We start from the raw sequence: 72089 nt of genomic DNA on the forward strand, positions 1-72089 counted from the left end.
CTACCAGTCAGTGGCAGACTCAAGTTTAGAGAAGAAGGGCTCAAAGGTCACCAGACTGATCGGGAAAAGTAATATGAGGAGTGTGAATCATTCCTTCTTTATCACTACTATTCTGATCTTGCTGTGCAAGGTCCATTACCCCCAGTTTCTCTAGCAGAGTTCCTCAGTGAACAGGAAATTACATGTGTGGTCCTCTCTTACTGGTCCACTTGAAGTGTATTTGTGAATATTTCTCACCGAAATACAACTAATGCAATACAACTAACTCAAGTATAGGTTGTATATTAAAAAATGAACATGGGCTCCATGTCTGAAAAGTAAAGCCAAAACAGAAGTGCCTCCTCAGGCTTCTGAAAGAGGTTCAATAAGGAGAGATCATTTGGAAGAACTGGACATGATTTATTGAGAAAGAGAAATAAATTAACACATTTAGTGATCAGACTCCGATGATCCATCATGGCAGAACAGAATCCCAGCGGTGATAGGATTTAGGACAGGACTCTTCCGAGTCTAGACACTGGTGGTGCTGAAGATGAAGATGGAGGCTGAAGATTGATGTGGCTCTGAGCGACTCGGATGAGGCGGAGATGGGGAGGAGGATGGTTGCACGAATGAGAGTCTGATAGGGAGAATGGCAGAAGAGTACTGAGATTTAAGGCACACAGAGTGGAGGATGATTGGCCAAAAGAAGGCAGGCAGTGATGTCAGTACTGGGAAAGTGAAAGTGATGTACAGAACAGACTAGTAGCTGAACACCCAGGATAGCAGAAGAGATGATGTCCATGAGAAAAGCAGAGCCCCAGGCAGGGGTGTCAAATACAAGGCCTGGGGGCCAGAATGCTGCCCCCAGTTTAGACTCTAATCCAGTACCCTGGACAGCTTCAGAAAATGTGAAGGAGTGCATAGTTTTCAGAGATGTAACTGTATTTGTATAAGTTTTCCAACTTTTCCAATTGATAAAGACTCCCCTCACCTGCTACCCTTCACAACCATTCATACTACACTAAAGTAATTATCTATTAGATAAACAATTACATGAGAGAAAAGTTCCTGTTTTTCCAATGTCAGCTATAGAAATAGCAACATAATGTTCTCTTTTTTTGACGAATGATGGCAGGGTGTAATTCACGGTAGGCCAAGCTTGTTACCAACAAGTAATACCAACATGAGGTTTCACTGTCAGATCAGCCCCCCACTCATCAGTTCTGCTTTCAAGACATCAAGATACCAACAATAAAACACTCAGCTTGAGGCTTATTGTGTGCTCCTTGTCAGCAAACATGTGGCTACCGCCATCTTTTTACATTCAGTCTTAGAATAGAGTACTGTTGTGCCTGAAAAAAGCAAAACCGTACCTGATTTAAATTTCAAATCTCCTTCAAGCTAGTCTCCCAACTTGGCTTCACAGACCACTTAATCACAGCTCGTGGGGACTGAACTGCATTTTGCCATCTGGTGTGACAAACAAAAACATTTTATAAACAGAAATAATTGCAAACAATTTAGTGTTGGTTTGTACTTCTCAACAGTTTGCAGCCATGCATGAGTTATAAATGTGCTTGTGTGCACTCATGCTGGGGCATCCTAGGGTATTTAAAAGTAGAACTTGAGGCAGATACTTCAGCTTGCCCCCCCCATCATTGGAGCCAGCTCCCAGTTTGGATTCGGGAGACAGACACCCTCTCTACTTTTAAGATTAAGCTCTAAGCTATTCTTCTTTTAATTTTAATTTTGTTATATAAAGCTTATAGATAGGACTGGCTCAGGTGATCCTCAGTCCCTTAGTTACACTAAAATAGGTGTAGGCTGCTGGAGACTTCCCATAATTCATTGAGTGTTTTTCTTCAGTCTCTGTGTGTTTATACACCAGTTTGCATTTAATCACTAGTTATTATTAATTTAAATTTTTTTTTATTTCACATGTTTATATACAGGTAAATCTCACTGAGGCCTCATATTTTAACTAATATATAAATATTTTAATAAATTTGTCTTTGTTCTCTTCCACAGTGTGATCGGTTTCTGGTTCTGCTGCCGGTTTCTTGCTATTAAAAGGGAGTTTTTCCTTCCCACTGTCACCAAGTGCTTTTTCATAGGGGGTCATCTGATTGTTGGGCTTTTCTCTGTTTTATTGTGAGGTCGTTACCTTAAAATTTAAAGTGCGTTGAGGTAACTTTTGTTGCGATTCAAAATAAATAAAATAAAGCTGAACTGAATTATGCTGAGTAAGAAGAAATTCTTCGGTGACCACTAGACAGGACAGACTTTAACAAAGACAATCAGGAGCTTTTATCCAATGTTTCAGCTGAGTTCGTCACACAGTGATTTGATCACCACCAGCAGCAGCAACCCCCACACCACGGCTGTCCCTCTCCAACAGCCAATCAGAAGTCTCTTGTCATTGTGTACAAACAAAAAAGTTTTGCGCCCTTTAGCCTTTATATCAACCTGAAGTCAAGTATCGAGCAGAGCAGGCAGACAGCACCAACCACCATCACCACCAAAAAACTTAATCATTTGAAAGATGGAGCCCATCAGGCGGAGGGAGTCTGTTTGCAGGGCCTTGTTTGGCCCGGTGGACCACAACCAGCTGCGTCGGGACTTGAAGCTGAAGCTTACGGAGATCATTGAGCAGGACAGCCGGCGCTGGAATTTTAACTTCGAGTGTGAAACCCCGCTGCCCGGCCGGTTTCAGTGGGATGAAGTACCTGTAGTCTGCACTACGGCTGAGCCCGCACGGCCGAAGGACGATCCCCACGGTTCAAGTAGCGACAGGCCGAGCGACGGCGAAGACGGCGCAGGGGCCGACCAGGAGAACTGCTCCAACATCACCAACAAGCGCAAGAGTCCCGCTGAAGAGACGCTCCACAGTAGGAAGAGGACGCTCTCCAAACCGGCAGCCAGTCTCAAATACAATGCACGGATCACAGGTACAGGAATGAGTCCCGTTAGCTTTTGTTGGTTGGCCTATCGACAAATCTAATGTCAAAATATTGACCAATCTCTCTCTCTGATTTTCAGATTATTTTGCAAAGAGAAGGAGGACAACAACCACCAAGAGCATCCCGAATCATTTTCACGTCGGTTCTCATGAAGCAGCTCTGCGCAAGACTTTAAGATGAACATGCAGCTGAAAATGGCTATTTATGTTTTCATGGACTTTATGGAGCCCTATTCCCCACAACAAATTATTTTATTTTATTTTATTGTATGTTGGTGGATTTTATTTATTTTTAGCAGGTTTTTTTTTTTTTTAGATTACATCTCTTATTAGGATATTTATTCTATTTATGGATGTTATGAATATTCTTCACTGGCATTTAAAAAAAATCTGTTATACACTCGTGCTGCTAATGTAACTTGTTTTAAAAAAAGCACTATTTTGTTAGGTCATTATTGTTATATAAAATGAATATGTAGCACATTTCTGTGCATATTACAGTTTTAATAAACTGTGATTATTGATCATTACATGTTATGCCTGTGGACTTTTGTTTAACACCGGGAAACTTTTCATGTAAAGTAACAAATTTGTGTTGCGATAGTTTCATTTTCATCTCTGATATCCAACCTTTTTAATGTGAATGTTATCTCTAAAAACTCCTCCTTTGATAAAATCAGACATAACCATTCAGAAACTCATGCATTATTGCCAGTCAATACTTTACAGATCTATACTTGTCTAAGACATAAATTAAGAACTGCAACAAATCAATAATACACAATTTTAAAACTACATATTTGTAATATCCAAAATAATGCACACCACATTTTGCACTGTGACAGTTTGCTGACACTGAATAGAGCTTAATCTTTTATCCTCCAGCTGTCAAACGTGTTGTCAGTCTTGTCTTTATATGCAAGACACTGAGACTGCTTTTTCTTACACTAGAATGTTCATCTATTTATAGCCGTGTCCGTTGGTGAACAGATTTATAAATTATTGGTTTTTCAATATGACTGCAGTCTTATGAGAGAGTACATCTTTAGTGTTTTTGTGCTGTCTTTGCAGCAGACACAGATGAGTAGGTTAATAAGTCTCTCTCTTTCTCTCTCTCTCTGAAGTCATAGAAAAAAAACTTCGGGTTGTAAGTTTAGCAATTCAAAGAAGAAAATTGTTTCAGAGTAATTGCATTTTCTGGGTTCTATTATGAGATATTTCATAATCACAATTGTAAGAAATGTGCCGTCAGGCTTTAAATTATATCCATTAATATGAACTGTAATTGCCAAATTAGCCCATTAGAAAAGCCAAATCCTGCATAAGTATGTGCACTCCTGCAGTGTTGGGGTTTCAGCTCTAAAGAACTTCAAGAGGCCATCTGGCCTGAGAGCAGGATAATAGCAACAAAGCAGAGCGTGCCATCTATTTCACCTGCAAATCAGCCTTTGGCACTCCTCGACCCCCCCACCCCCAGGTCTTCCCTCAGCTTTTCTATTTTCACTTAGTCCCTGTTCATAGTCAAAGTTGCTATCATCCTTGACAAGTGCCTGAAGCAATACCACTTATGCTTATTCTTACTTTGCCTCATGATTGCTCGAATGTCACTTCCCCAAAGGCCTCCTGTTCATACTTGCTACACAAGCAAGAAAAAAGAAAGACAATAACACTTTTAAAAGGCTCGGTGACGTTGCTAACTGCGTTATTTCTGAATTAGAGATAAATGATCATTCACTTTGTTCCAGTGGATTTATTTTTCAAATAAACTTGTCAAAAATCAATATCAAACTGTCCCATGGGTCCATAGGTTCCCATAGGATAGAGGATTCCCAGGTTTCCAACTCCAGCAGTAATTACATTCCGTGAAAGAGATGCACTACAAGCATCAGTACATTATCCGTGAATTTAACTGTCACTAACAAGCCTGCAATGATTGTTTCAAGTAATTCTAGAGTGATTTTGCTGAGAGCATTAGAAATGTTCCTTCATAATGAACCATAGGTTGATAAAAAAAAAAAAAAACATCCCGCAAAGGGTACTGCTTTGTTTTGGAAACTGTGGCTTCTTCTGATTGGGATTTCATTAAACTGTCCAAACTAGAAGAAATTGCAGGAAAGACACGCATTAGGACTTCCACTTGTGTTTGATCACTCAACAAATACAATCTGAGGAAATTGTACCCTTTGATGCAAATAACTGCTGGCTAAATTAGCATGTTAGTGTTTTATTTCTTTTTTCTTTCTGTATGAAATGTGCCTTACAAATTTCCTCACCAAAGCAGATGCTAAAGAAACATAAAAAAAGCAGTTCATTGTAGCTTTAGGACATAATGACTGTCTGTATTGTTTGAGTGTTTATAACGCAGATTACTCCAATATCCCAAACAATCCACGCCCTCCCCGTAATGAAACTGTCCCCTCACCCTCCTCCTGGTCGCCTCAAAGGCCAAGCACCCTCAGCACACTTTAGGAGGGTGCAGCCCATTGTTGTCCACACCAGAGGCAGATGGTCATTTGGGCCCTTTCTCCACATGGCTACTTGTGTGAAGGAATGCCTGGACACCCCACGGATGGTCAGCAGGGAAAAGGTCACCATCTGCCGCTCAAAGGTCAGCTGTCTAAAGAGCATGGTATTAGCCATGCTTTTGACTGTTTCGAGGACACGACACACAGCTCCACCTCATTGTGTTAAAACATGAGTGATGCACAATACTTGTGGAAGCAGTGACTTGAACGGTGCTCCAGACATTCAAGACAAGGACTCTTAGTTGGATTATTTGCTTTCATTTTTAGTGTGAAATACTGACTTTTTTTTTTTTTGCTTTTCCTTCAAAATACCTATTACAAAAGAAAAATGTCTTACTGTAACTGAAATATTTATCTCACTGGTTTTAGTGAGAGATTCCTCAAGGCCAGCAGACTCAATACATAGACACTCAGTAATAATTAGTTTGGTCTTTTATTGCTACAGAAAAGTTGTGCTAACCAACAGATAGTAACTGAAACTGTATAGTAAACCTAATAATGTATAAGAACAATCTCAAAGATGAATGCGGTTTAATGTGTTATTTCAAAGAAGGCTTGGTAGTGATGACTTTAAGATATTTTATTTATTCCAGATTTGGGAAGTTTATTTTAATTTTTCTTTCTCAATAATTCGACCTTACTTTGAAATTTCAGTAGTCAACATGATAATTAAAATAATATAATAATTGATTCTAAAGCAATATATGCACCTTAAGCTTTTACTGATTAAAAAACAAATGCAGATTAAAAACTCTGTAAAATGTCAGCTACAATGTAAATCAGCACTTCCTAAATTTAAGACTGCCACGATCACTTCAGAAACCTGGATGTTTTCTGTGGCGCACCCAAACCTCTCATTACAGCTTTGGTCATAATACAAGCAAAAGGTCATGTTTTTCCTTAGTTGCAATTTAACTCATTGCTTATGACATCTCATAGCCCCTTTCCTTCTACATACTTTTTTCATTGTTATGGATATATAAGGCAAATTCAGGATCAGAAATTAGCCAGAAAAGTAATCATATCATATCATAGCATAGAAATTCACTTCCAACAACAGCCCACCTGAAGTACCATTACTATCCACTGGGGGGAAGAGGAATTACTGACATAGTCTAAAGACCTTGGAAAGAAAAGCATCTGGACTTCTTTAAGTTGGTTGAAGACGTTTCACCTCTCATCCGAGAAGCTTCTTCAGTTATAAGGTCAAATGGTGGAGAGTCCCATATTTAAGTCCTAGGGGGCTGTCCCCCAAGGGGGTCAAGAACCCCCTGTTGATCCTCTACCTAATCAAACGATTTACTGAAATAAATAATATGCTATTGCAGGGTAATGCTTGAGAAAAAAAGTAACTCAGACTGTAACAGGATTGGTTCATAAAAACATGAAACACTGAAAGTTTTTTGCTTCACATCACACAGGCATGATTATGATTACTGCATTTTTTTATTGTCATAAGAGAAAGGAAATCTTCACATTAACAAAAAAGTGAAAAAGTGGAAAACAGTGAAAACAGCATTTCATTTGGGATTTTCAAGTGATATATAGAAATGTAAGGCCCCTAAGAGTTATAAAGTTACTACAAAATAATATAATTTCAACATATGCATATGCTAAACAGGAAGAACGGAGGTTGAGGTTGCAGGGGTTTTGGCATTAACCTGAGTAAATGTCAAGTACAATACTCAAAACTGGCAACTACAAAGATCTAATAGCAATGTAACTGTTAAGAGATATTGCAGTGTTGAATTATTGTTTTTCTCTCACAGATGTCCATATTCCGCATGGTCTGCTGAGACATTCATCATAAATATCTTATATTATACTAAAAGAAGAAAAACTTGGTTTTTGCTTATTGGTTTCATCAGCTCTCATCCTGACTGCCAGTGGTGCTCGGGGGAGGATTGGGGCAGACCACTGTGCTGGCGGTGTTGGAGGCATACAAAGAGGGTGAAGATAGCTGGTCATAGCTTGGCAGGCTGTCCTGGCTGGGGAGGACATTACAGGTCCGTCCGAGCCTTGACCTGCCCCCACCTTCGCCACCACCAGCATCCTTCTGTTCCAGCAGATATGCGAGGGACTCTGCAATGCGATTCAAACTCTGGTCCATGTGTGTTATCTGTAAGAGTTCAATCAAATATTCTTTAAAGTGACAGCTATGACACTAACAGTGCCTCTTAGTAATTAAAACTAAATTAGGTTTGTTTACTTGTTAAACGAAGGAGCTACGGTTACGTTGTTCATAAAGTTTTAATTACCCCATGTGGCACAAACAGCATCTTAAGTTTGGGCCAATTATTTTAATGATTGTAGTTTTCATGGTCAGTTATGGTTGTATGAAACAGAATTACATTTCAAGAACAGAAATGAAAGGGATGTTTATTACAGGATTATGAAATGAAAATTCTTTAAAAACTTTACACACAGTTTGATCTTTTTTTTTTATCCAATCACAAATAAGAAAGAGAAAAAAAATCACAGATGTATATAAAAACTCAGGGAGGGAATTGCACATTGTGTTCCTTTTTCTTTTCTTTTTTTTGATGCATCTTTGAAATACATGAAAGCAAACAGTTCCTCTTTTTGTGCCACAGAACTGGAACAGGCTCTTAAAGTTTTATATGTGAATCAACAAAAACGAGGCCACATGTGTATACATACATAGTGGCTCATGTTACATTACGGTAAACAAAGGCAGCTCTTGTTGCATTACCCAGAATGATTCCCAAATACGGTTTATTTTCATGGGTTCACTGAATTGTAAATTGTCATTGTAAACATCCTCTTGGGATAACCCTTGTGAACTGCAATAAAAGTTCAAATTATAGTGCAAGATAAATGGAGCCGGATTTAAATATTTGACTTTTCTCCTGTACACGGAAAAGAATGAATCTCAAACTCTACGAGGCTGGTGAGTGTTACTGTATTTTTCCACTGAGGTTGCACAAATCCCACCTTGTCCTCCATCCTGTTGAGTCTGGATCCGATAGAGTTGTTGCCTTTGTCTTTGGCTCGGTCTTCAGAGGCAGACAACAGTCAAGTAAATAACAAGACAGAAGGATTAGGTCTGTGGTTTGTACCATAGCTGCTGTAATGTATTTCGAGAAGTCAGTGGAGTGATTCATTACCTGAACCTGTCTGGAACAAAGTTATCTTCCCTAAAGACTGGTCCAGTCTGGGGGAAACAATGGGAACCTTAAGTTAGAGGAATATTTACACTCTCTCTCTACTTCCCCTTTCATGTTCCTAGATCTCCTCCATTCATTTTTTTTTAAAAATTTATCTCTTTGCCTTGACAGCATTGTACACATATATCCATGCTGTACTCAGGGGATATAATTCATATTAAGCTCATCTTATTTAAACCATTTACCGTCTCTGAAGCTCCTTGATGCGCACCATGAGATTGAGGTGACCCTGGGAGTACTGTTCAATCACATCTCGCACATCATATGGTTTACGAGCTTGCTACAACAGAGAGTTTCAGATTGTTTAATCAAAACGTCATCTCTTTTATTACAAATGTCTTGTCAGGATCAAATCCTTACGAATGTCTTTACATGCCAGAAACTGGATATTCTTTAGAAAATTATCCTGTCAAAGAAACAAACTTTTCATGCAAGAGGATGGTCTATAACAGGGGGGGCAACTCCAGGCCTCAAGGGCCGGTGTCCTGCAGGTTTTAGATGTTTCCTTGATCCAACACAGCTGATTCAAATGGTTAAATGACCTCCTCAACATGTCCTGAAGTTCTCCAGAGGCCTGGTAACGAACTAATCATGTGATTCAGGTGTGTTGTGTTGCAGGACACCGGCCCTCGAGGCCTGGAGTTGCCCAATAATAGCAATAATAAAAATCAATCAATCAATCAATCAATCAATCAATCAATCAATCAATCAATCAATCAATCAATCAATCAATCAATCAATCAATCAATCAATCAATATCATGTGGTCCTTATTTTAAAATTAGTTAAATCGAGTCTCAGGTGAACAACAGCACATGACATATTACAGTTTGTCACTATGTCTTTAAGAAAAACTAAGCCAAAATTCAGGAGACAGTGTGTGAAAATCTAAGTACACACTTACTGCTTCCATAGGAACTAAAAGGGTAACATTAGTGCACTAGTCTTATTGCTCATCAGCAAGTTTGATGACTTCTGTAAGAGCAGAAGTTTTGACAGTTTACTGCTCCGGAGCATTCAGCGGTGTGTTAATACAAAGCCAGCGAGGAAAGACAATAGCAACGATCTTATCTTAGATAAGTAATTGTTGCTGCTCATTAATCTGGGAAGTATTACAAGGCCACTTTCAAACAATTTTAAGTCCATCGTACCATAGAGAGAAAGATTATTCACACATGGAAAACATACAAAATAACTGCCAGAGTTACTATGAATGGACATGTCAGCAAATTCACCCCAAGGTCAGGGTGTGCAATGCTCAGAGAAATTACAGAGAAAAAAGGGGGCCTTAAGAGAGCTGTGCATGAATGAATGCCTGCAAATGTTGTAAAGATGTAAAAGAATCCTGTAAAGTTCCCCCACAATGATATGAGAGACTGATAAAGTCATGTAGAAAACAATTACTTCAAGTTATTACTGCTGAAGGTGGTTCTACAGCTTACTGAATCATGAGGTATACTTAGCTTCTCACCCACGGCTTCTTCTTTGGCTCGGTTCTTTGTTAAATAAATAATGATAAAGTGTGGTATGTCACACTTTTTCCCCCCTGAAGTTATATTTGAATCATTTAAGGATCTGGTAAGGTCCAGAAGATTTTTTAAAATTATGCCCCAAAATGTAAAAGTTTAGAACGGAAAGAGGGTGCCCTTTCTCTTCCACAGATGTTTGGTGAGGTTTAGAGACCAGATATAAAGTACTAATCCTTTATATACAGTATTTTGTATTCATTAAATATCATGGAAAATTTATTGTGACTGTCTGATAAAGAACAAAGCCTAAAAGGAAGGGTTTTGTACAAAAAAAACACTGAGGCTAGCTGGACATAAAGTGAAGTGGAATTAATTTTGTTATTATAGTTCAAAGCAAAGCAAAAATGCCATAGATGCTGCATTAACTTACAACTGAAACAGAATTTCATTTGTTCATTAGAGACAATCCAAGCTGTGGCACAGCTATCTTTTCATGGCTTGAGCCTTTGATTAGAATGAGAGAAGTCATAAAAGTGTGACAACGTGTAACATCGTCTAAAAGAAAAAAAACCCCATACAGTATAGGACTCATATCCAGATGTAGTCATCTTTTTTCCACAACCAATTCAAAAACCTATTACTATAATGATGCTGCTGATCTGAACTGCTCATTTGCAAACTCAGCTGAACCACTGCTTGCTGTGACCCTGGGGCAAAGTTTATTATTGTTGCTCCCCAATCTCTGCTGTTGCATTTGATGTTTGCACTGTGACAGTGTGAAAGTAAATAACAGTACAGTACTTAGTTAATAACTACTGAAATGTTAGAAGTGAATAAATACTGCTTAGTGAAACCAAGCTGTTAGTAGGTGTTCAGAGTATGCAGATAGGTTACGCAATTTTAAGTAGAGCACATAAACATCAATTATTTCCCAATGTGTGATTATTATGCTTTTTTCTTATTAAAAAAATTGTAATAATTACCTGGAAATTTCTCTTGGCCACAAAATATCGCATTCTCTGGATCACCCGGATGGCTTTTCGGTGAGGCTCTGTGAGTCTGTGAAAAACACATTTGCATCAAGGTTGGTTGTCTTCAACCTGCTACACTTGTTTACACCCCTTCTTTCATTTAATTGAATGAATGTGTGAAACTATGAAAAAACTGGCAGACATTAGCCTTCATACCTGAACTCTTATCAGTATAGGCAAAAATATTAAGTTTCATTATTACTGCTCCATCTACATCAAAAGCCTTTCCTCTATTACTTGTCTTCCTTTGAATGTGATGAAGGTGAGTTACAGAAAGAACAAAGGCGGGTAATTTTCAAGGTCTGCACATTTCTCGAAAAATCATTGGCACAAAGCTTAGAGTGATTGTCGGGCATTTAGCCTCCATTATTATGTTGTGGGAATTATTAAATAGGTATTACTTAACAGGCTCATTACCCTGAAAAAGCAGTGAGTGAGTATGTGAGGTGGGAGCGCAGCGAGTTCTTTGTCAAGTCCGGTGTATAACAAGGTGGGTGAGAGTCTCATAATGGACTTTTCAGAGGCAATGCAATGGGCTGATTTTCAAATACAGCTTTCATAACATTTTGTCAAATTAGCACTATGAAACGTCAATAATGTGCTCCTGGGCTATTATAGAATCCATTTTACATCATAAAAGGATTATGTGGTAGTGATATAAGCAGAAGCCAGACAGTGAGACAAATTTCTTTTAGCTCTAATGGCAAATTGTGACTTCTTCAGAAAAAAGGGAAGCGTTTGAATATCAAAGATGTTTCTTTAATATTTTCATCTACCATTAATGAACACTGTGATGTGAACATCCTAGAGATCTGTAAGGTTATAATCCTTAAAGAAATGGTTAAATATTTTGGAAATGGAGCTTATTAAACTTAAAAAGAGCAGATCTAAGACTGGAATTAAGAGACAGTTTGTTTTACGTAGCACAAAGAATAAAAAGAGGAGCTTAGCCTTGTTCTATCTAAAGCATCCAAGTCTACCTATTAGCAAGCTTAGTAATTAACTCTGTACAGTTTTAAAGGGGATTACGTGCTGGACTATTTATTCTAGGCTTCCTTGGTAGAAACCAAAGTCACTATGATCATTTTATGTTCAACAGAGATCTTAACGAATAGTCAGCTACATTAATGGTATTGAGACAAACATTACGCTTAAAGGACCCAAAGGAAAAAGATTTTTAAAATCCTGTTTGAGGAAAGTCAGCAAACATTTTTTCATTTCTTTTATCAGATTTAATGGGTGATTTTATATATGCAGTTTTTAATGTCCTGGTGACATCAGATATTCAGTGCTTCAAAAGAAGTACCTGATGTGTTGAGTAGTGAGATTCTAGAGGGCTTGAAGGAAGTGAGTAAGCATATTTTTCACTCTCAATTTTTTTGTAGTAACAGCCATCAGTGAACTTTATTAATGTTGATCATTATCTTGGTCTGAGTACATCAATCATGTAGTCTGCATATATATGTGTGTGTTGCAGATGCAAAAGTTTTGATCTTTACTCTACTGGAGTCACGAGGCAACATGTTGGGCAGTTTTTTAAGTCAACATCAGAATTCAAATCCACCAGCTGTCTGGAGCATTTCTGTGTGGAATTTGCATGTTCTCCTCATGCATGTGTAGGTTCTTTCTGAGTACATCCTCTCAAAGACGTGTGTGGCTTAGGTGAACTGGGATTTCTAAATTCCCTATTAGCCATGATTGTGAGAATGAATGATTGTCTGTCTCTCTCTGTGTCAGCCCTGTAGATGGACTGGTGACCTGTTCAAAGTGTACTCTGCCTTTTGCGCTATGATAGCTGGGATAGGCTCCAATCCCACCTGCAACCCTGAATTTGATAAGTGGAATGAAATCCCACAGATTAAAGCCTTACCAAGACTAGAAGGATGTCTTTGGAGCTGTTAGGGGATACGTGAATGTGCTATTATATATATATAGTGCTATTTAAATGGCACCTAAATGTGCTATTTGATGTAGTAAAGGCATTTTGATTACTATTAGTGCCATATATTCATTATTATTAGCTGTCATGCTTTGACAGTTCAAAAAGTTACACTTATGATCAGTATTGAACCAATGCTTTTGTTATCACTATGAGTTAAGAGGAGACTTTTCAAACAGGGGTAAACATCCATATAATTTTTCAAGGTGACATGGATTCTGACTGACTATGTCTCCACATTGAGAATAATTTATAATATAACATATTAGTAAATACAGGTGGGTTACATGCAATAATACATGCAATTCTCTAACTTTGGAAAAACTCGTTCTGCTGCTGTCTGCTTCTGCGAGGTATGTAATGAACTCAGAGAAAAGACTTCCAAAAACAGCTGAAATCTATACTTTGTGTAACTTCAAACCGCTTCCTTATATTTATTAGTAGGACTGATCAGTAATCTAGCCCACAGACTCTGTCTTCATCATATAAATCTGTGCTTTAAAAAATATAAAACCCAAGCAAATAATGGTTGTTGAACATTCCTTGAGTGCTTTTTGTGGCTTTTCTGAAAGGTCTAAAGGCACATGAACTCTGCGTTTTGTACTGTCACCATTTTTATGCTGAAATGTGGAAAATGACTGATATTAAAACTTTGTAAAAAAAAAAGCCTTTTTAGCATTTATATTATTATTATAGATTGCAATCCTGTTTTTTTTTCTAATTTTACTGATAATTGGAGAATTCTTCAAAACGATCCAGTATTTTCTGAGCTAAAAAAATTCACAAAGTTGCACTTTAGAGATCTGCAGTCATGCCATGTCTGAAAGCGACACTTAAATATTACTAGGTCTACCATAGCAAGGCTGGAGTTGTGAAAAATGTCATCAGGGCACATAATTTGACTATTCAGATGCCATCAAATTAACAGAAAAACAGAAGGAGCTGAAGCTCTTGTATCCTTTTTTTTAGTAATTGCTGTAATAGCTGAGGTCAGATGGAATTTGCACAGGTCTTGTTTCAGTATGTTCAATTAAAACCTCTGTTACTAACAGAAAAGGTTTTGCCTTGACTTTTCCCTCCTTCATTCAATAAAGGAAAACATTTTCGCAGCTACCTTTACTCATCCCTTCCTTTTATTCCAAATGCTTCATGTGATTGGTATAAACAAAAATGCAATGTGAAAAAGATTTTCAAAAAAGTGCGTCTATGAAGCTGTACATTTTTGCCTCACACCCTTTTTTTCTTTTATTATGACTTTAAAAGCTCTGTCTTCTGGGTAACTAGGGGTGTAATTTTCATCTGTTTGTGACAAATGTTTGGCAGTTTTGTTGAAAGTCTCAGTTCCTCGATTATTATCAATTTGCCAAAACATAGTGCACTGGAAAGTCGAAACTGTCAGCTGCAGAAATATGACTCCTGGGAAGTATTCCATAGTGAGAATCTATACACCACGATTTGTACCAATGACTAAACTGAGCTATTCTCCAGTCTTATAAATAAAATAAAACTGACAAATTGGTGTTAAATATGTAACAAGGCGCGTAATCAAAGACAAACCTGGTGAAGAGAAACACATTCTTCAAGGTTTTTTTTCTCTCATATTTTTGGTGTTGTCTCGTCATGGATAACACAAAGTGTAGTATCTTATAATGGCACAATGTAGCATGGGATTTGATGTGGCGCTGCTCTATGAGAACAGCTGGTTACGTATTTTGAAGTCAGCAGAGCACAGAGTGATCTTTGCCAACAACGCTGCTGCATGCATTTCCCACTCTGCATCATTACTCCTCCGTTTAGAAAGCAGTCCCACGGGTCAAAACTGTCGCTCCATTTGTTTCACTTACTGTGCACTCACATTGCACTGCAGTTACTTAACACTCATTTCCTCATATCATTCTCAGTCTCTAGCTGTGCAAGTGCCTCGGCAAACGCAAGTGATTTCTTTTCGTGATACACACTCATTACACAGTAGAGACACAAGCCCTCTGGGGTTTGGCATATTTCAAAGGTTAATTACAAATAGAGAAAAAAAACCTAAAACAAAATGCATAAAAACCTTCCCTGTCATGGTCATTAAAATGAATGTACACATAAACACAGAATCCTATGGTGGTAAACTCACTGTGACACTGAGGAGGCTGGGGCCAGTTCATTCTCTCGCTCTGGCTCCAGCTCCATGTCGTCTGCAAAGCTGCAGTTCCTCTGGAGAGTGCTGGGGGAGTGGACTTCTAAAAGGCCAGGGCTTCTTTTCACTGCACGTTCACCCACAGACACCCAGAAACACACTCATTAGAGTTTAGCTATTAATATGTGTCTGTAGTGACACTGCAAATAAAGTTTCGCTGTGTACATCCTGTTCAAACAGGTTTTGCAATTTACACTTACTTACACATTTAAATGTATTCTAATTTCTCTTAATGCACTCATGCTATGTATGCTGATATAACCAACAACAAAAATATGCCCATATGTTGCATTAAAAGTAACATTATCTGAAGACAGTGGAAAGGGGGAAAAAAAGACATTCCTATGGTAGCTTTCAGAATCGCTGGTGATTTAGTGAGGGCTTGTGAACTGTGGGAAAATTAGGGCCTCGTGTGACCTGGGATCTTGACTCTCCAGAGCTCTGTTTAGGATTATAAAAGTGCTGTATTTAGATGGGAAAAGAGATCTGAATTTACAGCTACAGTCATCCTGCAAAAACAGGGAAGAGAGGAAACCACTCCGTTTGGATAGACACAGATGGGTTTTTTTGGGGGGGGGGGGGGGGGGGGGGGGTTGTAGATGTTCTCAAATGCAACATGCCAGCAGGGTGGCACTTTCTGTTCTTTGCCACATAAACTGGGAGGACAGACTTTTTTGTGTCTTTTAAAATTGTAAAATTTAATAAAAAAAAAAAGAAAGACAAAATGTGACCCCACAATTATCCAAATCTGCCACTGGAGTGTTTTGAAACTGCACCAGTAAGAGAAGTGTGACACAACAGGTTCATGATTTTGATGTGTGAAATACAAAAAAAAAAAAAGGTGTTGAATGGCACTGCTTGAAATGCACTGTAAATCAAATGATCTTAATTGGTGTTGTCATCTGGTGACAAGACTTGCCCTGACAAGCACACTGATATTTCTCAATAACAGAATGCAGGGAAATGTTTTAACTCCCTGCTGGGCAGCTTTTTAGATGAAATGCCAAACATTACTTTGCATATCAGCTAAACACATCAGACCTTTAGTCCTCTTGGTAACAACACTTCAAACTGTATGTAACATCACACCCGACCCACATGATGAAACCAAAACTTGTTGCAACTAGCAGCACACCAGTGCCAAAAATCTGCACTTCCTGGAATGGCCACTTTAAGTCGATTTCAAAAATAAGTAATTCTTCATAGACTTCCATGTTCAAATTTCTTTACAACAGAAATATGCATTTTTTTCTTCTGGGAAAAGGCTTTAATCTCTATAGAGGTTTCTCGAATAAGATCATATGCACACCGTTGGCCTCCTCCAATATAAGGGAACCACAAGGGAAAAATGTGTAATCCAGTTATTGAGTGGTTCCTGGAAGCTGCTTTCATGCCACTAGGTGAAGTTGGTCATAAAGAAGGTGCTGCACCAAAAACCTGCTTGGTGTGGTTGAAGATTGCTGCAGCTTTTACATCAGAGATACTAATTTATCTACAAACCTTTGGTTTTATAAGAAAACTTGCAAAAAGTGCAACACAAACTCGACACAAACTGGAAATCGAGGACATTTCCCTTCAAAGTAAAAGTTGTGCCTCACTTGTGTCACACTTTTATCATTTCATTACCATTTGAAGAGTAGTTAGCAAATGTTTGCAGTCTCAGACAACCTGGCATGTTTCATGCAAACTGTGGGCAACTGGAGTCAGGGACCAAAGCAATCACATAGAGGCTTTTGGTTCAGCACCTTCTTTGTGACTTGGCAACAGCTAGGAACCTCCAAGATCCATTTGGTAATACATATTTTTCCCTTGCCAGATTATTGTGCATCGTCTCTAGGGCATCGTGACTGAGGTCTTACTGAGTTGATCATACATAGTCACACATCAAAAATGGTGGACCACTTAACATCACGTTGTTAGCAGTCGTGAGACCACAAAACACCAACTGATAATTTTCTTTCTTATGACATTTGTAGAGGGGTTTAAATTGCTAAGGCATTAGCATTATTAGCATTATTAGGGGCCTGGACACTTTGAGAGACAGGAAGGTGCCATGTTGTCTCACTCAGTGTTTCATTACACTAAAGGATACTCCAATGAATCGGCTGTTCTCTAGGCTGTGTATTTTCTCAGTTGTCCATTTTGTGCACAACGTTTTTTTTGGTGGTCATAATTAACATCCAATCTAACAAGCAAGCAGCAGTAAAGATGGCGAAGGTCAGAATACTAAACTCAAGGCTCCAAAACAATAATCCACAACCTCATGAGTGTCATCTCTTTGGCCATGTGCATCTTTTATATGAAAGCCAGACTGTATATTCAAGGCAAACAAAGTAACATAAAACATCATTAAGATCTGAAGTTACCTGGAGGTGGTGAGCTGAACTGAAGAGAGGACAAAGACGTCCAGGACTGCTGGCGATCTGAAGAATACATGATGGAAAACACAAGCATAAATTATTAACTTTAATTATACTGAAAAATAAATGTGGCACTTGGAATCCTTTTTCATTGTCATTAGTCATTAAGAAAACAACACAACATTTCATTACCTCATGGGCGCCGGACTAAGAAAGCATGCTGTTATAAAACTTGACAATGACAAAAAGTGACTTGATGGGCTGTTAAAAATAAGCATTAGGAGAGGATAGCGAGTGCACAGAGGACGTAACCAGGATGTGGACACTAACATGCAGCTCACCACATCCTCCCAGAGTGTAGAGTCCTGCTAAATCAGGCATATGGACAAAACACAAAGAGAAAAAAGACACAAGCAAGGAAGTTGGATGGAAGAAGCACAACGAGAATTAAAAAGGGGCAGAAAGACTTCAAATCTAAAAAGAAACACCACATCTGCAATACACCTGATAGTTCTGTTTATGATGAACTGAAAAGCACTGGTGGAAAATTACTTTCCGCCAGTATTTCCACTCTTGCAATCAAAATTATAGTGACTTGAATCTATTTTATGTAACCACATACCCGGTGAACAGAATTAAGAGGAATAAATGCCCACACAGCAGAGATAACCAACAAGGTTAACGCAGGGCTGAAATTGTTCAATGCAAAAGACAGGATATGCTTTTAGTGTAAGCTGACAACTCTGTAAGCAGCTGAGCACTTGAGCCAGCATCAGTGCCTGCATCCCCTCAACCCAAGCATACAACAGATGGCAATGTAGCAACTTAGTAAAAAAATGGACATGTTAAAAGCATCATGCTGTAAATGTAAGATGTGCAGTAGACCTGTAGCATCAGAGATCGTGAAGTGCACAGACATGCATAGAACCGTACAATGGTGCAAATTAAATTCTGCCCCTGTACTGAGAAGTGAGTGCAAAGCAAAGCCATTGGCACTGTTGTGTTGGTGGTGCTGCAGTCACCCATGTAAGCAGCTTTTCACATTACCAGATTGTGTTAAAGAAAGAGGTTATATAATGAGGGCCTGAAAAGAGTAGCGTCCAATTAGATGTTTATATATTATGGATGTGCTAAAACTATCCATATTTATCTCCTTGAAAAAGTAAACAGATGGTCCTCTCCTGTGTCTTGGTTGGTCTGTCTACTAGATCAGGCTGTCCATTAATGTCCTTTATATAGCAGTGAGCGGGGTGATAATGATGGTCTTTTGAAAAGGTATAAAATAGGCTACTCGGTGAGCAGAACAACATTAGGGAATACACTCTGAGAGAAATGAATGAACAAAAAAATGAAAGAGGCATTTTCAAGGATGATATTGAATTAGTGAGTATATGTTACTTCAGCAAAAGTTCCTCAGCTTGTTTTTTGATGAGAATAGCTCAAATATTCTCAGCCCCAAAAGGCTGCAGCCCCCACTCTCCATGACAGGATGTTGTAAACCAGGAAGTTAGAAAGTGGGGCATATGATATTTTGGAAAAGTAACTCACATTTTGATTTGTTTGTATGTAGGCTTTAAAATGCCACATAGTCCCTTGAATGAGAAAATCTGTGACTACACTGACCACAAGAATGGGAGTGTTAACATTAAAGGGTTAAAGATGGCTGCTGATTGCTAAAGTTAGCCACACTCTAATTGAATATTAAATTGCGTCTGTGCAATGCTATTCAGTGCGCATGCTGCACATGATACACGACACATCCAATTTGACTAATGTTAGATGTCTTGAGTAGTTTCAAATGGCTCTTAAATCCTAATGCAAGGACAGTGTTTCATTGTACTGTCTAGCTCGTGATTCAGGCTGTTGTCAGGAACACTTCTGTCATTTATACGTTAAAGCAAAATAATGTAAAAAAGTCATTCAGTGTGAGTGAATAGGAAAAGGGAAAACCTGCTGGTGGCACTACTCCTGAGCTATCAGAAAAGCTTTGATTTGAAGTATTTAAAATGAACTCATCAAAGTAGTTGGAGTACACAACATAACCTTAAGTGACACTGACAGGATGCAGTATTGATTTGAATACCTTCTTTATTTGACTCCTAGTTCTTCATCATTGATTCAGCAGCACTGTGTGTTGTGTAGATTTTTACAAGTTCAGCAGAGGACCCTTGCAGTTCATACTCATCAATGCAACATCACGTTATATTCCTGCAATGCACTCATCTATTTTTAATGTTTGGACTTTGTCCTCTTCACCTGCTGTGGACAGCCTTATATCTGCAGTTTAAATTCAACATTTTCTATTTTCCGTATCATGAAAGAATTTTTGGTTTGACACCTGAGCACCGCTAATGAAAACTTTACTCATTAAGTGATGATGTGAGTATTAATTCTGATTTGAAGGAAAGAACAGGCACCACTCCATAAATCCACACAACAACACCAGTCTGTTTTCTTCTAGAAACTGTTCTTCACTCTTTCAGTAGGTTTTAGTACCTGTGCCAACAGTGCTGTAAACATCTGAACTCATCTCCCTTCCACTGTCAAACACAGAGTCGAAGGTGATGCTCGGAACTGTGGGGGAAGTTGGACCATTGTCCTTGTCACTGCTCTTCAACTTCTTCCTCATCTTCACCTGTTCGAGAAAATGCAAACAGCTCAATGAAGTGTTTGGCTGCAACTTGAGTGACACAAAAGGGTGACCGTGTTCACCGTGTGGGAAAAACGTTTTGAGTTACATTTTGATTTTGCAACCAAAGTCTCCACTGTCAAATGGAATTAGATTTAGCAGCCGGTAAACCTTCATAAACATAAAGGCATATCAGTCGCAAAATTACGTGATGTAATGATCTTCATAATCTGCCTACCTCTCTCTACCCCCACTCTCTGTTTTAAAAAGTGTAGAGCTGTCATGCATTTAAATAATTTATCATTTCTGTTGATGATAATTACATGGAAATACAGTAGGAGGATCAGAGTCTAAAAAGAGGGGCAAAATAAACACTGTTACTGGCTGCACATAAGCAACATTTAAAAACAGATGCATTAGTAGATGTGTGGTTGGTTGTAAAGATGCTGAATAATCAATATCATTATTAAATTGCTTCAGGCTGTCTTACTTGCTTACTTTTTTTCCCCTTGTCAGGCGTTTCTTGTTTGTTTTTATGTGTATCTTTTTAAAATCTGATATCCAGTCTTGTGATTCTGTTATACTACAGTAATGGATGATTTTCTTAAATCTAACTAGTCGATTAAGCCTGTCTGATAGTAGAGAGTGAGTGAGGGGGTTGAAACCCAATCTGACATCAATTTATGAAATTATTTACAATAATTCTGTTTATTTATTTCTATTATTTTTTTCTATTATTACTATTATTATGCACTGTTTGTTAGACATTACTAGTCGGAAAAGACTATGAGATCGCTCATAAGAACTATGGTGTTTCCAATATTTTTGCATCAATATCAGATATCAGATTTGCATCATTGAGTGCAGTCTAAACATCAGAAACAAGTTGCAGTATAAAGCAACACAATGCAGCACAGCAAACTACAGCCTTCACAGTGAGCACATAATAACTGAAAAACAAAAACAGCCTACATAAACCTTCATGAAAACCTTTGTGAATTTAGGATTTACAGTATTGCAGGGGTGTTGCTTCAGACTACATTAGTTTCACTTTGCCTGTGTCTAATAAACGGGAAACCGGGTGTATGAGCAGTTACAGAGAAATCTATAAAATGATTACTAACCGATTTCTTGGGCTTGGGGGTGGATAGAGAAGAGGCAGGGATGTTTGATCTTTTTCTCAAAAACATCTTGAATGTGGCAGAATCAAAGTTCTCCACCGCAAAACATCTCCACGATGTCTGGAGGGGCATAAAAATAGCAATACGTTGGTTGGACAGGACAAATTTCATGCCAACATGTCTGCCATATAAGAAAAGAAAGAAAAGGTTACATGAAAGGATGGTCTCCATAATAAGACTGTAGCTCTGAGACAGCATAATCCCCCGGCTGTACTGAGCTACAGTTGGGAGTATTTTTTTGGTCAAATACCTGAATGAGACAGGCAGCTGCAGGGATCTGTCGGTTGAAGTGTTTTTGTCTTTGCTTCTGCTGCACCTTCAGGGCGAAGCCTGAGCCCAAGATTCCCTGTGAAGAACAGCATAGCAGAGTTTTTCTCATTATTCAGTTTTAACCACACACTTTCAGGCAGCTGCACGATCCGAAAGATAGAGAAAGAAGGAAGAAACAAAGAGGGATATTTTATGATTCTATTCGGTTGAGAATAATTTATTTTTTCCCATTAACCTTCATAAACACGCAATTAGCGGATTTAAATGTGGAGATTAAGCGTTTTTTTTCTAGAACTAAACATAAATAATTGGGGCTCTAAGTATTTGAGACATTTCATAAACCTTATTATGAATATTGAACCAAGGGTAATATAGAAAGCGATGAGGAAAACTATACTTGTCTAATCCAATTTTTCACCCAGTTTTACAGGGTTCACTGACTTACTATGTTTCTCAGCAAAGTCACTGCTGTTCTGTAATCCTCACGGCACAACTCAACCATAAGGTTAGGCGGAAATTTCTCACTGCACTTACTGCAGGCAGGGCAAAGAATGAAATGGCAAAGACTGAGAAACAGGAAGCAATAGTCTTTCCGATCCAGGTTTGTGGCACTTTGTCTCCATAGCCAATAGTTGTCACTGTGACCTAAAAGCAGAAAAACACAGACAAGACAATGACGGCAGTAGTGTTTTATAATTATTATAATATACAGCTAGGGTATGTGTTTGGAATAAACCAAAGTATAGGACAGCTTAAATAATTACCTGAGGCACTAGATGAAAAGTTAAACAGAAAAAAAAGCTAAGCCAAAATGATTAAAAAACAATTGTTTACATTATACGTTACAATCACAAACTGCTTTGTTCTATGTTCTTTATTTCTATTGGACACACAGCTGCATATTGGGGTTCATATATTTTGCTTAAGGACACCACTGGTCCCCTGAGACACGGCTGCCATTACTACAGTTCATCATCACTGGTTGAAAAATCTGGGGATCATCAAAGTCAGGAGTACATCCGTGGTCCCTGCAGATAGGCTAGAGCAGTTGCTGATACCACAGTCTTGAGTATCTGCTGACTCAAATATCAATTTGATACCGTCTTTTCCTCTCTCTTCAGTAACTAGGCTGCTAATAATACATTTTTTGGAAACACAGCTGAGCTCCAGATGTCTCTTGTGAAACTGCAATGCTCATGTTCCAGTCGTTTCAGTGGATAGTATTATAACTTGCATGCACTTCCTGGAGACTTATTATCACTGCATCCCTAATTCTACTACCCTATCATTAAAGGGGACCTATTATGCTTTTCCTTATTTTCTATCACATATATACATAGTATTATCAAGGCTGTGGTGCTAATATTTAACACTGTTAAAGTTTTAAAGAACAATGTGTAAAGTAACTCTAAAAAGCTTAGGCTACAAACTGCTATAAACACTCTAAACACTACCAATTAGAGTGGATATCTCAGGCACACAGGCACCAGGGCAACACTTTCCAATCGACCGAGTTACTCATTGCACATCTCTTTCCATGCATGTGCTCAGAGCTTACTTTAGCATTAGCATTAGCATTAACTTGATAGTTTGGGCTAATGAACTGCACTTGGTACTGACAGGGGTTATAAGATTTGCACAGAAAATCATTAACTTTCTAAAGTATCCAACACTGACTTGATCCAACAACCGTAGTAGTTGTTTTAGAGTACAGACATTTTGCTAGCATGGTTGCAAAAAAACAGTGAAAGTACTGCTAGCAAACAGTTTAAATACTGTATCATCACATCCATAGCTGAACCCACAATTATCTATTGACTTTACTTGACCAAATACTTTCTTTGCTTTGAGTCTTTAGTGCATTAGACCCCTGATTTCCCAATCCTCCAACTGCAGCTCTGATCTTTTCACCTCTTGGACTCTTAATAACATCTTCATGTGCTGAAATACCCCAAACTGACTTTCAGCGTGTGTGTGAGAGCAGACCCAAATCAGATTAAAAAAAAAATAAAAAAATCATGGGATCTAATGTGTACAACAACAACAACTTTCATTTCATACTGGGACAAGTTATTGACTTTGCTGTGTATGTGTGTGTGAGAGAGTGTGTGTGTGTGTGCATTTTTTAATATCAGAGTCCCTGAAGTTTCCATGAGGCCGAGTGGGTGGTGACTTATTGTCTGAAAATAAATTTTCATCCCGTGTTTTCTGCACTATTTGTTTTGCTGTTTGTATTAGCAGCCCACTGGATTTGCCCAAGGGGCTTCACACAACTCCTACTGTAACATCAGTAGTACAGATAAAACAGTCTATATTTGACCTTTCACTTGCTAAAAAGCAGCTTACAACAAGTCATGGTTTTCTGCAAAATCTTATTTGTGCTAGGATAGAAATGTCAAATCTCAGAATTCAGAAAACAATCATAATTGAATAGTTTAGGATCATTTCACTTTGACAGTTATTTCTAAGGATAATTTCACTAACATTTTACACGGGTTTCTGTTCTGGTTAAAGGGCACTAGACAGTTGCCCAGGACACCAGGACACCTAAGGTAAGGACAAAATATTTTCTAATTAATTTTTAAACATCCAAAGCACACCTTACTTTGAACAAATACTGGTCACTGTGCTCTCAACACCAGCTAGACAGACTGTGGAAAGGCACTCTACTGGGGCCTGACTCTTGCTGATATAACCTGCTGGCTGCTGCTTTTGCAACCGTGCAGATTATTTGCTCACTCGGCTTTGTGTATCAGACATGGGTAAACACGTTCTTTACGTTCTATGCAAACATTACAATTTCATCCTCATTGGGAAAAATCATAATCCGGACAGATAATACTACGTGCCCAGATATGTCCTACAGCAGGCCTTTTATGTATCTTTCAGTGACATTGTGGAGTCAAACAAACGCTCTAAAGTGCTGCTTTATTTTAGCTAATTCACATTTTTATGAGTGTCTGTCTAAATCTTTGGCAGATCTTCTTGTATTTAGGAAATATTATGACATTATATATAATATATATTACATTATAAGGAATGCTTTATGTCCTTAATCCTATTCAGTTGTAAAACAGCTAAACTGCATCACTAAATTTGACATAGGGTTGAATATTGAACTGTACGGCATATAATGGGGCAAATTGAACCATAAAGCAAAGCAGTGACATTCTCATATTAACGACTTCTGTTATAGCTTCTCAGTATAGAACTCATAGAGATAATGTTAGAATCATATAGGGATGTGAACACTCTGGTTATGTTTTATACCATAATCCCAAACATGATTAAAACTGGGATAACTCATAACACAGAACAGCATCCATGAAAAGATACTTATTCACAGGTGATACTGGTAGGTCCCCACCCCCCCATACACACACACACACACACACACACACACACACACACACAGAGCTGGCTTGAATCAGGTCAGAAGCAAACTGAGTGTTTGCTTAGGGCTCCATGGACAGCAGAGGGCCCCCAAGAGCACTTGAAATAGTCCATAACATAAGCTTCTCCAGTTCTTCTCCCAAAAGAAAGAAAGAAAAAAAATGTCAGCAAATAACCTTAACATTAAGTTGATGTGCTTGCTTGTAGTGCAAATCCCTCTAGCTTGTCTGTCTTACTAACATAGCTGGACAGAGCATCTCTTGGTATGTCTGTGTGTTGCTCGTTAACCATTTCCATGGCTGGGTTCTTCTTTGTTTTTGTGCCCGAGTAAAGTGAGAGTGAAATTATATATGCTGATAAACACAAACAAGCAACAAGGCTTAGAAACTGCAATTCACACGTCACATGTGTTCATATGTGACCATATGGTTTCGTATGCGCATTCATGAAATGAAACATATGCTTTACAGCAGCAGGCTCTGTAAGAGTATGATTGCACTCCTCAAAAGCACCCTGAACACGACAGTGATTGTCTATTCCTAAGTCAAAATTCAGTTACACTTGTGGAAAAAGGAAACTCTTTGCAAAGCCAATGACTGACAATTACAATTGATTCAGTATTTGAATATAAATGCTCCTTAGCTGTGCATACATCTCTTATGAAATGATAACAAAAAGTCATTCAGCATTTCATTCTCATGTGTCATCTTGAGATTGTACAGAATATACTGTGTGAAAAAAAATCTTGTTTGTTTATTTCATACTTTTCTGTATAAGTATACTCAATTGTAGATGAACAGATTGAGCAAATTGTTTGCACTGTGCTGACAGGTGGGACTGTGTGGCAATCTCAAACAGCGTACATGGCTTATGGGTAAATTAGGAGGGCCCCCTTAGCAGAATTTTCCTCAGAGCCCCAGGCAAGCTCTGCTCATGTTTCTGTCATTTTAGAGAACATTTCAATAACTTACTTTCATTTTCTGGAGACTTTCTTCCACCATCATAACTGCTTGCCAAATCCCAAGACTCAACAAAGAGACTATTATAATTTTCCTTTTTTTGTGTGTCATACACTATATTGCCAAAAGTATTCACTCACCCATCTAAATTATTGAATCCAGGTGTTCCAATCACTTGCACGGCCACAGGTGTGTAAAATCAAGGAGCAAGACATACAGACTTCTTTTACAAACATTTGTGAGCGAGTGAGTCGCACTCAGGAGCTCAGTGATTTTCAGGATGGTACCGTGATAGGATGCCACCTGTGTTGTCCAGTCATGAAATGTCCTTGCTACTAAATATTCCACAGTCAACAACAACAGCAACTGAACCACAAAGTGGTAGGCCACGTAAAATCACAGAGCGAGGTCAGTGAATGTGCATAGTGCGTAGAGGTCACCAACTTTCTGCAGGCAGTTACTACAGACTTTCTAAACTTCATGTGGACTTCAGATTAGCTCAAGAACGGAGCGTAGAGGGAGCTTCTTGGAATGAGTTTCCATGGCTGAGCAGCTGCATGCATGCCTTAGTCTGAGCCTTAGCGTCTAAGTGTCCGATGCAGCGATGTAAAGCACACCACCACTGGACTGTAGATCAGTGCAGATGTGTTCTCTGGAGTGAAGAATCACGCTTCTCCATCTGGCCATCTGATGGCCGAGTCTGTGGGCTTGGCTCAAGTTTGGGTTTGTTTTTTAAGAGTTGGGCTCAGCCCCTTAGCTCCAACTCTTGACAACTTTGTGGGAACAGTTTGGGGATGGCCCCTTCCTGTTTCAACATGACTGCACGCCAGTCTCTCTCTCTCTCTCCATATGTATGTATATATATACATATATATATATATATGCTTTCACAGTTCACTTTTATGACTGACATTATCATTTCCCTTTTTGTCCCATGAGTCCCCAAAATGTGAGTGTGTACACAGATTTATGGCCACACACTATAAGTAATACAAATGCTTACCACTCCCCACCACAGGGCATCAGCATAGTTCCCAAAACCAGTGGTGCCACTGCTGTCAACAGCATCTTTCTCTGCCAGGTAGACAAAATACGACGAGAAGATCAGGCTCAAAAAGCCAATGTATAAGGTTGTGATCAGCTCCTGAAATACACATGCACAAAGATATTACAAATTTTAAACTCGAACATGTGACCATGTTAGAGAAAATATTAAGTAATATGAGGTGTGAATTTATGTATACTTTCTGGCAAAATGCATCAGTTAGCTTACCAGTCAGCTGCCTGTAGCCGGATGTGGCTGTGTTTGCTAATAACGTGACATATGGATGTGAATATTCATGTAAGAGTGCTGGGTAAATATGATGATTACATTTTTCCATCGGAGCATTTTGCTGCCTGTGCTGGCTTGTGTCATTCAATAACCAAAGGTGAATGCAAAGCTGTGTTCTTAATCATGCAACCTGTCATTTTGCCGCTAATTTTCAGCACCAGTTCTTTCAATCGAACATCAATTGGATGGGATCTTATTTGAAAACTGCCATCTGAAATTTGATTATGACGCTCTATCTCAACCAAAACTGTGCAACTTTATTCAGAATATTTTTTCTTTTTCAAGTGTTTTTTTTTTAATCAAGTGAAAAGCCATTAAAATGCTATGGTATTCTTGGCCTGAGCAAAGACTAAAATGTCTCGAGTTTTAAAGGGGCCATAAGTGCTAATGAGTTTAAAGTGAAAGTAAGTTCAGTAATAATCAGTAATCACTGCAGGGGTGTTGATTGAATTCAGATGTGCGGTAAATCATCATAAATTACTTTGAAACCCAGACGTCTGATCTCTTCCAGTGTATTTATCATATATATAAAGCATCGTGTTGCAGATTCAATAAGCAGCTGTCTACAATTTGCTCAGGAGGTCTACTTGGGTTTGGCTCTCATCCTGTCTGAGTGTAATTAGACTACTGCTTTGTGAAAAAGCTCTCTAAGTGCACTCACCTACTACGTGATTTTAAACTGGGTTTAACTACTCAAAGTGCCAGAGCGCTGCCTGCATCAAATTGGGATGAATTCCTGATAAGTGAAAATTTTATTCGTGTCTCGGCCCAAAACTGTCACTCTGAGACTGCCACACAGAGAAGCAGCAGCAGATGACTGTGGAATTGTTCCATCCTAGCCTTACATTGCTCTAAACAAACGGTGCTTACGATCTCCCGGTAGTCCACATTTGCACCTGTATTTCCTCATTTCATCACACATTGTTTTTGGGAATGTTTCTGGGCATCAGATCTTTGCCAGTAAACACCTGACAGAGCCTGTATAACGCCTTCAAGTCATCCGTACTGCTAGCAACTTGATTCTTGGAAATAACAGCTTTTAACGCATTCAGGCACATTTTCCTTGAGCTGCTACCTGAGGTTTAGTAGATGTGTTGCTGCTGCTGTGACCTGGCAAACACATTCACGAGATGTGTGCCTCCCATCTGCCAGTATCAGCCAGGAGCAACTGTGCAAATTGTGTTTAGAGCCACAGGCACTAGAATGCTACTGTGTGTGTATGTAAATGCCGTTATAACACAAGGATTGGATACTGATTGGAGTGAATGAAACTCCATTGACTTTAAAAACTCCAGCTGTTAACACAGAGGGGGCTGCACTTTCATGCGTTTATGCGAGAGTCTAGTGGAGCAAAACATTCCTGCTCTGTATAACACCAAGAAACTCACAAAGGAACATATATACAATACACCAGAGACCAGCTGGTTGATGGCAACTTGACCCCTACTGCACTGGCTGTTGTGAGAGTACACAATGTATTTCCCTTCCGGCTGTTGGAGTTGTGTAGAGCCTTAGCAGAACATATGAGAACTATACCCACAGTGACTGCAGTGCAAGGTGAAACAAAAATAAAGCACGGATGTGATGAGTGTGGTTCTCATGGAACAGCTCCCTCTATGTCACACATGATGACTTCTGATGCCTGCAATCAGGACTGAATTTAGCCAGGCCTCTCCCAGAGTCAGTCTCACACTCATCCTCTCCTTTCAGAGTCCATTTAGGAACAGCTCAGCCAGTGTGTGAGTGGAATTGGACAGTGAAACCCTTAAATGGTCTACATCAGTGAAGCCTTGTCACTCTCAGCTAGCAGGGTTTGGAAAATAGAGAAAACCTGAAATAAGTTTAACGTGGTTTTGCATGCTGTAGGTGTATTCTATGCAAATTTAGGGGGTGGGGGAGTTACAAGATGATTAAAGGGATTAAGAAAGACAAAAGAAGACACAGTTTATAGTTTACGGTTTATATATATACAGTGACACAATTTTATGTAGATTTCTCTCAGAACACCGTCACACTGGACTTTAAATCAAACAATCAAGATGAGATTTATTTGTAGTCTTTCAGCTTTAGTTCAGTGTTTAAAAATTACTGTCATATTTATACACAGTTTTCTATTTTCAGGGCTCAAAACTAATTGGTCAAACAAACATGAGTAATTTTAAATCTAATGATTGTTTTCAACACACGGATGAAAATCCTTTGCCATGAATGACGGCCTGAAGTCTAAAACCCATGAACATCACTAAATGCTGTTTCCTCCCTTGAGATGCCCTGTCGGGCCTTTACTGCAGCAGTCTTCAGTTCCTATTTGTTTGTGGATCTCTCTGCTTTCAGTTTTGCCTTCAGTAAGTGAAAAGCATGCTGTGTTCGGTTGCGATCAGGTGACTGACCTGTCAGTTGAATTCCTTTGTCTTGAGAAAGTTTTGCAGCTTTCTTTGGGTTGTTTTCTATTTGCAGGATTTAGCTGAGTAGAGAACACTTGCGAGCGCTTCTTTCACCAGTCACATCATTGATAAACACTAGTGACTTGGTTCCACTGACAGCCACACATGCCCGTGCAATATTACCTTCACCATGTTTGACAGATGATGTGATATCTTTCAGATTTGTAATAAGCTTCTGAGCTGTTCACTTCTTTCTCAATTTGTTTCTCTTCCCATCTTTCTGATACCAGTTAATCTTAGTTTCATCTGTCCAAGGATTTATTTTTTCCCCAGAACTGGTCAATCTCCTTTAGATGTTTTATGAAAAAGTCTAATCTGACTTTCCTTTTTTGGATTGCAACCAGTCGTTTGCACTTTGTCAGAAACTTTTGATATAAAAATTTGCAGTAATGAATGCATTTTGGCCAGATGCTGTGAAGGTGGAAAGAATACTGCGATCGTCTACTTTAGTCGTCTTCTGTTGTCGTCCTGGCACTTTGTCATTGCTGAGCTGCCCAATGCATTCATTCTTTTTAAGAATGCACCACTTTGCATCCTTGGATCTCTGAATGTTGCAGTGGACAGCTGATTTCATCACTTGAAATCAAGTCCAGATCTTTCATCTGCATAATTTGCCATAGTATAATCAGGAAAATATCCTGACTTGACCCTGAAACTGCTTGTCTGTTAGGACCAGTTTAGACATATACATAATTCTGTATACTTGACTTTAATTGCTAAAAAGGCTAATGCAATACTTTTGTTAAACCCTTGAAATAAACCAAAAACAATCACATCTTTATTGCATACATTTGAAATCAACTATGGTGGTGTACAGAGGAAAAAAAACTATCCCATTGTCTCAGTCCCCCTAAATAACTGTAGATGGACTGCATAAACTATGTTCATTATCTCAACCTTTTCTTGTTTTGTAGGAAATTTTATATACTTCCTCAAAATGAGTCAGACACAGCACAAGACTCTTGGGTTGAAGTTTTCACTGCAGATTGTATATTTGTGTGTATATTTGTTTTTATTCAATAGTAATTTAGCTGAACTAACCATGAGAAGGTGAATATGACCTTTGAAAACAATCAGTTAATTAGGAGCACAGCATGCAACACAAAGGAGGTTTCTAAGGAAACAGAACTTAGCAGATTAACAAGAACTCATCCCTGAGGCATATCAGCTATGAGAGATACTGCACTCTCCTTCAATAACAAGTACATTCCAAACTTTACCATTTTTTTTTTTTTTGTACCTTCAAGCTAAAGTGCTTTCTACAGCCAGTCAGAAATCAGATTTGAAAATGCCCCAATGTGTCCCTGTGCTGACATTCATAGCAGAGGTCAGTGGCTGATGATAACCAGCTTCAGCTGCAAGCAAAATCAGCCAAGGCCAATACAAGTAAGCATGGTAGGTGGTACCGGATGAGTAACATCCTTGATCCCCTGCTCATCACTCTCTCTTTTTATACTGACATTAAGGACAACTACTGTGACCACTGGGGCTAATCACGTCCACCTCTGTGTCTCAGCTGAATGATACCCTAGAGAAAGACATGGCCCTCTCCAGCAGATGAGCCTATAACGCAAAAACCCAAGCTATTACGCAGTGGCGCTTTTGTTGTGGTTCTCGGCTGAATACTCATTTAACTGTATGAGGTATTCCCATGTGAGGACCTTCTCTTTATACCGCATAAAAAGGAAAAATAAAACATGAAGAGGACAGACTATCCTTGGCATAATCCCCTGACAGAAAGCTGGCAGCTAACTAATAATGCTCCGAAGCTCTGGTGGTGGTAATAGTTTTGGACGTAAAATCTAATTTGAAGCCTTTAAAGGAGTGATTGTGTACCTGCCGATGGATGAAGACAACTGAGCCCAGGAGACGCCACGTTCCTCCCTGTCGGTCAACGTGGAGCATACGCAGGATTTGCAGAAAGCGAATCCCTCTGGTCGATTAAAAAAAAGGGAAAAGGAAAAGAGAAAGTGTTTATATGCAGATATTATTCTGCACAGCAATTGAATGTTAATATTCATGCAGACACAATAAGGCTAGAAATATTATACCTAAAGCATGTGTGCATCTTTATCACATATATCATAAATGGTCTCCATTCCTATGTAAAGACTTTCGACGTTTACAAATGTTAGAGCAAACTCGTATAATTTTCTCCCTTGCAGAGCAGTGAGCAGTAGGCCTGGCTTGTAGTTCAGAGATTAATCCCAGAGGTGTAGTACGTTCTTACAGTCATGGCTACAAACTTTCACCCCAAACTCATGAAACCATTCATTATGGATCTGGCTTTGTGCAGGGTACATAGTTATGCTATCGAGGCCAGAGGTACAGAAAGCATCTTCTTACAAAGTTTCTACTTGTACATACTGCACACAGTCGCTTACCTTACAGCAGAGGTTGCAAAGACCTGGCCTTTGGAGCCCACTGACAGCACAATTATCGAAGCAACAACTACAATCAGATCTGCATTAATAGAGAATGAGGGGTCTTAAGCCTACGTATGCCATAACCAATAACGTATATAATATGAATATTTTTACATTCATGATTATGGTGGTTAATACAACAAGAAATTAAGAAGTGGTGGTCTCCATATGGGGGTGGGCTGGGAGGGTGGGGGTGAAAGAAGAAAGTACAGAAAGTGTTATTTTAGGAAATTATCATCAGTTTTCATTTCAGAATGATTCTATTAATCAATTTAGCTAAGAAGGGTTACAAACATTATTAATACTAATTTTCATTGCAACATATTAAAAAAAACACCTGGAGGCATCGAATTTAAGAATAACAAGCTGAAGGTGGAAGAAATATTGCAGTGACAGTTTTAATTTCATGCTGAATTTGTCTTAAATATCTCATTTTGGGATAAAGCTCAGGGTATATTACAGATATTGTTTAAATTTTGTGCGTGGGTGGGGAGTGATACGTCTGTCGGCATGCATGTGTAAAGATATGTGTGTGTGTCTGTGTGCACAAGGATTGTGTTCCTACCTATAACAGATATTGGCTTCCTGGCAAAGCGTAGTCGGCCCCAGATGCCAACATATTTACTGCGGCAGCCTGCTGACCAAAGGCGGACAAAATATTCCACACCGAAGAACACCACAAGGACAATCTCCTGTCAGACAAATGAGGGAGAGGGAGAGAGGCAGATAAAAAAAAAAGACAAACATCAGATGCTGCTGCAGGATGTTCGGTCCAAAAACGGCTGAACAGCTGCTCCGACTAAAACAAAGTTTGCGTTACTTTAACCACAATAATATGGATAAAATATTATTAATTACCAAGATAATTAATAACCTGATAACACTTCCAATTTGTCAAGGATTCATTTTCATTCCGTGCATACTCCATTTGCTACTTCTAATTTGTATCACACCATTGATTTGAGTCAGCTGTTAAAAGAATTTAATGTACCTGATAAAATAAGGTATATGTGCTTTCTGACAGGTAGTTCAATAATCTTTATCTCTATTTAGCTAGTTTTGAAACTGAATTTTGATTATTTTACACATCTAAATTAATAAATCTTGAAGAATATATACGTGAGCAATGTTACATAAAGTCTTTCTATCTCTGGAGAGAGTCGTATAAGATCTGATATTTTTCAGAGTGACTTGAGTACTTGAGTCAGCATCAGCTGGGATTTGATGAAAATCTGGAGGTGTACAGTGAGAAAAAAGTAGGTTATAAGACCTCTGTAGCCCACCCCTTACTGCTGATTGTGGCAGCTTAAAGCTACATTAGCTGCTCACACACAAATGTTACCCAAGGATTAAGGTGGTTTTAAAGAGGAAGGCAAACTGTCCATTTTTATATTTTTCTTTTAATAAAACAAAATCTTATACATTCTAGAAAAGATACTTGACTTTATCCCAAGTTCCACTCATCTTTCTGTACAGTGAAGCTACAGCCAGCAGCTTGTTAGCCTAGCTTAGTTGTCTACAATGACTGTGGAGAGGAGAGAAAACTCATGGCAGCTGGTAGCCCAGCGACAGTTTCTTAGGTTAGGCTGACTAATTAGCCAATGTGAAAGTTTCTTGAATATAATTTGCAGCTTGCCCCAAATAATTAAATCCAAGCATTGACATAGTTTCAGAGCCAGAAAAATAGCCAATGTGAAAGTGTCTTAAAGCTATACTGTATCTGAACACTAACTGAAAACAGCTTTCTGACCGAACCGCTGTATACACTTTCCTGTTGAGCTGATGTTCTCAGTCACTGATTATGGGTGATACAGAATAACAAGTTCAGTCTGTTTTGTAACTCTCAGTCATACTATGTTTTAAAATGGTGATTAGCTATGGTATGACACTGGCTCACTGGCTAAGGACTTGTCAGTTAGAAGTCTTAACCCACAGTCAGACCTGCGCCTCTCGACACATTGTGGCAGAAAAATGTTTACTATTTTGTTCTCTTAAGCTAAGTTCCCTCTTTATGATAATAGCAAAGCAGTTATAGTTTAATAACCCATTTAAAATGTATTAAGGCTTAAAGTTATGCTTGTTTAGTGTCCTAGTACCTTTATGTGATAGGTAAGTCCAAATTTCTTTAAGATCTTTGGGTATTAGCCTGTCAATGCACCTTGCTAACCAAATTAGCAGCCAGTGCTACTCTTAGCCACATTTCCTTGTCAAATGTGGTTCCACCCAGTTTTAAAAAATCAAGATGCTATAACGGAAGTTGCAAACTTAAAGGCTTCAAAATGGTGGTGCAAAAAGCAGTGGGCTGTATAACAGTGGTACCTTTTTACCATCTATTGTAGGAACTAACCTGGTCTAAAGCTAGCAAAGCCTAAAAGCAGCCTATCAACATATTTAAGATACGCTTATCATTAAAAGCTACATTGCTTGTGTAACCCAGTGGTTCTCAGACTATGAGGCGGACGGCACTGATGGGGCTTGTTAGGACTAAATATTAAGTAACACTATGCTGAAAGACAATTATTTTGGTACAGAGAAAAATGAGGCATGAACATTTTTCAGCATTTAAAGGGGGCCACAAAAAGCTTGAGAGCCACAGGTTATAGTCGTCATTGCTAAAGTAATCTAACCAGATAAGAATGTAATAATTACACCAATATTGGGAAATTAATTAAATCACAACAATAAACTCCACATGTCTCAGTTTGGGATAGAAGCTGTCTGACAGTAAATCACTAACCTTTCCTTAGTTTTTTTTTTTTCATTTCTTATTTTTTTTTTGATGAGCAAATTATGTTTTAAGGGCGAAATCTCTGAGCTTTTGGAGCTGTTTTCATTATTTGAGCTAAAAATTTAAACCTTGTAAAATGAAAATTGGATTATTAATATGCTAAAGTGTGTTCCTGGAAGCTAATATCTAAAATGTTACAGTATTTAATTTTTCAGCAAGGATTTCTACTTCAAAAGCTCTGGTGTGAATCGTGGAGCTTGAGTTAAAAGTTTTCTTTACCTCGGGTACTGTAGAGCAATTTTTTTTAGTGTTTATGTGTCTTGTGTCTGCACATGATGACAGTGTTATAGACAGCTGATAGATACACAGAATACTGACAGTGGTTTTACTCTATTTCACTGACAGGTGACAACGTGCCGTGAGTCACAGAGAAGATAAAACGTGAGCTAAGATGACTAAGGCACTGTGGTTTTCGTAATTTAAAGAAAAAAAATACATTTGCAAACAATTATTAGTTAAGATTAGGAACTTATTGTTTTTTTGTTTATAAGACCTTAAGGATGCGTGCTTTGGTCAGAAATCGAACAGCTCTCTTTTTTTTTTATTTAGAAGAAAACAATGCAGCACATTTTGACAAGGAAGCTATTTACAGAAGGCAAAATGAAAAAAAAAAAAAAAACAAGCAAGCAAAAAAAAGGAGGCAAAGATCAATCCTCATTCTCATCCAGCTTCTCGTGCCTAACCCCACTGCTACGCTAGATCTCACTGCTCTCAAATCCCTCACCCCTACAAACCCACCCAACTCTGCTTCTTCCATCCTTTTTCTCTTATTATGAGAACCACAAGGGGGGGTGACAACAAATCGAAGACACCTCCTGAAATCATTGTCTCCATGCTGAGGGTCCTTCCCTGAAGTCCTCAATGCAAGATTTTTTTTTTTTTTGACCCAGACAAATCAGTGATTCTCATTCCTGCATCGTTCCCCTATGTTAGACTCTCACTATATCCCACCCTTTGGTATCTCCCCCCCCCCATCTATTTAATGCTCCATTCCAGTATAGTAATCTACACTGAAGGATGACTTACTGGTCTCCATTAGTGAAATTCCAGGTCACCCAGCTTAGATTGCCTGAATTCCTTTGCACTTTGACACACTCAAAAACAATGCAGCTATACTTTAAATAGGTCACGGTGCTTTGGATCCAACAAGAAATAAACAAATTCTTTTGAGAATGTGAATCCTTTGGGCAAACCGCCAAGCATCTGGCCAAAAACACTACTACACAGTGCCAGCCAAAGCTCCATCTCCAACTAAAGAACAGAGTGGTTTCTGTTAACCTTGAGCATACAGGAAGAAAGAAACAAGACAAAGGAGAGGCTTCAGCGGTGGGGGAGGAAAGAATGAAAGAGTAGCAGGGTCAGAGCAAATCTCTAAACTAGAAAGCACAAAGTACAAAACAGTCCCTCAGGGATGCAGGATGGAAGAGATGAATGTTTGAGATTTTAGCAGCAAATATTAATTATTCATTATCTGTGTAGAAGAGAAGAATAAGAAGATTAAATATCTCCAGAGGGTGAACCTAAGGCAGAAAAACAGGTTGCAATAAAATGTATGTATATTTGATGATACAGTAGTATTTTTTAATAAAAGACTTTCAGATGTTCTCTTTTGTTTTAGTTTCTTTTTTTAATTACAAGTCTGACTTTTAAACAGAAGAACGCACAGCAGCCCTGTATATGAAGCAGAAAATAAACCTGTAGGATTTGAGATGTGCCGGCTCATGAACCACCATGACTATTTTATCCCATTATCCTCAGGCCAAGGTGAACTTGTCACATGTGGCACGCTCCAGTCCTCCTCAAAATCCTTTTTATCCTTTCTTTGGGTTTTCTTTTATCCAAGCTTGAGTGACTCACTCATCACCCAGACAGCTCCTCTGTGCTCAGCAGCTGGTGTCTCGGGGTTAAGTTTATCTCATTTACTATTGATTTTAGAGGAGGCGCTTTTGCCCTCTTAGGCCAGCGGGACACACTGAAATTGTTTGTAGAAAAGTCACTTATATAGTATGAGCAAAACTGTCCCTAAATTGTTTTTTTTTTTTTGTAATGCAGTGGTCAGGGCCATCAATAAATGAAATAGATTTTTTTTAAACAGCACACACTGACATTTGAGATTTGGGGTTTCAAAACAACAAACTGTGGTCGAAATGAAACATCTCTGTTTACTCTGACATTTAGACAGTGCTTTATCCACGTATCACATCCCACAGGCAAAATCAAAATACACATCGTAACTCGGTCACTATTAATCGCACCGTCATCATTTTTTAAAATTGTTTTAAATAGCTGCTTAGCAAAGAACAGAAGCAAATCCTAAATTGGGATACAGCTGCCTTCTGTATCCCAATTGGGCTTGTTTGTGTTACGTTGGCCAACACAAAGAGACAAAACAAAGGTGCCGAGTAGATGATAGAAGTCATATAAAAGATCGGATGAGGAGACTCTAAAGGGAGGACAGGCTGTGAGAAAAAGAGGTGAATCTTGCTTTTGATTTGGATTCTTTTAAACCTCGGTCACACTTCTCCCATCTTTCAGAAACAAGTGGGTCACAGACTGCTGATCAGGATAATTAAAAATACACAAAACCAGTTTAGATTCAGCATTTCTTGGCAAACGCACCCTGCATATCTTTACAGCCTAAAAAGTAAGTCTACAACCTTAAAAAACATATCCATACATCTTTTTAGAACTGTCTTCTTTTCCTTATCTTGTACTTGCACATTGCTACCTTTCGTGGATCACTGCAACCATCAAGCATGAAGATCCCGATACTGTCTATAATTGCTTGAAAGTGTTGTCGTGACTTGTATTTGGTAGTTTGTCTGGTCATACGGCACAGCAGATTTGACACGAGGACCTTGGAAACTGTCAGTGAATTCAATACAGCAAACAATATATTCATAAAATAATTGCAAACTTGTTTCGTAGCCCCCTGCTCATTCTCCCCATGACTCATTTCTGTTGTCAAATGAAATGTGAATTGTGGCCGTGACTGTACCTGTGGATGTGTGTGGTTATTATAGCACAACATGAGGTACAGCAGGACCTCCTGTTCCACAGTGACTCTTTTTTTATTCCTTGTATGCCCATTTGAAGCTTACAGCAGACCATCAGGAACAAAATCAGATTGTTTTTGTGTCATAAACTTTGGTACCTCTAGAGCTAGAGAGTAGTCCCACTAGTACCCCCTGGGTCACTGAGCATCTAGCAAACACCTTCTTTATGATGATGTGCAAACAGATCTTTTTTTGGAATCCATAGTATTGAGTCTGTCTTCCCCGTGGCATCTTCAGTCACTGTATCCTGGTTGGTTTGATTATGTATTAAAAGGTGGTAACTGAGCCTTCAGCACTTCAGAGGAGATTACAGCATGAGAATGCTGCATTATTTATAGGCCTCACTCTAGGCTAAGGTCATGTAATGGTCATGGTTAGATGAAATAAACATTAACTGATAAAAGGGAAAAGAACAGCAAACAACTAATCACCTGTAGAATGCAGTATCTGACTCAGTCTGTCTCTATTGTCATAATCACAATGGCTACTAGAGGACCTTTTCTGCTTTTACATAAACAGACACAATATAAAAATTATCACGTAATTATGAGAATTTCTTGTCAGTATCACTAAAATTTTATATAACGACAAGGAACATTTAAAAATGTTAATGAACAGTCTACACAGAGATACTTTAACTCATCTACTTGGTAACATTCCTATCCTTGCCTATGGGCATAAGCTGTGAGCAGTGACCAAAAGAATAATATCTGAGATACAAGAATCGGTCTTGACTATTGCTTGGAGATAGGGTGAGACGCTTGGTCATTTTGGAGGAGTTCAGAGTAAAGCCACTGTTTGTCTAAACAGTTGAGGCGGTTCCGGCATCGGACTGGGATACCTTCCTGATGCCTCCTCCATAAGGTGCTAATGTCAACTGTTCTTTGGCAAAACGAATAGTTCATGTTTGTGCTACTTTACACTCAGTGGCTGATGGCAGTTGCAAGGGTTCAGGCATCTGATTAGGATGCCTCCTAGGTGATGTGTTTTGGGTACAGCCAACTGGCTCTGCCCTGGGGCAAACCCAGGGTCTCCACCTAGTTATTGGTAGCATGGCTTTTATCTCCTAACTACTGTTGCCACTGAAGGCTGACAATCTGGTTTCTTACTTGTTCAGGCATTTACAAAGCAGGCTAAAACTGAGAAAATATACTGAATACTGACTTTTGTTACATTTAAGTTGTACTTTAAATAAAGTTTTTTTCAATAAAGTTTTTTTTTTATGTATATGTATATATGAAGTACTCTAAAGTTAAAAATGAATAGAAATATTAAAGCTATTGTAAAATTTGTTGTCCACTCTATGTACAGCTCTAAATACAAGAAAACCCCAAATAACAACAAACCAGGCACAAACCAATGTTCTTCAGGAAAATCTCAGTTGTTACTTTTCTTATTTCTAAAATTTAACACTCACCACCCAGAAGAGTGTTGTGTGCGCCAGGGCCTGGTACTGCTGAATGGTAGAGAGAACACTGAGGATCAAACACGCCAAAACTATCAGAAATCTGGAGAGAATGAAAGAGAACATATGTTAATCTTGATTAAAATGAGGTTTTATTAAGTTTTACAATACAGTTCATACATAGCACCATTACTTTTTATAAAATCCAGTTGCATACTACTAGCCAAATGGATCATTTATTTTCCCTAAGTCAAAGGTTTGCATAAATTGTCAGTCAAGACATGTAACTGCAAAATCCTCACTCCATTTTTCAATACCTCACCTCATATTTATGTCAGCAGTTCACACTTTGATTTAAGCTGCAAAAATTCAGTCAGCTTTGGTGTCTGCTTTGGGTTTAAGCTTCTGAACAACCTTACAAAAAAAAGAAGGTTCCAGACAGCATGGCATTATGTTGTATTTTTACCATGAAAAGTATTTGATTGAATCTGAGAAAACATTCAAGGACAGCCCTCTGGAGCAAATACTAGGAACCTTTTGAACTCAACCATATGAATGCAAAGCACATGATAAACTTGTCAAATAATAAGAACACTGGTTTGCACACAACCCACAAGCAGTATCAACAAACATGAAATTGCTCTTTAACATTCTCCTTATCCCTCTCAAGGTCACAAGCATTTCAAATGCAGAAACAATGAGATGTCTAAAACTCCTCATACTACTTGAGTAATACATGTTGTTGATATAAAGCTTTAAACTGCTGTGACACTACACCAAAAACCTACTACTCATGTGACCTTGAGATTAAATTCTAACAATGTTTTTGTTATTTGAAAGAAAAGAGCAAACCTTATTTAAAAAGTCTACACAGTACCTTGTAACATAACATCAATTTTATTGATTTTTTCCCCTTTGCTGTTCATAAAAGTCAAAGGGAAAGGTTTTGTTTAATTTGACGGCATTAAAGGAAGGTGGAAAAGCAGGACTAACTGTAATATAAGTGATAAACCATTTTCAAGCCCATAACCTTCTCACATGTGCTTTAGTCCAACAAGACAGAGGTTCGTGTTTTAAATTTTTATCATTGCAGTACTGCAGTAACCTCAGCTTACAGAGCTCAAGTAATGCTAGTGTTAAGCATTGCAATTCTTTAGCCAATAATTCAACAGCTGCTCATCACATATGATCTACTTTAAAATCACAGGGTGCATTGCTGAGAACCAGAGTTAAATACAGTTTCTAGTCATATCTCTGATCCCATATGACAGCACAGTTAAGATAGTATTTTACTGTCCTCTTTCACTTCATTATGATGTCACCAGTGAAGCCACGGCCATGTTACCGAGCAGTCTACTCGCACTTTGGCAGCTTAACAAAACTGTCATGTGATACTTTGCCGAAAAGTTGCCAGGAGGGCCAAGGTTAAAATGATTAGCTTTTCATTTCCGTTACCTTGGGAATGGGATGTTGGTGATAAAGGGCAAAACTTCTGAATGGATTCTTGTTTCAATGTCAGTGTGTTTGCCTGCCGTCAGACACAAGAAAACTTTGACGACTAACTCAGACACAAATGTATTGCTGTGTCTCTGCAAACATACATGGGAAAAACAGAGTCTGTACAATTCTAACAAGTCTGAAAGTCAATAGAGTTACGATTACCTTTAATCTTAAACACAGCCGGAACTCTCTTAAGCAAGTTTTCTTGCAATTTCTTAGTGTTCAGGAATACCTCTGTCCTTGAAGGACATTCAAAGCTCTTCTTTGGACGTTGGGTGCCTTTTGTTCCATTCTCTCTCAAGACAACCCAACACTGCTTCAAGTATTGTTTAGCTCTGGGCTCTGAGGAAGCCTATCCATGACTGATAGTGTTCATCCCTTCTTAAGCCCTATTGCCACTGATTTTCAGTCCAGTTTTTGTGTACCTCGGCCTTTTCTCCCTGTTTCCTTTCTTTAAGAATAGCTTCTTGACAGCTACTTTTCCAATGAGACTATTTCTGATGAGGCTTCAGTGAACAGTAGCTGGATCAAACGAAGGGCCAGATACATCTCTCAGGTCCTGTGTCAGGTCATTGCTGGATTTTTTTTTTCTTTTTTTCCAAGTACATGACTTTCTTATAATGTTCATCTGCTGCAGATAGTTTCTTTGAGGCCTGCCTCTTCTTTTGTCCTCCACTTGTCCAGTTTCCTCTGATTTTTTGAAGGACACTCTGTACACAATGCTGAGATGTGCCAAGATTTTGGCTAATAGCTCTTTGGGAATCACCCTGTTGGTACAAAAATGCTATTTTATGCCTGTCGAACTGTGCTATTCTTGGCATTTTATTTATTTATTTCAGATTCAAGGAAAGAAATATATGTTCTTTTGTGACAGGCTGCAAGTAAGAGAGTGCCTAAAGATACATTTTAAAATGGGCTTTCTGCTAACGTGTGTGTAAACTCAAAACTGCTTGATTCAGTGAGTTAGGTTATGCCTGAATGATTCATAGGTCAGTGTTAAGTGGCTCACCGATCAAAAAAACTCCAAAACACAAAAAGCCTTTGCACATGTCGACATTCTACACATGTTAAAGAACATTAGAATATGTGTGATTTTTTTTCTTTTGGGCATATTTACAAGTGGATATGTGTATGTTACTTAACCAAACAGCAACAGAATTATACTGAATAATGACCTGTTTTTCACACGGAAAACAACAATATGAATAAACACTTTTTTTTTAAAAAAAGTACTTTTTTTTGAGAAGTATAAAATCATAACTAAACAGTTAAAAGAAAAATCTTTCAAAGATAAAAAGAAAAAGTGTAATTTAATTATTTATTTAAGGCAAACTGCAAATGTAGCAAGTGTTTCTTTTGGAGGAGGAGGGCTAAGAGTAATGCTGTTTGAAGTTACCACTTGGATGAAATTGACATATGAGCTACCTAATCTACAAATTAAAACAAAACCGAGACAACCTGCAAACATGCAGCTAGTCCCGTGACATAACGTTATCAGGTTATGTGGATGACGTTACTTTCAGCTGATTAACCTTCACGTAGCTCCAAGTTCCAGGATTGATTGCAGGACCCCATTGAAATTTCTCTTGTTTACTAAGGAAATATCACTGTATAATGTTACCAACGCTGACCTGGGTGACAACATCTGGCATTTTAGTGAATGAATAAGTGAGTCTTCTTCTAAATGAGTTGGTGCTCTTCGGCAGAGAGAACCTTTAGCAGCTATAATGCTGTAGAGTTTGGAAATTACAATGCTAACTAAATTTACTGCAGAGAGTCCATCTGTTGTATCACTGCAGTGCACACATAGACACCGTGTATGTGTGTGTGCGTGTGTGTGAGAGAAACAACACCTCAGTTGTTTCTATACTCCTGGCAATATAAGAATGACAGCTGTAACTATTTTAACTGCACACAAATATGGTGACAGCTGGAGCTGTAAAATGGTTAGATGATTGAAAAATGTAAAGTAAAACTACCGACAAAAAACGAAAGAAAAGGAAAAAAAAAAATCCCCAATTTCATTAGTCTTGTCTATTTTAGGTGCCAAAATTGGCACTAAGTACAATCCAGACTCATATCAGGGACACTGCAGCTTTAGTGGCGAGTGAAACCTGAAGCTACATGAACTCATCCCATCACCTCCAAACCCCCTGGTGACTGAAAAATCACTGAAAGATGTTGGTGCTTCCTGGATGACTGGAAACATCCTTTCCAGTCATGCAGCCACCGCAGCCCTAAATATTAATTGTCTTGTTCCAACATGAAAACATTCCTGTATGGAAACTTTACGCATGGAGAGTTACAGTTTCCAGTCAGTGTTTGCACCACGAAGACCCTTATCGCCACACGCTACAGCTTCAGTTCATTGAAGACTGGCCAGGAATCGAAATAACCCCCTCTGTGTGTGTCTGTGTTTAGCTTAAACAGAGACACACACACGCACACACAGGCATGAACGTGCACCCGCACACGTCAACACAGATAAAAGACTGAGGAGAAACCTGCTCAGGGCTGGTGCGTAACACAGCTAAAGCAGCTTGTCTTGTCTGAAAGGACCGAACAAGTAGATAATGCAGCACAGCAAGCTGACTCTTCAAAACGACATCTTCAGACTGCTGCCTGTGAAAATGGAAGTAAATACATCGAGGAAGAGCGAGCCACATTACACAAAAAAAGTCAAAATGTTCACCGGTAAGAACATAGTGTAATTTGTAAAACTTTATGCTAATATGTGACAGAGGCAGTTAAAGAGGAGATCAAAAGAAACACAGCTGAACATCAAACTTTCCAAACCATACACTCTGTTATGCTAATGGTTGTAATTTGTCAGTGAAGCGCCGCTTAAGTTATTTCAGAGCGTTTGAAATCCCTGTAAACATACACACTCGGTATGCTGAGCATACACTTCTGCTTTACTTTATATTCATCTGAGACTATCTAACTTGTCAGTCCCTCTCCACTATAACTGCACCATCATATTTCACTTCCTTGACCTCCAGGCCTATAGATAATACAGGCTCTGTGTTGCTGTCTGGCACCCGTGGGCCTGGTGTAGCAACGGACAAAATAATACATCGGCTAAGCTACATAGGCACCACTGAACTCTAAACAAAAGCTCAAAGCTTTGCTCCTATCTATTATTGATGGACAGATTCACTTGCAGTCTGTTGTGCAGCGAGTGTAGAGACAAAGTGGGGGACAGGATAAGAGTAGTAATGCTGCTGACCATGTAACTAGCTCTTTTATTTAACCGTCACGTACTATGAAACCCCCCACAACAAAACAGAGATAAATCAATCAAAAGAAAAAGAAAAACTATAAAAAAAAACTCAGCCAAAACTTTGGCCAATATGGGGTTAGGGTTAATAGTTCAGAGATACCAGCTCTTAGATGATGGGTAGCCTTGTGTATGTGCTTCACTGGGTAACTTAGCTATTAGCTCCATCTAAAATGGAAGAAAAAAAAGTTGCTTAATTGAAAAGAATGACTTGATGTCTCTTCTTATTAAATCTTCTTATTAAAGTTGTATTTGACTGAACATCCTCCAATTGTTAGTCTGAAAAAACAAACACTTTTCATTTGATTTTTCTCTTCATTTCCCAGTTGATTGATCCATCACCAGCAGGTGGAATGGCTTCATAACACAATGCTGAGTTTACTGTGGCACTCAAGACTCGTTTTAAATGTGGTGCTACAAGAAAAGCAATATGTGGAGCAAGGCTTTCTTTCCAATAGCTAAGTGTATTTTATGATCATTTCAAAGGAAATGCATGGGCCCTTTTCTTTTTAAACATAATGAAACATTCCTCAGACCCTTAAAGCATGCTATATCACTAAACTGACTTACATATGCATTCACCTGCGCACGCACGCACACACACATACGCTTCTGATAAGGCTTTGGGTCACTCTGGTGTTTGAGTTCTGGGTCAGTGATAAGGCGGTACTTCTTCCTAACTGCCTTTCTCCCACTCAAACATTTGCAAAACAAGGTACTAAGCTGACACTAAAAACCTGCTGCATGGTTACACACTATACTTACAGCAAGCACCTGCTGCTCTCATAGTAGCAATAAAGCTCTGTCTTAAATGCACAACAATACACCACCAAATTAAACCTAATGATCTAATCTAATCTAGTCATTTTGAATATCTTCAGATGTACTCCAGGTTTTCAAAAAGCTGAATCTGTATGTGCGGCACCGAGAACATTTTTGCCATTAAAGGGTGCCATCGAATTGCCTTTATGTCCTGAAAAAAAGACACCCTCTGTCTCCCAATCGTGGCAGTTTCTCCTTTGTTTAACTTTGACCATGTACACTGCTAACAGGGACACAGTTAGAAAGGTGAAAGTGATTATTCTGCTTGCATATCACTATATTTAGTAGAAATTTCAGAATACAAAGTGCAGTGTGACTCTCACAGTGATACACAGAGTATTATGATGCCATGCATTTACTTGCAAAAAAACCAAACAACAACAAAAAACCCAACAATGCAGAATTTGACAGTTTGAAAAAAAAATGTCAGGAGAGAGGAAACCTCGTAACCCAGTTTTCCAAAATGATCACCTGCACATATAAGTAAATCTCATCAAATCCCCTTGATTTTGCCTTCTTGAGACACCATTGCAAGATTTTTTTCTGTAATCATACAGTACTAACTTTACAGTGTCCAATCATTCTCTGTAATGTTTTAACATGTTTGAGTTGCACTGTGTTTGCTTATGCTCCTTTTGAGTCACTGAGACTAAGCCGCTCTGACAGGCCGAGTTCCCCTGCATCACCTCCGACACCACAGGGTCACCGGGTGGCACTGCCAGACAGGGCCACTACCTCCTCCAAAGCACACATGCTGCCAAGTTTAGCTGCCTGCTATCAGTGCCAGCAAGTGGGGACAGACAGCACACGGTGGGGTTGTGCTCAGAGATCATATCCCACATTCCTAAACCTGGGCCTGAACTCTCCATCTTGGATATATCAGACTGTGAGTTTACTGGACATGGGTTACACTTAGAAAAAGAAAGAAAGAAACACAAAGATAGCATGATATCAGTGGTGTACAGTATTTATCCTCAGTAGCAACATTTAATTTGACAAGAAAGACCATTTAGCCCCTTGGGGATAAATAAAGTCTCTCTGATTCTGATTCTGAAAGTATCAGTATTCTAATTTTCATGACAGTGGTACTTTATCCCATATAACCTGAGCCACACTTGATAAACCCCACTTTTATGTTTTTATAAAAGGTAGTCCTTCATACCGATCATGCTGTCAGGAAGGGAAAACACTGAAACATTTCCTGCCGGGCTGAATTGGTTTTTAAAGTTCTCTTGTCAGAGGCTTGCTGAATACAAAACACCTCTTTGCTGCACTCAAACTGTTCTGCAAAATTAAATGCCCACTGGTGCTGAGGAAAATAGTCTCCCAAATGAAAGATCTGTATAATATTCATATACTCCTCCTGTGAAGGCTTGTTTTGTCCAAGATTCTCGTCTGTGATGAATTATATGCTATTTTTTTAATCTGCCACGGTAAGACTAAAACATCCTTATAATGTTCCTAAAGGGACCTCCGGTTGTGCTGCGATATCTATGTAGCATCTTTATAAAATTCATAGGATTAACAGTTCTTTGTAGTGAGGACTTCCAAGGCTCTACATGAGCAATTAACTCCCTGTTTAATTAGGATCTTAGAGTTGCAATTATGCCCTTGAATACCCAGTGGATCTGGGTGATTAGGAAAATAAAAACACTCACACTGTGAAGTGATACACGAAGCATTTCCAGCCAGACGGCCTTTCCAGAAAATTATACACGCGCCCTTGGATGTAGGTTCGGGTGAGGACTGGACGAACCCCGGTGCTGTACACCGACATCCGCACAGACATCCGGGGATGAGAAAAATAAGGGTGGAGGTGAACGGGAGGTATATCGTTGGGGGTACACCCGTCCTCTGGCATTTTGTCCCTTTCACAAAACGTGTTGTTGCCCACAGGTGTCCCTGTTTCGGGCTCACTAAAAGTAATTTCTGACAGCTCCAGATCCGGTGGTCTTTTTCCACGTGCCAAACCAGAACCCCTCCGTGTGTTCTCCTGACGAGGGTCGGAAGAATTAGACATTATAGCCTCCCGTTAGTCTTCTGTCGCCGGCTTAACTTTTTTTTCACAGTTATTTTTTTCGGTCACTGACTCAAACGGACAAATGTTCGCCCATGTGCGCTCACCTTCTGTTGCGCGCCCGATCGCACCAAGGCACATAAAACTGTAACATAAACTAAGTTATTAATGCTCCAGATCACCAGCGCGGTTTCTTTAATTTAACTTTACAGCTCTCCGGTTTGTCGAGGATATGGCGAGTCCCAGCCTTCAATGGAAACCCCCCCCTCCCTTGCTACTTTCAGGGCACTTATCAGCTTGGAGAGCTGTCGCCAGGCGGTGCGCTGCGAGCCGCCAGCTGTTCAGACTATTTACTGTAATGCAGAACTGCTTAAAACAATCTGAACCTGGCGAACTCCATCGCAGTCGCGCGACGAGTTTTGGATTAAACAATCTCTGCAGAAAATGCAAACAGAATAACGCACGAGGTGCGTTTCATATGCAAAACAGTGACACGCATTTCTATTAAAAGTAGAGTTGGCTTTATAACGACGTTAATGAAACTGCCACTGTTCATTTATGCGCGCGTGTCCAGCTGGGCCAGAACTTCTTAACAAAGCACGTCAGGACACCTCGCACCTTAAGGTTACATGTTAATGGAGTTTCACTTCTGCATAATAATGCACTTTAAGTAGCAGAGACTGAACAAATGCATAAACAAAAGGGTGACCACACGATATAAATTAAAAGGAACCCGTATCATTCAAAGGTCTTTTCATATCGATATTACATCATTAGACAAGTTATTTGGTTCAATTCAACAGTCGCTTCAAGGCACTTTATACTGTAAGGTAAATACCCTAAATAATACTAAGAAAACCCCAGCAGTCATAGAATCCCCTGTGAGCATGCACTTGGTGACACTGGGAAGGAAAAATTCCCTTTTGACATAAGAAAACTTCCAGCAGAACCAGGGTCAGGGAGGGGCAGTCATCTGTGACCAGTTGGGGATGAGGGTAGGAAGCTAGGGCAGGTTAGCACTGTTGCCTCACAACAAGAAGTTCCTGGGTTTGAATCCACCATCTGGCCGGAGTTCGCATGTTCTCCCCCATATTTACGTGGGTTCTCTCTGGAGACTCTGCCTTCTTTCCATAGTCCAAAAACATGCACGACATGCACTGAGTGGGGTTAGGTTGGTGATCCTAAACTCTAAACTGGCCATAGGTGTCAGTGTGAATGCAAATGGTTGTCTGTCTCTCTGAGTTAGCTCTGTGACCTGTCCAAGGTGTACCTTGTTTTTTGCCTGGGATAGCTTCCAGCCGCCCAACGACCCTGAATTGGATAAGCCGCAGAATAGATGGATGGGTATGTGATGGCTTCTTCTTTTTTGCAGATTCCCTAAATGTCTCTATCAACAGCGGGTGAGCATTCAGTGTCATATAAAGGCCAGAGGTCTCATTCAGCACTGATCATGTCATATTGTCAGTATATGATGCGACTGCTATATTGGCAGATTAGGATGTGACCTCAGTAACCTGTTTTATTACACATACGCACAGAAGCCTACTGGAACAAATGTGTAATGAGCAGTGTGTGCGTAACGTGTCTCTAACCCCTTTTCTGTAAAGAAACCACTTGATTGGCTGAATTAATGTGTTAAGAAGTGCATAGAATTTCCTTCCATTGTTTGAAGAGGCATTCAGCCTCAGTCATTTTCCATCATTAAACTGCCAGTTTGAAGTTTGACGTTAGCAGTCGTTGTGTGAAAGTCATTGGTGTTTGAGAGCTATACAGAGCTCTCCTCTACACACCTGTTCCCCACACCACCATTGAAACTACTAAACACCGCTGCACTGTGTGCACCAGTGTGTGTTTTTATTAGGTTTTTCACCTTTTGATATCCTCTTCTTATCTCTTTCTTTCATCCAGTCAGCCCAGAGTGCACAAAATATGAAATAGCTTTTAACAACTGACAAGAGAGACCGTATTACTATTATCACCTTCTTAAACTGGAATAATACGATCTACTTCAGCTTAAAATTTCTATGAACATGTGGATGTTACTTGCTTTACATGAGCTAAAATAATACTGGTGTTAGGCTAATTGAAAACTCTTGGGATACATGGAGCTTAGTTTGAGAAGGTTAGCCTGTTACTCATTCATTTTTAGCTGTGACCTTGACTAAGGAAGTGCAAGGAGGAAGAAACAAGTCCCCCACTGCAGATTTTAATAGGAGTCCAGTGGCATCCACGTGATGACAGGATCTGTTGACAGGTAGATATTAAAAACAATTCTAACTGGGTCTTGCTGTTAGATGCCACTGCTACATTTGGGATTTTGTTCATAATAAAAAAAAGGGCAATTATTCTAAATGTCATCATTCCTATGTGCATTTTATTGTGCGGAGGAAATAAAATATTGAATTTCTATTTAAAAGCAAAAATGGCAACACTTAGAGATGCTTAGTCATTGCAAAAGTAATGAGATTTGGATGATCAATTAATCAGCAAAGTCATTTTTTAAGCAAAAAAAAAAGATTTTGCTGCATTAAAAAAATGTAACATCTACTTGCATTTTTGAATGTAAATGACAACCTGAATTCAACATGATCAACAGAGGACACTCCAACTCCACATCACCTAATGCATTCATGCTGCATAATTTTTTTAAATTTTATTTCTTTTTTGTACTCTTGTGAGCAAATAATATTAAAATTGTGGTTATTGTTACTCATGTTCAACAACCAATTTGGAAGACTGATTCCCCTCGAAGAAAAGACACCCTCCCACTGAAGTTGACACCAGAGGGCAGTCAGTAAGCTATTGTTATTCACTCAGGCATATCCAGATTAGAAAAGGGGATTCTTTTTTTTTGTTGTCCCAGGCACCCAGCTGAGAAAACAGCAGCTCGTAATTTAGTTTGCAGTGGGAAGACAAGAAATAATATTGCACTGTAAACAACTAATGATCACAAATACACAAAAAATGTGGGGGGAGAGAGAACAGAGAGAGAACATTTTAAAAGATTACCAGTGGAATACAAACAGTTTCCAGTAGACTCATCTTCCTGGTCATAAATATGTTGAACTTAGAAGTAGTTACATAAGGTTGAAATGTTTCCGCAGGGTACTCCACAGATAGTCTTTCCAAACAGTCTGTCCAAGCGTTCAGCCCAGTCAGTTGAAATTAGTCATGGGATCTCAGACTTTATTGTCCTCCATATTTATGAGTAATATAAACACATAAAGAAAATGGGCTCTATCCCTCGATGGCCTTATAAACAAATGATCAGTGACAAAGCCCATTCATGTAAAGACCTTAGTAATGAAGCCACAACATATAATGCGTGAAGACGTGTTCGTGTTGTACGTTTTATGATGTAACCCAATTAATAATGTCTACACCGCGTGCGTCACTGTGCACTGATGCTCTCGTACACATGCTGTCTGTGGCCCATTCAGGGCTGCATCCTTTGAAGTCTGTGTTTCTTTACCAGATATGACAAGGCTGTCCCCTTCCAAAGGCTTTCCTGAATGCAGCCTGAGAAATGCTTGTCGCGTTTGCCTGCAATTGAAGAACAAAAATTGGTGTATCCCTCGCGGTGTGCAAAGGATACGCCAGTGAGGGAACAGCACTGGAACACATAAAAAAATAAAAGTATTATGTATGTAAGACCCACCAACCGCAGCCCGTCATGGAACAAGTTGGAAGTTACAGCTGCTGTTATCAAACAATTAAATGAAGAGTATTGTGTTTGCAGGTGCTTTGTCAATCATGTTTTAGTATTTCATGGCTGGTTTTCGTTAGGTTGATAAATGCTGTTTTGTGTGTCTGGGGAAATCCTCCAAGGTTGACTTTATTAAGTATTCCTGAATATGGTGGTCATAATGGAACCGAGAAGATGAACCTACCCAGAACCATTCAGAAGGTTTATACACACATTTCTACAGACTACTGCCCCCACCACACAAGAGGAAGTGGGTGGCATGTGATTTGCATGCAGGCACTAATAATGATGAGATCAAGGACTCTGGCAAACAACAATGAGGTGACAAGATCAAACAGTCAAAGCACTAAAGGGTATGGGAATGACTCGAGACATTACCTGATTAGCTTTTGTTACTGTTGTCACATGCGGTAAAATTATAACAAGAGAAGCTATCAGTGGGTCGCATGCACAAGCTACATTGCTCTTCCTCGAGTGCATCTATGAACATTATTTGGGTGTTTGCTGTATAATTAGAACTCATGTTTAAAATACTAAATTTAAGCACACATAAGAAGGCAGATGGAGTGACTGCGGGGTAATTTGCATAGCTGTGATCTTTTTTGTTGTTTTTTCCTCGCACTGTTTGCGTTTGTTGTTCCTGGTTTAGTTTTGCATTTAGTCATTGTTTGGATAGGTTTAATCTCACTATTGCTGTGACACAGGCAAAGCAGGACCAATGCCAAAGAGCACTGAGGTGTCCAAGTGGCCAAAGAGGCAGCCTGGGTAAAAAAGAGAAGAAAAAAAGAAAAAAAACAAATCAATGTTATAATTTTCTTAGCTGCAGACATTCTACATTTAGTAAAGTACCATACCAAGCTACAACAAAAAAAAAATTAAAAACAGTTCCATTTAAGAAGCCAACTTTCTGCAAGAATGGTCTAAATTTGATGTTCAACCTTTAACAATAAAAGTGACAAACTGATTGTAACCGATCTGCCATCGTTTCAGAGGGCTGTTATTATTTAAGATTGCAGAGGACCCACAGATCATGAAGGGTCTGCACTTCGATCTCAAGATCGAAAAAGACAAAGAAAGAGAGAGAAAAGAAACAGGGGTTAATCAGACTTAACTGTGAGCAGAGACAGACACAGCATCACGGTCACAAATATAATCCTTCCATTGTTATTCCCACAGTTCATCAGAACACCATGTGCGACGTTTTAGTTCTGCCTCATCTTCTCTCATTGTTACACACAGACACAAAACTTCCCACATATACAGACCCATACATCTCCCCATTATCAGGCTCTCTAGGCTCTCTGCGACATGATGAACTGCATCCCAGCTCTGGAGATACTGTATCTCCCCATGTTCCCCATGTCTCTGTCGTAAATCTGTGTGCATACCAGGAAGTGAACAAAATTCTGCTGTGTAGCCTACAAAACGTCTCAGTACAGATGACTTTCAACATGGGTGTTAATTATCTTTATCCGAGATAATTTAGACATGTAGTTTATTATAAATTACTCAGTTTTCATTCATTGTAGATTTATTACCATGTCCAAGAATTATGAAATACATCCATTCATTTTCTTAACCACTTATCCAATTCAGGGCAAGTTGGCGCCTATAAATTCAAAACAGAAAACCCTGTTTTTCTGTGTGTGAGGTCTCACTCTTTGTTAGCACTTTGTTTTACTTTGGTTTATTATTTTTGCTTCTTTTTGCTCGAAGTTTTGTGCTGTCGTTAACCTTTTTATCTGTCGTTAACCTTTTTATCTGTGTATATACTCTAAACTTTCTCCTTTTCATTTGTCAGCTCATCTTGACGTGCTATTGCGTCAGTCTCTCTACTCTCTGCTGGAGTGTTTGGTTAACCTTTCGGACTTACGCTGTTCGTTCATCAGATTACTATTTCTTTCTTTCACTTGGACTTTTGGTCTGTTATTACCTGAATTCTCGAGTTACATTTAAGTTATAGTTGTTTTCCCTGCCATCTCCTTTTATAACTTCCCCAGTAAGTTTTTATTAAAGTTTACTTTTGTTTATTCATTCTGGCTGTCTGCCTGCTCTTTATTTTGGATCTTATTTTCAACCCTCCATTCATAACAACATAGAGAAATGCAGCTTTTACAGATAGAATGCAATACAGTATGCAAATGTAATAGTAAAAGGCTGTACCGTAAATACCTTTACCAAAATTTTGATAGCAAAAGTTGGTGTTGTGCCATTGCCCAGGGAGGTATTTGAATACTTGTATGAGGCAGTTTTATCATCTTCATAGCCAGCTTGATGGTGAGTAGCTACAGTCTCGTCCATAAGTTTCTGAATATTTACACATTTTTAATGGTTTTGCCTCTGTACACCACCACGGTGGTTATTAAAGAAAACACTCAACATGTGACTGAAGTGCTGAGTTTTAGCTTTTTTTAAGGGTTTTGGCAAGAGCATTGCATAAGGTGATTGGGAATCACAGAAATTCAATACTTAATACTCCATTTTCAGAGGCTCAGACAAAATTGGACAGTTGACTGGCAGGCAGTTTTATGGCCAGATGAGGCCTGTCCCTCCTTATTTCATAGCAAACAAGAACCACTTTGAGAGTGCAAACCTCTGCCAAGGCAGCTCACTCTTCCACTAATATTCACTTTTAATAGTATTATTTTCTTTGTTCTTTTTGTACATACTTTAAATAGTTTACAGTAAAAATCCAGTAGCATGACAGAATGTTTATGAATAGTATTTACTATAAGTACCTGAACATGAATAACTTGAGCTTATTGAACAACACTACAGTATATTTAGAATAAACTAAGCAGCTCATTGAATTTATCTTTGCAATACTTTCTTTAAAGATAGAATGCAGTTTGGGGTTAACTTGAAAGAAAGGCAGATGTGAAACATACGATGCAAATGAAATGACCTAATGAAAGGTTATTTGACGTTGAAGAGGAGGTCAGGGGTCCAAAGTAACGTGAACCTTAGAATCCCCATATAACATTCCCTACATGCTCTAAATGTTGTCATTACAAACATAAATGTCAATAGAAACATAGATTGAAATAGTTCTATAGTGCACCATAATCGTTTTGACCTTCATATCAATCTAATGACCTTGAAGGAGAGGTCAAATATCAAATGTGACATGCTATTTCAAATTTTTAGAAGGGAATTTCTATATATTGGTAATATTTATAATTGTAAGAATCATAGTTTCTAATTTTTTTAATTGATTGTCAACCAAGTAATCATGTTAAGGTCACCTTGAAGACCGTGGCCGATGTAAACCAGATTATGGATCGCTAACATGACCCCCCAGAATGACAGATACGCGTGCAAGCATTACCTAAAATAGCACCTTCTGGGCAGAGGTATATGAAACCAGAAAGTAGCAACATATTTGCTGTATATGACTCTGATACAAGAGGTTGTTACAAGAAAATTCATATGAACGATTCTATTAAACTGACAGTCTAAATTGTTAAAAAAAAAAAAAAACATTAACTGCTTCGAGCAGCTTGATAACATTACAACTTAATGGCAGACCGGCTACATTACCCGCCAAACATTATCTTCTAACAGTAAATGAAAGACTGAAAACAAATACTGAATATTTGCATTTGCCATAACTGAACAATCACCCACCATGTAAACATGAAACATTCTTCTTGATGATGCTATCACATATTTCCTGCAGATGTTTTAACCTATTGTAACTCAGGTTCTCTGCTGGCTTTGAATGCAGTCACTGTGGCGGCTATTGGAGTAAATGTAAGTCAGTGTCATGTTATATTTTCTTCAAGGAAGCATTCATTTGGAAAAGGGCAAAAAATGTGACCATGAGCGGATGCTTCTGTATTGCAACAATGCTGAGCGATGCTGTGGTATTCAGGATATGCAATACTGATTTTTACTATCATGAGTCAAGATTCATTTGATGATTATTGTTTTGAGCACTTTAATATTGTAGCCTTGCTCTGTTGCTTGTTTTTATTTATGAAACACCATACACCTGAGCCTCCTCTGAATCAAACATCAAATTCAGGAATATAAACAAATGACAGTTTTTTTTATGCAAGAAAAAAAAAAGATATAAAACCTTTGTAATGACAACCCAACTCTTACTCCAGTTCTCAATTGTACTACTAAACGCAACACGGTCACAAATACACAATCGTTGCTCTTTGGCAGAGAGCTTAACATCCTTCTGTTTTTCCACCATTTTATCCCATGCTAACCACTACCTAATCTAAACACATTTAGGATTAGCATATAATAAGTGATTGAGACACAGCAGAGGAGAGGGGTACCAGCTGTGTGGGAAGTCAGTCACAAGAGAAAACACAATGGGGGTGGCTGGTGGACAGGTGGGAAATGTCAGCATCTGAAAAAGAGACTTACACACACAAAGGGAAGCAGGGAATAAAACTGACACCAGAACAGCTGGGACAAACAAAAAATGTGTAACTGTGTTGTGGAAACACAATGGTTTATTGTGACTTCAGGCCAAATTATGTATACTAGCATGTCTGCGTGTATGTACGCTGACTTTTGTGTAAATACTGTAGTGCTTAGAGTACCAGTTTACATAATTATGATATTAAACATGTTTTAAAAACTTTCAAAAGACAAGGAAATTTTAAATTTTAAAAAGGCAAATCTATTTTTGTGTATTAAAGGGTGCGTGTTGATTGTGATGGTTGCCTGTCCATTATGTTAACAAGTCTTTACCTTCAGGTACTGACTGCAATAGTACAAAGCAAACTTTGTATATTTGTATACTTTGGTATTTTTAGAGTTGTTTTTATTGTTATTCATAATTTAAAGCTTTTACTGTATTTGTTTCTATGTGCTGCCACCAGGGAAGGGTGCTGCTTCTAATTTTGTTCAGCATCGGATAGCTCAGTGCAGTAATGTCAAGATAAAACTGTGATACAGTACAGTGGCAACAACAGTGAGTAGTTCTGAAATAATGAGCCAACCCTGGAAGAAGAGAGCAGTGGAACTGAACTACACGATGCCCAACTACCTGCAATGACAAATGCAGATTGTGGTCAGACTCAAGGTAGCTACCCAAACAAGAGCAGGACTCTGCAGGCTCACTGACAGAGTCCCTTCAGAAGCGATGCTGGCAGATATAAACACTGCTCTATGCACAATCCCCAATACCAGTATCACTGAAACCAGTGAGCTCATAAATACCACTCTAATCCCAGAAGCCCTTGAGTATAAGATTAAGGATTCAGGCAGAGGAAGCCCCCTGTGAAGAAGAAGGCCTGAAGCCAAAATCAGTAAAACCCGGAAGGACGTTAGTCAGTTAAGTGAGATGCAGAAGAGTATCACGAGAGATAGAGATCCTGGATGAAAAACAAATACATTGAGATGTCTATAACTGAGGCTTTAGAAACTGCCAAAGAAAGACTCATATGTCTGGTCTCTAGACTAGATGTACAAGAGAAGCAGAGGCCAAGAGGATAAATGTCCTGGTACTTTCAGATCCATCCAGGGTATACTCTCAGCTACAAGGGATGAACAGCAAAAGGACAGACACACCAAGAACTGAAACTAAGCAATACTGGAAGAACATATGGCAGAAATAATCCATTATTACTGGGTGAAGAAGCTGACAGCACTCCATGATCCATGGTAGCACAAATAACCCTTAAACACAAATAAACAACCCCTCTAAGCCAGTTCAACATTAATAGTGGATAACGATATCGATACAGGAGTGACCTCTGGTACATGGATGCCATCAACCTGTATTTCTGGATTGAGCAAATCATTGACTCACAGCTCCACCTCACCAGGATCAGAAAATTGGGATGTCACTTCAACTGGCTAAGTGTAGCTGAATGACTGTAAAGAGAGGTAAGCTGGTCCAGAATCAATGGGTGGTGCTACCAGAAGGCAGAATAGCAGATATAAGGAACAACTAGTACTGCCTGGGTATCCCGCAAACCAACAGGAACACAAAAATTGGTGAAGGTCTGCCACAGTCAGATACCCCCAGAAATTAAAGCAGGTGCTGAGAAGCTGGCTGAACAGTAGGAAGATCAAAGGTATCAGTACATATGCCCTAGCCATCACCAGATACCCAGCTGGAATAATAAGCTGGCCGCAGGACGAGGTAAATGCCACTGATGTTATGACACAAAAACTCCTCATGGTGTACAGAGATCTTCACCCAAAGTCCAACACCCTGAGGTTCTATGATCAGCAGAAAGTGATCATTAGAGAAAAAATTACCAATAATCATCCCACAGATGTAATATTATCTACAGCTACTTTTAGTACCATTGATGTTAAGTTAGACCCTTTTTCTCCAATTGATCTTTCTGAGTTAACTTCAATAATTAATTCCTCCAAACTATCAACGTGTCTTTTAGACCCCATTCCTACAAAACTGCTCAAAGAAGTCCTGCCATTAATTAATTCTTCAGTCTTAAATATGATCAACCTATCTCTAATAATCGGCTATGTACCACAGGCCTTCAAGGTGGCTGTAGTTAAACCGTTACTTAAAAAGCCATCTCTAGACCCAGCTGTCTTAGCTAATTATAGGCCAATCTCCAACCTTCCTTTCATATCAAAAATCCTTGAAAGAGTAGTTGTCAAACAGCTAACAGATATCTGCAGAGGAATGGCTTATCTGAAGAGTTTCAGTCAGGTTTCAGAGCTCATCACAGCACAGAAACAGCTTTAGTGAAGGTTACAAATGATCTTCATATGGCCTCTGACAGTGGACTCATCTCTGTGCTTGTCCTGCTAGACCTTAGTGCAGCATTTGATACTGTTGACCATAATATCCTATTAGAGCGATTAGAACATGCTGTAGGTATTACAGGTACTGTGCTGCAGTGGTTTGTATCATATCTATCTAATAAACTCCAATTTGTTCAAGTAAATGGAGAGTCCTCTTCACTCACTAAGGTCAGTTATGGTGTTCCACAGGGTTCGGTGCTAGGACCAATTCTATTTACATTATACATGCTTCCCTTAGGCAGCATCATTAGAAGATATAGCATAAATTTTCACTGCTATGCAGATGACACGCAGCTCTATCTATCCATGAAGCCAGGTATCACAGACCAATTAGTTAAACTGCAGGAATGCCTTAAAGACATAAAGACCTGGATGGCCGCTAACTTTCTGCTTCTTAATTCAGATAAAACTGAGGTTATTGTACTCGGCCCTGAAAATCTTAGAAATATGGTATCTAAGCAGATTCTTACTCTGGATGGCATTACCTTGGCCTCTAGTAACACTGCGAGGAACCTTGGAGTCATTTTTGACCAGGACATGTCCTTCAACGCACATATTAAACAAATATGTAAGACTGCTTTCTTCCATTTGCGCAACATCTCTAAAATTAGAAATATCCTGTCTCAGAGTGACGCTGAAAAACTAGTTCATGCATTTATTACTTCCAGGCTGGACTACTGTAATTCTTTATTATCAGGATGTCCTAAAAACTCGCTGAAAAGTCTTCAGCTAATCCAAAATGCTGCAGCAAAAGTACTGACAGGGACTAGAAAGAGAGAGCATATTTCTCCTGTTTTGGCTTCCCTTCATTGGCTTCCTGTTAAATCCAGAATTGAATTCAAAATCCTGCTCCTCACATACAAGGTCTTAAATAATCAGGCCCCATCTTATCTTAATGACCTTGTAGTACCATATCACCCTATTAGAGCACTTCGCTCACGCTCTGCAGGCCTACTTGCTGTTCCTAGAGTATTTAAAAGTAGAATGGGAGGGAGAGCCTTCAGTTTTCAGGCCCCTCTTCTGTGGAACCAGCTTCCAGTTTCGAAGTTTCCAGGATTCGGGAGACAGACACTATCTCTACTTTCAAGATTAGGCTTAAAACTTTCCTTTTTGCTAAAGCATATAGTTAGGGCTGGACCAGGTGACCCTGAATCTTCCCTTAGTTATGCTGCAATAGACGTAGGCTGCCGGGGATTCCCATGATGCATTGAGTTTTTCCTTTCCAGTCACCTTTCTCACTCACTATGTGTTAATAGACCTCTCTGCATCGAATCATATCTGTTATTAATCTTTGTTTCTCTTCCACAGCATGTCTTTCATCCTGTTTTCCTTCTTTCACCCCAACCGGTCGCAGCAGATGGCCCCGCCCCTCCCTGAGCCTGGTTCTGCCGGAGGTTTCTTCCTGTTAAAAGGGAGTTTTTCCTTCCCACTGTCGCCAAAGTGCTTGCTCATAGGGGGTCATAGGATTGTTGGGTTTTTCTCTGTATTTATTATTGTGCTATCTACTGTACAATATAAAGCGCCTTGAGGTGACTTTTGTTGTGATTTGGCGCTATATAAATAAAATTGAATTGAATTGAATTGAATGAAAATTAGCGATTGTCAAAATCCAAAAATCCAAAATCCCAGATCTTGAGCTTCTGTAAATACATTACGATAGAAGATATCCTCCTGGGATGAGCTGCCTCAAGAATGCCTCAGGCAGCTGAAGACAGGTGGTGATTTGGAACAGGAAGATGAGAGACTATCATGGACAACCAACCCTTACATGGGGCCCCATCAACAGATAGAGGAAGTAGCTAATATCAAGAAATCCTATCAGTGGCTAGAAAAGGCAAGCTTAAAGGACAGTACAGAGACTCTGTGGCAGCACAAGAACAGTCCCTAAGTACCAGAACACCACAGCCGACAGGACCCAAGTCTCAGACTGTGCAGAGGTGCCCTGGAGATTATCCAGCACATAGTAGCAGGATGTAAAATGCAAGCAGGGACTGCATACACTGAGACACACAACATAGTTGTAGGGGTAATGTACAGAAATATCTGTGCTGCATATGGACCAGAAGTCCGAGACAAGATGAGACCAAAGGTGGTTGAGAACAACAGCAATAAGATCCTGTGGGACTTCAAATTCTAGACAGACAAGTTGCTGATGGTCAACCAACCAGACATAGAGCTGGTTGGCAAGGAGCAGATGAGTTGTGATAGATGTGATAATCGCAGTAAATATTTTGGAAGGAGCACAAGAAAAAAGAGAAATAACAGGGGCGAAAGGAACAACTGGAGCACATGAAGGTAAAGTCCAAAGTGATCCCACTGGTAATAGGAGTATTACGAGTAAACCCTGAAACCTGAAGAGTGGCTTCAGCTAAGATACTGTACAGAACACTCAAACTCCCAGGCCTCTGGTAAAGAACCAGAGCTTGAGGAACATGTGCATACCAGCCTCTGCAGCAGGGGTGAGAGCAAGATTATATATAATCCATTTTTCAAATCCATTGTTTACAATACGGTCTCATCAGCAGAGCATGCAATGAAAAGTTGGTACAATATTAAAGCAGAACTGTCTGATCTTATCCAGTTAGCATGCTGTGTGGTCTTAGAAAGCAGACTGTTGTATTGAGGCCCACTGAAATTCTTTAACAAGAAGAGTTTCTGTGTAAAATAGTAACTCAACATGCTTGTTGTTTTGGCTCAGCTACCTTAAAACTGCCTTTAAGCAAAGATATTTGTACTTCACAACGCTCTGTGCTACGGGTTATTTCTGAATCAGTTTCCTTGTCACTCAAATGCCAAGAGTTAAGTGTAATTGCTCCTGTTGTGTCCTCCGGGTGCTGGTGCTCTCCATGACACATGTGCTGTGTCGCCTACAGAGAGGTAGCAAAAGCAACCTCCATTCAAGATGCTTTCAAGATAGACGGCAGCTGTAGAGGCATATTGAAAGAAAATGATTTGATTTTGTGTATGACTGTGTGTAGTTAGAGCGTCAGAAATGGCTTCAATTGCTGGAAAATGATTAAACATTGACATGTTATCAGTATATACAACACACATGCAGGGATAATTTTGGTCAGATTAAAGGACAAAACCAGATATATTCTACAATGTATTTTCCTTAGTGTCAACACACGTCATAAGCAGTCTCCTTGAAATGTATTTTCACTTAGCCAGTACAGCCTGCTGCTGTAAATATACCAAGCACTTCTGTAATCCATGGTTGAAAATGGACCCTATTATTTGCATTATTTACTTTGGTGTGACTAATATTTGAACAGAACTGCAGTGCACAGCGGGAAATGATCTGGGCTTTAAAAAATATACAACTATAGATGCCTAGTTACAGTTGAAAGAAAAAGGCCTAAGACAGAGTTCAAGAAGTTGGAAACTTCTGAACTTACTTCCAGAGTTCTTGTTTATCCTCATTTCATGGGATTTGTAAAGATAAATAAACACCACAGATAAATTGGCCACAATTAGCTAATAAATACAATCACATGAAGATTTCAAGTTTGTTTCTCTAAATGTTTCTCAAACAAACATTTATACTCTGTGACAATGAGCAGAAATGTGTGCAAAATCACTATGTAGTCAGTGTTGGGGAGTACTGGAGATTTTTGGTTCAGATAAAGCCAACTGGATGCAAAGCTTTAGCAATTGTCCACTATCATGATTGATTTATTGTAAAATTGGCACCCTGCAGTAGTGATCTTTGCATAGAGCAGCACTGGAGAATACTGTTATTGTCTCCCCGCCTATTTTTAGCTTGGCCATTGTGTTCTGAAATTCAGTATTATGCAATATGACATTTTCCAAAAATGTTCTATAAGAGAGAAAAAAAAGTCAGGAGATGAAGAAATGTATGGGAGCAAATATTATTTAAACAATATGTGCCCAATTATATAACAACTAAGTAGTCTCAGGTATTGGTGTTACTTAGTCATGTCATGTTTTTGTAGATCAGGTCTGTCTGACTATCAAGCTGTCTGTCTACAATCTAGCCCCTACCTTTGGTTAAATGTAAGTTATCTAATTTATTCATTAAGACATGAATTTAAACATTTGTACAAAAATAGCACTGCAGAATTATCTGATCAGCACTATTCTGATGCTTTATGTTAGGTGTGTAAGGTTTTGGAAAATGACACTTTGTTTTGTGTTTTGCCTCTGTACACCACCAGGGTGGATCACCCTGGTGGTGCAGTCATGTGACTGCAGAAGAGATTTAATTCAAGGTATTTAACTAAAGATTATTGCATTAATAGTTTAGATTCTACACTCAAATAATGAATGCAAATGCACAGGTGCAAACCACTGAGACTGAAGAACAATAAGGTCAGATTAGACTATCAGAAGACATCTAAAAAAGAAGCAAAAAGTATGAAGTCAGAAAGAAACAGCTTATTATCTGAAACATCAAGCATTATTTCTCAACATGGTACAGGCAGTGACAGCCAATGAAACCAGGTCACTTGTATTTATTGATGATGTGACTGCTGATAGATGTAGAAAGATGAATTCTGGAGGGTACAGGGCTATACTCTCTGCTCAGATTCAGCCAAATGCTGCACAATTGATTGGATGGTGCTTTACAGTGCAAATGGATACTGGTCCAATGCAAAAACAACCCAGGAGTTTCACAAGACAAAGAAATGCGATACTCTTCAATGGTCAAGTCAGTCACCTGATCTCAATCATGCTTTTCAGTAACTGAAGGCAAAAGGGCAGCGAGATCCACAAAGAAGCTGCAGTAAAAGCCTCGAAGAGCATCTCGAAGAAAGAAATGCAGAATTTAGTGATTTCCATGGGAAAAAGAAAAGGATGTACAGCCACATTTTTAAAAGTAAACCTTTATCCAGTTACTTTTGAGCCTCTGAAATAGGAGGACTTTGTATAAAAATGGCTGCAATTTAAAAACAGTTAATGCAACATTTGTGTTAAATCCCTTGAATCAAAGCTGAAAGGCTGCACTTCAATCATCCTGATTATTTGATTTAGTATGATTATGTACAGAAAGGAAAAATGTCAAAAAAGCCTTTGGACCTAACTGTATGGCCAGTTACAGATTATGGTTGGACAATGCACGTGATCATGTCCAGAAGAGCACAAAAAATAAAGTGCTGTATGAAAGACATGGGAGCCACATCGGTTCAGTCACTGAAAGTAATCAGTCAAATATTAAAATGAAATCTAAGCCTAACAAGCAGTTATTAACAGTAATGTTATAAGTGTTATATTACTCTAAAGCATTCAGAGCAGTCAAGAATAATCCAATCAAAACGACATAAAGCCTTTATTCTGTGTCTTTAAAAGACACAACAAATCTAATTTCCACCAGGTCTCCAGCATGATTCTGGCTTGGAACAGGAGAATTGCCTGTCTGTGAATCTGTGCACAAATAATAGAATGTTTGCAGTAGTTCACTTGGGCATTTTTAGATGATCTAATAGAGTTACAAGCATTTTCAGCTTGTTAGACTCTGATTACCGGCTTGAATGTCATATCCAGTGTTAACAAAATGCATTTCAAGTCCCACATACATGCAAATCAAAGTATTTACTTACTTTGTCTTTAAATATTTTGATATTTTAGATCTGGTTCTGAAAAACCAAAAAGGTGATGAAATAATCCTGAAGTTAGGGCTTTAAACCTTTTATGTGGAGACTGTGGTTAACAGGTTTCTGTCCTGAGTTAATTAACTGAAACATCAGAGGATTGGAAAATGTCCTCCTGTTTTATGTGACCTGAGGTCGGTATCTCTGTGTGGTCAGATGAGCAGAACTTAAACCAGCTGTGACTAAAAGTTGTTGTTCGAGGCTGACCCAAACACACAACAAACTGCCTTCTCTTTAATGGAGCACTGGTCTGCTGGGTTTTTTGAGGTGCAATCCAGTGATGAGGTTGATTTTGAAGACGTTATTGCCTGTGCAGCAGTTGTGACTGGCATTTCAATAACATGATTTTGCTTGCACTCTTGTGTCACTTCCTGGCAACGATGTACCGTATCTCTACTTATTTGACACTGACTTTTTATTTCCAGATGACTGATGTAAACAAGGATTTCAAATCAATATTCTCTAGATGCAAGGTGTGCAAGTTATGCCATAACATTTGAGATGTTTCTTTTCTATCTGTTTGCATGCATTGTGTCCATTCTCAGTCTGATACAGATTTCATTTCACTGTGCTGTTTGGAAGACTGAAACGAGGGAAACAATGCCTCAACTGCTTGGCAGAGCAATTTGTAAGACTCTTGGCCTCAGCCCAGTGCTAGCCTCGTCAACATGCTCAGCACTCTGAAATGTGCATTGTGTGGTTTTTGGTCTTGTCTTGTGCTATGGAGCAGAAGTACTCCATTCCTACCCTGACATCATACAGCACTGTCCTGTCTGGGATGGAAGACGAGCAAAGGAAGAATGGAAAGTGAGAGCCGGAGAAAGGAAGAACAGGATGACAACAGAGAAATGGGAGAATGATGCATAGTGAATTGTGTAAAATAGAACAAAAAAAGTGAACCGAGAATTTTTTAAAGAGAGAAGACAGGGAGAAGGCAGGAGCAGCAATTGTTTGCGTGAGATAGCTACAGGGAGGAACTGCAGGAACAGAACAAGGGAGTGACTGAAGTGACTGTGACTCACTGTGTTTTCACTGAGATCCCTTTATTCCAAACTGTTAAACTAATTGGATCAAGTCTATAAGTGGATCACAGGCCAAACCTTGACGAAATCTCTGTTAATACGAGGTACTGCTGAAACCGTTTTGAATATTCTCAAGCCCCTGGGAATCTAACTGTTCAGTGCTTATACAATTCAGTATTTGTTTTCGATGCTGGCAATAAATGTAACCAACCAACTAAAAAATAAATCAGTATAACTTGAAAGGCCTAGGCACTGATTCCCCAAGAGAATTCTAAAAATGTTTGATGACGTGATCCAATTAGATAAAACGCAGCCAAGGAGAAGTGATGGAATGTTGCTGAGGCATTTGCTTTGGTTTTAATGGATGTTGGAAAGTTAGAGTTCCAAATTTATATTTTAAGAGAAGGTTTGTGTATCGCTTCTTTATTGTAACTGAGCAAATGGCATGTAGGGATAAGCAAAGCAAGATGGCTGAGAAGGTTTGGGTGAGGCTTAGAGTCGGCTTTTATCTGAGAATTACAGATGTTGCATAGGAGTCAGCAAAAATAACTGAACATCCTCAAAACAGTCAATAAAAAAAGCTGTTATTTCCAAATACATTACGTCGCATGAACTTCAGTGATTTCAAATCATTGAGGAGCCCAAGCTGACAAGTTGGAACAAAAAAATCATGTGTGTGCATGAGCTGATAATTTTGGCTTTTGAATTAATCATTTCTATACACAATTTAGGAATGTGTGCTCTGAAGTAAATAAAGAATTAGGTCATTGTTCTAACAACTCATATTACTGTGAAATTTCCCAAGTCGATTACTTATGTTAACAGCATATTTATTTGGATTACCATTCCCCTGAAATGTTTGAATATGTGTAGATAAGGAGGTATTATTTGTCTAAATATACAATAGTCTGACTCATGCCCAAGAGGGTTTTTTTTTTTTTTTTTTTTAAAGTCAGTTTTAAAATTCTTGTTTCATTTTGTTGACATATTGGAGTCAAAGCACTATTTTGTCATCCCTCCATAAATCAGAAAATACTACCAACAGCCAGAAAAGGTCACTTTTTAGGTCCATTAACCATATTTTTTAGGAATAAGACACAGTCATGTGTAGAAGAAAGTTTTTCACAGGACTCTTTGAATTCCTGTGAAAAACTAAGTGTACCCCTGCAGCTTCCATAGAATTAAGAGGGAATACTATGGAAATATCATCAGCAAGTGTGAGCAAAAGCGATGTCCCAGAGAATCCATCCCGACACCAGACTGTGCTATATCTCAGGTCTTATAGGCCTCATTTAGAATGCTTGATGTTCATATCATTATAATTAGAGAATACTTGAAAAACATGAAACAAGTATGACTTGTTCAGAAGGTTTGCCAGGTGAACATTTCTTGTCTCTAAAAAGAACATGGCAGTACAGCTTAGGTTTACAAAGCTGACTGCTGAACAATGCCCTTCGGAGAGATGAGACAAAAGTTGAGATTTTTGACCATAATGCACTGCTCCACATTTGATACAAACACCTTATACCTACTGTCAAGCACGGTGGTGGTGGGGTGATGATTTGGGCTTGTTTTACAGACTCCTTGCAGACAGACCATGTTGGCCACAGTTAAAACTTTCCTGAAACCGAATCATGCAACAGGAAAAGCAGAGCAGCAAATCTACAACATAATGACTGAAAAAGAAAAAAATAAAGGTGATGCAATGTGCAGGCCAAAATCTAGATATTTGCTTTACTGAAATGCAGAACCATAAAAGAACTGTGCAAAAATTAATGCTTGCAAACATCACTGAATTGATGAAATGTTCTAAAGCTGAGTGGGCAAAAATGCATCCACAGCGACGTAAGAGACTGATAAAGGCATACAGAAAATGACTACTTCAAGTTTTTGTTGTTAAATGTGGTCCTATAAGCTATTATATCATGGGTGCAGCACCCCATGCAGATTTACAACACTCCATGTCACATGATTATATTGACAAATCATGCTTTAAATATGTTACATGAATGGGTCTAAAGGTATGGGTGTAAAAACAGGAAAGTTTGGTAAATATAATTGCTACTAAAGTTAACATTTCTGGCTAAGAGTATGAGGAAACCTCATTTTTAAACACTGGCCCGTGAATGGTAAATGGATTGGTTCTTATATAGTGCTTTTCTACTCTATCTGAGCACTCAAAGCAATTTACACAACTAATTCATTCACCCAATCACACCAGCACGTTTTTTCTAAGTTGTTAAGTGCTTACTATCTAACATTCATACACATTCACACTCCAATGGATGCATCGGAGAGCAACATGGGGTTAGTATCTTGCCCAAGGATATTTGGCATGCAGACTGGAGGAGCCTGGGATCGAACCATCAACCTTCCGGTTAGTACCACCTGAGCTACAGTCAAGATGGGGTGGCTGTAGCTCAGGTGGTACTAACTGGAAGGTTGGTGGTTCGATCCCAGGCTACAGCCACCCCACCTTGGCTGTAGCTCAGGTGGCACCATGAAGATGTGTAAATGTATAATAACATAATTTTAAATACATTTTTAACTGAAAATAACAATATATAAAAAATATACTCAGGCTTTTAACCTTTGTGTACATTTTATGTCAACATTTTATTTCCAACTGTTTGAAACAAGCCACCATTTGTCATGTGTGGTCTACAAACTATCATCTTATACAGTTTGCCTCTCCTCTAATGGATGGCATAAAGCACTTATAAGTTATACATGAATAGCTGATTTTTACACGGCCCCAAATCCTCACTGATGAATTTGTATTAAGAATTCCACACTGCTGACTACATATGATGCTCTCATTTTTTCTCAGACTCGCAGTGCCCTTAAAAATATGCCATTATGTCAACATAATTAGGGGTCACGAGTTAACATTTACATCACCCACTATGCAGGATTTTGCGAGGATTAAATGCAGTCGTGTTCTTTTGTCAGCTGTCACAGGCTGTTTAAGAAACTATTCACTGCTCCTTTTTGGAAATGGCTTGCTTCAGAGTTGAAAAGGTCATTCAGTGAAAATTAAGATTTATGCTTCAAGTTGCGTGGGTAAAGGCATTCGTTACGTCATCTCTGTGACAAAATGACTCGATGAAACATGCCTGCCAAGATGAGACTTCATGTGGGATTCATGTGAAGTCGTTTTTCTTTAATGTGTACTCCTTTTGTCCTTGAGTTAGCACAGTAAATAATCAAAAGTATCGCAACAAAAAGTGATGTAATCACCAGAGTGGTTAGCTTATGTCTTTTGTCATTAAAGTCACGTCCCTGCTCTTTAAAAATGTGTTCACATTACTTTGTTGGTTGGCTGTTTCTTAGAAGCTATTAGGAAATTCCACTAACACAAAAGTATTTTGTCAGTATGACTATCATACATTATGAACAATAGAGCTGAATCATTACTTTTGATTTATATTATCAGGAGAGTATATTTATGATTTATTCAGTTAAATTGTATTTATAGAGTGCCAGTTATGGGACATGTGAGTCTCATAAGACTTACAGGTCCCATACTCTGACTTACTTCTGAAAGTTTGTCTTATTTTTTCTCATTTAAGGTACTTAAAAGAAATACATCTGAATCACAAAAATACTATTTTGCAATTAGAAAATGGAAAAGGGGTCTCTTTTATCATTACATTATGACATGAGACATATGTCTCATGAGAATTATATATAAAACATTTACTATAAAAAGGAGTGGGACAGTCATTTCTTTTCCAAAATGTGTGACAAGAAATATACGAATCGTATCCAGGTGATGTGTATTTATCACACCTTTGTTCTAGGCTTTGTTCCAGGCTGTCGTCAGCTTGTTTAAAGGCAGCCAGTAGGCCAACATTCTTTTTTTTTTTAAAATTGACACTGATTGTTTTGAAGGATGCTTGTTTTTCCCAGAGACTTCCCTTTGTAGCTCACTGAGATGAGCTTTGAGTTACACCATAAGCAGCTGGCTTTTTTACTGTATATTATGAGTAGTTAGTGTGTCTGTGTGCTCACTCACGTTTTTTTTTTTCAGAAGTGTCTTGAAGCAATTTTATGCATTGCTGCTGTCTCACGACTGACAGTATAGACTGCTAATAACAGTCTTTGTGCCTGCTATTTATGTGCAGTCCTATATTTTTTAAGAATAATTTTTACCATGCATGTTATGAAGCTTTCGATGTTTGTTGGCTGTGGTTTGAGGAATATTTGTATTATCAGCAACTTTTTTGTTCAAAAACTAGACTTGCACAAGGTCTAGGTCCTTTTTAGGAAACTACAAAAGAGCAGCATCAGATATATTTCTTCCATATTTTCTTCTCCGTGGCTCCCTGTAAAAACAAGAATAGCATTTCAGATTCTTTTGCTCAGACACAAAAGCCTGAATGATCACTCTCCATACTATACCATCCCAATGGAGCACGTTGCTCTCAGAATGCAGGCTTACCTGTGGTTCCTAAAATTCTTAAAGTACAATGGGAGGCAGAGCCTTCAGCTGTCGGGCTCTTCTCCTGTGATACCAGCTTCGAGCATGGGCTTGAGACACAGATACCCTCTCGACTTTTAAGAGGGGCTTAAAACTTTTCTTCTTGATAAAGCAGCATAACTAAAGAACAGTAAAGCGTAACAAGGGTAACTAAGGTCACTCCGCTTATGCTGCTATAGGCCCCGGCTGCTGTGATACTTGATGCATCGCATACTTCTCGTCTTTCGCTCTCCTTGCATGTACAATGGCATGCAATAGTGGCATGCAATAATTTACTTTTCTTTTCCCTTCACCTCAACAATGAAGGCCATCTTCCTTAAGTCTGGTTGTGCAAAAGGTGTCTTCCTGTTACATGGATTTCGTTAATTTTCCTCCAAATAAAATAAAGTTTAACTTCTCTTGAAAACATTAACATTATTATGTAATTTAACAGCATTTACTGGAGATGTGGAGGTAGTTTGAGAATCCTAAAGGACTCTTCTTAGCATCTGAAGTAAATTATTTTTAATCATGTGGAAATATTACCTGGTTGCTTATTTGATTTAGTTTAATCACATGTACTCTATATCATATGATGTTTCAGAAAAATAGTGGGCCGCATGTTAGCACATGTTAGCACTCCACTGGCCCTGTTCATTTTCATCCATGGATGGTTGGATGATTGAGATAGAAAGTGGAAGAAAATCCAGGGAGAGAAAAGGGCCGAGAGCAGGGGAAACAGAGCAAGGCAGAATAAAGGGGGGTGATGTCAGATGCAGAGAGAAATAAATAAACAAACAAAAAAAACTTTGACGAGACATCTGGTTAGCACTTGCTATAGTATTAGTAATTATGGAATTAATTGAACTTTGAAGTTATAAAACAATAGTCCTTATCAAAATAGGTATTTTTGTTACATGATGCATCCCTTCATGTTGAGACTATTATGTTAGACCCCTATTGCTCTGTTCCTAAACAGGCCTCTGAGGATTTGATTACTTTGTGCACACTTCCACTTAATTGGAAAACCCAGATGTGTGCATGTTAGAAGACATTTACAGTTTTGATCAACTTTGCGAAGTTGAAATCCTTCTTTTATCATTTTCTTAATCCAAAAAGAATAGATGCAAACAATGAGGTCTGCTATGAGCAGACTTCCTTCCAGATTCTAACAAAGCTAAAAGTTTCCAATGTAGAATACATGAAACAAAGTGATTATTTATTGAGATCTCTTTATTTTTTTCTGCCTGAAAGTGATTGGCCATTTTTGGATCATTGGTTTTCTGTGTATCTGTATAATGTTCTAGGGTCTTTACCTTACTATACAATGTGCCTTAAGATGACCATTGTTGCTGAAAACAATTTTAAGAGTTAAAATTATATTTTAGACTGGCCAGAATCTTATGAACACGACTGTGTCCTGCACAGAGCCCAGAGGACATTTTTTGAGATTCAGCTACAGTAGAAAAATGTGTCAGCTCAAAGGAATGTGTTTCTGTGACAGCTTCCTTTACCAATCTTCATATCATAATTGCATCTGCACTGCTGAGCCCCTCTTCTTGAGTTGCTGCTTCGCTCAGCTACAGTCTTTGTCAACCTGACGCTTAAATCCATGTGCTGATGGTCATCTACTGCTTATCAATGCTCTATAACCTGTCATATGAAGTGGTATCTCTTCTAGGCCTCTAATTGTTGAGATTTTTATATGCTTAAGTGAATAATTATCTATTCTTCTTTTCTCTGTCGCTACATATCAGGTGAATTTAAATTTCAGGCCTAAGATTAATTCATCCAACTTCATGAGATTGTGCCTTCCCAGTAATAGTTGGCCATGAGTTGTCTATTATCACGGCACTGTGCTGAGTTTGGCATTTGCTTGTAGGTAGAAACGTCAGGCTAGATGCCAAATATTGTCTCCACTTTTTTTTCTTTCACAAAGCAAACTGAGTTGGCTGACTGAACTAATGCTGAGCGATGGCTATGCAGAGATTTTAGAAAAAACTTAGTGAAGTTTGTAAATGTTGAATAACATTTCGAAAATTTTTTACTTGGGCTTTTAATCACTGCAATCAATATTCAAATTTGTGGTGTTTAGATGGATTATACAGAGTTTGTAAGCACACCATGTCCATAATATTTGGAAAGACAGAGTTATTAATTAGTAAGACTGATTCAAACTGAAGGCTTCACAGATGGTACCATTAAGAGAATTTATTGCAGACTGCAGTAGTTGTTTCCTTTAAATTTGGGGTTTAATAAATATGACATAGGCATTTCATTTGGAATTAGGTATTTTATATCATGTCATGTTAAGGAAAATTAATTATTTTGAAGTCCATCTAAAAAAAAAAAAGTATTTTTTTAGCTGACTTGGGCAGCAGCAGGCAGGAAGGGGGTTGTGGTTAATGTCTGACTTACAATGTCTGGCAATCATTTATTTAAGTGTATAGCATGAATTTTTGATGTCTTTATTTTTATGTGTCTAAGATATTTCCTGGAAACAAATTGGTTGATTGGCAATTAATCAAAACAGAGCAATCAAACTATATGTAAACAACCGTTAAACAAAAAGCAAATGGCTGAAGGCATTGCATAATAGTCTGCCATTGTCAGTGCAGTATATTCTATTGATTAATTGCAGGTACTTTGGGGGTGTAAACACATTATTTCCTCTTTTGTGTGGAACACTCCTAGATTTCATAAATATATTATTTAACCCACTAATGGTGTGCCTTGATCTTCCACATCTACTCTAGCTTCTCTCTTAGCCCTTGGTATTTCTCGAGCTTCCCGTGTTCTTGATGTTGCTATCACTTATTATAACTACATTTATCACTACACAATTCCTGTGCTTGTTCTCCACAACTATGTGCGGTTGGTTGGCCATTGCCAGTTTATCTGTCTGGCTCTGGAAGTCCGACAGAATTTTAGCTTGGTCATTCTCAACAACCCTAGGGGGTGTATCCCATTTTGTGTCAGGGCTTCTTTGCATAGCCTGCAGATGGGGTCTTGTCTGGCGTGGCAGACCTCAGCCTCTGTGGATCTGCCAGTGGTACATACCATACAGGGGCCTGTCCTTCCATTATCGTTTCTATTGTTGCTCCTCTTTTTTCTCTGGTTTCTGTTGCCCAAGGTATTCATTAAGCATATGATCTGTTGTGGTCATCTTCCTGATTAACTCATGGATCTTTGTTGTTTCATCCTGGATAATGGTTCTGACGTCCACTATTCCTTGGCCTCCTTCCTCCCACTTAGCATATAGTCCCAGGGTGCTGGACTTGATATAAAACCTTTGTCTTGATTTCTGTCTCCTTCTTTAGCCAGCTGTGGCTTCTATCTAGGTGTTGATTGTCCAGATCTTGTTCTTCCCATTCAGCTGATTCCTCAGGACTTGCCTTAC

General features: G+C 38.8%; 2 protein-coding genes across 3 annotated transcripts; one reads left to right on the forward strand and one right to left on the reverse strand.

Annotated features, from left to right (window-relative positions):
* Window positions 1–2278: 2278 nt before the first annotated feature.
* Window positions 2279–3232, forward strand: cdkn1ca (cyclin dependent kinase inhibitor 1Ca). Its single transcript, XM_003450797.5, has 2 exons — window positions 2279–2930; window positions 3022–3232. The coding sequence occupies exons 1-2, from the start codon at window positions 2525–2527 to the stop codon at window positions 3120–3122; spliced, it is 507 nt and encodes a 168-aa protein (XP_003450845.1). The 5' UTR covers window positions 2279–2524; the 3' UTR covers window positions 3123–3232.
* A 3670-nt stretch (window positions 3233–6902) lies between these two features.
* Window positions 6903–47442, reverse strand: kcnq1.1 (potassium voltage-gated channel, KQT-like subfamily, member 1.1). Of its 2 annotated transcripts, XM_005455725.4 has the most exons (17): window positions 46782–47441; window positions 39534–39624; window positions 32838–32964; window positions 32231–32309; window positions 31683–31779; window positions 27073–27213; window positions 22252–22362; window positions 21698–21793; window positions 21391–21507; window positions 20134–20272; window positions 17644–17700; window positions 15215–15344; window positions 11106–11181; window positions 8840–8934; window positions 8595–8641; window positions 8422–8483; window positions 6903–7585 (listed from the first exon to the last, which is right to left on the reverse strand). In XM_005455725.4, exons 1-17 carry the CDS (start codon window positions 47141–47143, stop codon window positions 7331–7333), a joined length of 2082 nt encoding a protein of 693 aa, XP_005455782.1. In that variant the 5' UTR covers window positions 47144–47441; the 3' UTR covers window positions 6903–7330. The 2 variants fall into 2 exon arrangements, with proteins under 2 accessions (XP_005455782.1, XP_019206635.1); XM_019351090.2 differs by lacking the exon at window positions 8840–8934 and having other exon boundaries at window positions 7332–7585; window positions 46782–47442.
* Window positions 47443–72089: the final 24647 nt, after the last annotated feature.

The sequence above is a fragment of the Oreochromis niloticus genome, linkage group LG1, assembly GCF_001858045.2.
Source record: "Oreochromis niloticus isolate F11D_XX linkage group LG1, O_niloticus_UMD_NMBU, whole genome shotgun sequence".
In the NCBI taxonomy this organism is placed as follows: domain Eukaryota; kingdom Metazoa; phylum Chordata; class Actinopteri; order Cichliformes; family Cichlidae; genus Oreochromis; species Oreochromis niloticus.

Coding starts and splice junctions, on each gene's coding strand:
- cdkn1ca (XM_003450797.5), top strand. CDS start 2,525: ATGGAGCCCATCAGGCGGAGGGAGTCTGTTTGCAGGGCCTTGTTTGGC. Junction 2,931..3,021: donor ATACAATGCACGGATCACAG/GTACAGGAATGA, acceptor TCTGATTTTCAG/ATTATTTTGCAAAGAGAAGG.
- kcnq1.1 (XM_005455725.4), bottom strand. CDS start 47,143: ATGTCTAATTCTTCCGACCCTCGTCAGGAGAACACACGGAGGGGTTCT. Junction 22,363..27,072: donor ATGCCCTGTGGTGGGGAGTG/GTAAGCATTTGT, acceptor TTCTGCTTTTAG/GTCACAGTGACAACTATTGG. Junction 11,182..15,214: donor CCAGCCTCCTCAGTGTCACA/GTGAGTTTACCA, acceptor TGTTTTTCACAG/ACTCACAGAGCCTCACCGAA.